The sequence below is a fragment of the Paralichthys olivaceus genome, chromosome 23, assembly GCF_024713975.1.
Source record: "Paralichthys olivaceus isolate ysfri-2021 chromosome 23, ASM2471397v2, whole genome shotgun sequence".
NCBI classification, from domain to species: domain Eukaryota; kingdom Metazoa; phylum Chordata; class Actinopteri; order Pleuronectiformes; family Paralichthyidae; genus Paralichthys; species Paralichthys olivaceus.
Genome location: NC_091115.1, coordinates 15,446,823 through 15,518,911, shown reverse-complemented (window position 1 = coordinate 15,518,911; position 72,089 = coordinate 15,446,823). Strand labels below are relative to the sequence as shown.

Genomic DNA, 72,089 nt, shown 5'->3' with positions numbered 1-72,089 from the left:
ACTGACTCCTCAATCATCCATTGAGATTCCTTTTGTTCATATTAAGCTGGTGCTTGATGCTAATAAAAAGAAATTCATGATTTTCCCACAATCCAAAAACACAAGAATGCTGTTATCTATAGTTTTAATTTTGAAAAGGTTACCCAGTAGAATCTAGTAGTATCTGGTAGAATCTGGTTAGACTACAAATTTATATTTAATACAACATCAGGGACCTCGTTGACAGACTATGACAAAATATTAGATTTTCATTGTGAAAAAAAACCCAACTTCCATTTAATGTGTAGGAGGAGGAATGTTGAATCAATTTTCCTTCCTGTTCTGGACAATGAGGATGTAATTTACAGACAGGCTGCTCCCTCCACACGTAGGCCCTTAAATTCTGATTAAGACTCAACCCTGAGGTTTTTATCACTGGTGATAGCAACAGGACTCACCACTGTATTGTCCATTATAAGATCATTTGGACCTCTCTGAGTTAAACACACAATAAGCATCAGTGCCTGATAATCTATAAAGCATTGTGCTGCCAAGGTGGACTCACAAAAAGGAAAACATAAGTTTGGGAAATGTAATGCCAAAGGAAAAAAACAACTTGTGTGCCTTCCTCTCCAAACATGCAGCACACCTCACCTAAATCTATTGCAGGTAATAAACCTTCTATGGTATAAGTACGTCATGCAATCCCATTTCAAATAATTCAACTTAAAGTTTCTGTTTTTAGTTGAGGTAGTCACACAGGCCTCGGGTAGTGTTTGATTTCTCATTTGAAATGTGGACATTGTGGCCCCATCTGTTTCACACAGGCCCTGTGAGCAACCCTCAGTATCACACACACTGTTTGATGGGAACAATACTTGCCTAATGGACCTTCAAACCCTCATTTGTTTGAAGCAATTATTCCAAGTCGACTGTTTCTGTGAAGTTTCCCCTTGGCACAGATTATTTGCTTTAAAGAGAATGACTGAAGGGCATCTGAAGACATCCCATTTCTTTGCAGTTGTGCTGCTACCAATAAAGGAAGAAAGGGTAAGACTCTGGGGAAAAGCCATCTGCCCGTACTGTGTATACATAGGTGGAGGGGAGGGGGGGGGGGGAATCAACCAATCAGCTCTCAATGTGGGAAAACAATCTCAGAAATGAAAGAGAAGCACGCCTGAGTCAGCAGCAGGCTTCCTTTTGGTGGCCCAAGCTTTCACATCAAAATGGAGATTGAAAAGCTCCCAAAACTGCGACACAATGATCATATGTCTTCCTCCTTGCAACAGGGGCATAATTACAGATGACCTAGCTCTATTTAATACATCCTGACACGGGGCTTGTCGCTCAGATTTGCCACATCTTGCAGTTTTCTCCATCTATAGGAGTCCAATTATCTTGCTCTCTCTCTCTCTCTGCCTTTTCAGAAACACTATCATCCAGTTTGGAGAATTTCGACGTATACTTAGGAGCAGCAGTAAGAGCAACAATGATAGCTAAATGCCTATTAGTTGTGTCACCCACAGTATCGCTAGAATGAATTCTCATTCCAAGACAGACAGCGACAGTGTGCCGACAACTGACACCTGACATGTAAGGATATTAAATATCAAATTCTCCTTTTTATCAGTCGACTATTTTGGTTTTCCAACCCTGCCACATTCCCTTGCTCATCTTCCCCAGACTGATGAGTGGAGTGCGTTTGAAAACAGCCCTTAGCCAAGCTGAAAGGAGCTCAAGACAGGCAGAGAATGTCAAAATGGCTACAGAAGATGACAGGCCCAATGTGTAGTAAAGCCTGGATCTCTCAGCCTTATCCTTTGTGATTCTCTTCTTCTTCTTCTTTCCAGCGTATCACTCACCCGATGGATAAGAGTGAGAGGAGACAGCGCTTCCTGTTTCTCCTCTCTCTATTAGCTCCCCGGTGGATCTGCCTGTTGTGAAGTGACTCCAGCTATAATCTCTCGCTAAGTTTGTATGTTGTACAACTTGGCATGATTTAACTCAACTTCTCACATTCCTGTCTTAGAATTTCTTTATCCCCTCAATCGAGTCCTGGTGCGGTGGCACTCCAGCATGAGACAATGAGGGAGAGATGTAATGTTGTGGCCTCACACACACGCACGCACACACACACAGACTCACACTCAGACCCTGTAATGCAGTCAAACAGTATACGAGCAGCTGCAGTTTCAAACTGCTTATCCAGGCTGAATCCAGATGGGAAATCATTCCCAAAGAGTTTACTTTCATAAGCGCTGACTGAGGCTTAGCTCCTCTGTGTTTATCCGAACGCACAAATCACTTCTCAGATTGGTCAAAAGAGCAAATAAATGATGGGAGGAACACTGAGACGGAGGTCGGCTTTTCAGATGGAGATCCCTGTCATTAATATTGCTTCGGTGTCAAAAGTGGCCATTGGTGATCTCGTGCCTGCTGAGCATAAATACACTCCACCACTAGTTGAGTTCATGTTTAACAGTCTCTAAGAAACAGAAAAAGTCAACTTGACCTAAAAAGCAGAATCCAATACTTCAGAGAGAGCGATTCTGAAAAGGACTGAGGTGACTGCTTCCTCCTATATTCTCTCTCTCGCTCTCTCTCTCTCATCTCGCAGCGTATGCCGAGGTAGTTGCTGCCATGGGAGACGGCGTCACAACTGACACGCAGATATAATGGAACACGATCCAAGTTTTGCTGGTCCCTCTGAGGCTGGGCTGGGGTGTGATGATCACAGGGGGATTAGCAGACTGTTGTGCGGGGTCCCCCAGCGCTCCGAGAGAGCAGTCAATTAAAACATGAAGGAGGGGAACGGGTGCTCTCTGAGAAAGTAAAATTTAAAAAAAAATTAAAAATGTCAACGACAAAGGGAGATGTAAAGACTTTGAGTTTTCTTGTACATCAACCATGTCATCGTCTGCTGTGTTTGAGTTAAAGCCCTCTTTATCCTGAGGGGCTTTCAACCCCAAAGCAGCATGAACTACATGGCTAATTTGCAGTTTGATGAAGCTATGGATTCCAATCAAACCCTTACAGGTCTCTGTACATTAGAGGCCACAAAATGAAGAAAGAAAAAAAGACCACGCTTAGTGTACTGTGTAGCCCATGTCCCTCTGTCTGTGTAAATGTCTACATTATATTTATTTATATGTCTTTTAAGAAGAAAATCACAAAACAGTTTAAGTCATTTGATGCGTATTATACAGTTACAACTCCTGGTCAACAGCAAATCGTCAATCGTGGAGTGGAGACACATTACGGAGGTCCTTCCGAGACAAACGCTTGACCAATCTGTCAATCATGACTTTTCACCCTGTTTTATAGCATCTTATAACTAATTACATCCCAAACAGTCAAAAACATACAACAGTGTGATAAGAACTACTTAAACTTTTGTGGTTTGGTCCAAATCCCGTCTGCTGTCATGTCATCCATCTTTATTATAATAATCAATGGTCTGTACTTTGGCACAGTGGTAATTAATATCAGCCATGTTACCATGTTATCATCTAATAATTATTATGTCTGTCATCGTAGATCAGGGTGCAACCTGCTGGTCATAATGTTTTATGTCATTTGTTTTGCAGGTGTTTGGTCATCACGTTACATATTGGACACATTTTAATTTTAAACTCATAGTGGCAAAATATTAAGAGGCCAGGAGATTTAGGCTACATTGTCTTGAGTGCTGATTGGAGATATTTTAGCCAACTGATTCACACATCCTGAGACCCTTGTAAATCTTTATTTAGTATTTTTCGTTTCTTATAATGGTTGGGATGACCCCTATGTTTAATGCTAAACAGTGACATGATGAATATTTTAGAACATGAAAACTTGCATGCATTTATTTTGGCTTACTATAGATCACTAGGTTCTACCTATAAGGGTCCAATCAAACAAGAGCCACCAGCGACTGGCCACCGTACCCCACAGCATCAGAATTCAAACACCACCATCTCCATTACTGTAGATCAGGAATGTTAGAAATCCCCAGCTTGTTGTTTAGCATGTCACCGATATCCAACAACAGATGCAGAGAAGAAGAGTGACAGAGCCTGCAGCCGTTGTGAAATGAAGTGATTAGCCATCTTAATTAGCTGTCGTCTTTGGCCCTGGCCTTCTCTGCATGATGGAAAGTTGTGCTCTGGGGATCAATAGGGAGTAAAACAACAGCCACCCACCAGCCTCCTCTTAATCAACCATTCCTCTGCTCAGAAGCTGAAAAAAACAGACAGAAAGCCGAGGTGGGTAGGCTGTTTGGGATAGAGGACACTGTGTGCCCTCTCTATTGGCAACCGCTCACCTCATTAGTCATCCAGACAACGTGTGTTATACTTCTAGCCTCTAACATCAACTGTAGCTGAACTCAACACCTTTGACCTCCTCTATGATTCAATATAAAACAAAGATATGCTGTAATATTAATTGGATAATAGAGAAACACTGACAACCACTTCATTCACTACAAAATATACATCAATGATGGTTGGATTTCCATTAAATACACTAATGGGCATAGTTTACTAAGGACATCTATGCACCACAATGAATTGTGGATATACTCATAGTAATACCCTGAATGTATAAGTATTCAAATTGGCAGATGCCATGAAAGTTGCTCTCTTCCTTCATGCCTTTATTCATCCCATTGAGGGATAGAATCTTTGATTTCTTCGACAGCAAAGTCATGCAGTAAAACTTCAGTAAAAAACAAAGGTAAGTGAGAGGGAGTCAGTGTTATTTAAAGTTATATGAAATTTGGCAAGGTGCTGCTTAGTTTTCCAGTGTGTGCCACAGGCTGTTAAAGTAAAAGCAGTTAACACAGATAAGTTTTGTTTTAAAGAAATAATTGTAATAAGGTATTAGTCTCCAGACACACTAATTAAAAGCGCCAATTACTGACTGATGCCAGAAAAATAATTAATATACTTCAGTACGTGTAAAATGTATTCTTAAAAAATTGCTTCAAGACCTAACTCATTTGATAGTACTCACTTACCTCCCACTCTCCATCTCAATTTCTTAAACCTTTAAAAAATAATAATTTGCCAGTTATTTCATTGCTTGTGGCACTTTGTGTCAGGAATGTGTAAAGTGAAACTGAATGCTGAGACACTTTCTCATAAAGACTTGTGAACCGCCAACTTAACATGGTGGAAGGGATTTTGTCCCAGTGATCATAGGAGCTGGGTTGTCGGTGGCACAGCTACAGTTCCTGGTAGTTTCCCAAAGGATTTTGGTCTCGTGGGTGGGGGGGGGACCAGAATAAGGTTGATTTATATAACCTTGATGATTGTTTTTTTTTTTGGAATGTGTCACCTTTCCCAATCCAGCAAAATCAGGACCCGATCCTCGAGCTAGACCTGGGTGTGTTGTTTGCCTGTGTTTAGTGGGGAATGGCGGTATCAAACACCATGGTACAGAGGGTTTCATCCATGGTACCATACAACCTCAGGCCTAAGATCAATCATTGACTTGACTGTGGTTGTTTTACCAGAACTCAAGGTCATATGTCTTGAACACTCTGGTGAGGAGAACAGCAGATCTCTGTACTTAGGACCACCTGATAGTCAATGACATCAGAAAGTCTGTTTATCTGAGGGTGGACTGAGAATGCTTGACTGAGATCTTTCACTCCCACCTGTAGAAGAAATCCCCATGTGTCCCTGCAGAGTTTGGGGATATGGAGTCTAAGTGGGTCATGTCCATAAGAAGTCCATAAGAAATCAAATTTAAGTGGCTGGATTAGTTTTCTCTGTAGGGTGGCAGGACTCGCCCTTATAGATAGGGTAAGGGGTTGGGCCATCTGGGGGGGAGCGCGGAGTAAAGCTGCTAATTTTCCACTTCCAAGGAGCTGGTGGATACGTTATGAGCGGCTCTCTCTACATGTTATCCAGGCAGATCCACTGATCCAACATTGCTGTTGTATTACACTCTTTAAAACATTTACTCCATGATATGTTTTCACACTGTGCTCTAGTGTGTGGGCTTTGGTGTGGACCATAAATATATTTGTTTAATTTTTCCTTTAACTTGCTTTTAAATCGCTTTCCACACGGTTTGACGCATCCAGCACTTGCAGTCCTAACCCTAACTTGAGTGTCGTCCTCCTGCCAAAGACACAGCTCAGTGCTGGCTGCTGCAAACCGCTGGGCGAAGTGTCCCTGACTCGCTCTGTCTTGCTCTCTCCGCACTGATGTTCTGCTTGACCGTGGCTCTGCTGTGCTTCCCTCCAGGGGGGCTCATTTGTAAGACTCCCTCCCTGCGCTACTCTAAAGCAAGAACTACTTGCTTACATATGGCCCTCAATTAGTTTGGTTACTGTGGGGCTCGGAGAGACTGCACCAGAAAATGTACTACAGCAAATGACTGACACGTTATTCTTCATAGCCAGAGGAGACTGTGACTGTTGTTATTGTCCTCTCATTAGTGCTGTGAATACACAGAAAATCACTGCATGATGATAATCTAGCGTGCTGCTGAGCTCACACTGCTGGAACTAATACTGAAGTCAGGGTTGTAAAACAACTGCAGTTGGTTAAAAACACAAAACACAATGGGTGTACGCGCAACATTTCTCAACACGGACTTCACGTCCTCAAAACTCTTCCCACAGAAGGCACAGCGGACCGTCGGCGTGGACTAAACTGTGGATCGGTTTTCATTGCTTTGACACAAAATTCACTCAGTGACCACATGTTTAAAAATTCATGAACTATTTTCTCACTCAAACTCAATCACCACCATAGTTACAGTCCACTTCTGCTGTGCATACTATCATTGTCAAAACTGTTAGAGACATAACTTTCGATTTGGTTTTTAGTGTGCCTCCCTTCATGAGACCGTCCAACAGTCTCTGGGTGCGATGGTCCTCTGTGGCTACAAAGGAAGATGCAAGGGTCTCTGTGGATATTCTATCAATAAGATCTTCTTCTAACACAAAACCTTATAAAATGGATGGGAAATAAAGTAGCGTTATAATGAATTTGCAGGGCACCAGGTCCTGTTGGAGCAAATTCATGTAATTGAATCGATTAATCCGTCTCATCATGGATTTCATATTTAATGAATCTCCATTCTCTACTTTAAAAAACACAATTGCCACAACCAGACACAAACATGTGAGATTTATTAACTGATATCTTCCAGGAAGGGAATCTTTACTAGGATAATGACACAGGAAATACACAAAATGGAATAAATGAACCATGTGGATTTATAGCAATGGAATAGAAAGGTGGTAATTAGAGTGATGGTGGCAGATGATGTTAAAGTGAATAAGTGTCTGTTACAAGATGCACTTAAAAAGACAAAAAAACGAAACAAAAGAGTATATTATACTCGGCTATCTCACATTACTCGATCCTATGTGTTCATTATTTCAGATCTCCCACACAGTCATCACCAAAGAAGACGACAGTTTGGATCACTTGTCATCAATTTGATTCAAAGTTCTCAATCACAACAAGTCTCAGGTCCATTTTTGCACATTTACATAGTAAAGTGAAACAGTTACATTTACATTTAAAGCCTTCAACATAACACAACATTGCTATAAATTAGACTGAACATTTCAACAGTTATATAGAGCATCTATATTTAAAAAGAAATCAAAAAAGAAATTGCATAAAATCCATGATTGCAACACACAACACCGAGCAGCTATTTTAATTCTGTGATGATCAGGTGAGAATGCAAGGTGTAAAGGGCCAGGTCGGAAACAAACCCACGGCCACTGCAAGAGGACCCTTGGTAAGCTAACGTGCACCTGAACATTTTCTAATTTTACGGGAAGATGCGACTTTCTCACATTCTCTTCCGGTCGTATATCCAAAGCCACACATCTGAAATATGGCCGAATTCCTCCTGCGTCCCCACACCTGATTTATACATTTAAAAGACAGGATTATGGTTTCACATGCTCACATCATTATGCCAGTTTTTGGTGGTATTCTCTTCAGTCACTTAAGTTATTTAAAACACTCTCCAGTTTTTTTATAGAGGCACAAACATTTTACACTGTTCATTGTCAGCTGCATCAAGTCGTTAAGCCCTCGTTCCTGCTTTACTTATGATTTGGCCAAAAGAGGTGAATAATGCAGGAGCCTCATCCCTCACGTTGTCAGTTAAAGGCTTTACGCTTTCCTTTTTGATAAAGCTCATTGTTAGAGCTGCTGAGCTCTGTCTTGGACCAGCTCTTATCGGCGCTACAGGCCTACATTGTCGGTGGAGTCATGACACAAGGAGCTTCTCTTTCCTCCTCTTCCTCTTCATCACACGAATGTCTCATGAGTACATGTTACTGGCTTGACTTCCCTGGAGTCCTTCTGCATTATCGTTGCAGATCCAGGATCACTGCAGCGGCCACATCTTGGATCATAGATCGAGGCGGCAGCTGATTGTGGATTATGATAAATACTAGACTGCTTTGATATGCACACTCACATATATTACCAATATCAATACAGTTGTCATGCTCCCTTCATCTCGTTATGTTGGATATTTTCTTTCGTATAAATATTTTAAACTTTAAATGTTGGAAATATTATGATTAGCGGCATCTATTGCAGTTTTGGGTTTCTGGGAGAGTGATCCATCACATGTGACTCTCTTTGTTTAATATTTTCTGAGACAAAACACATGGACCGAATGATCAAACATCTCTCTAACTCCACTGGCAGAGGTTAGAAGTTGTAATGCATTCAGTACAACTATCTGCTTTGAAGGATGGATGACAATATAAACAAGGCCAATCTACAACAGATGGCCTGCATGTCACTGAATATTTTAAAGTTTTCTCTACATATTTAAATCTTTAGACTGAGGTTTGTTCCGATGTGAAAATATGGCGTCTTGGAACACTTTGACTTCTTTCTCTTTAATTTGTACACAGATAATTCCGTTTGGTGTGTGTGTCTTGAAATACAGCTATAAAAAATAAAAGATATGTTTGTCCCCAAGTGACCCCAGAGGTTATGACAGGTTAGCGATAGCATCAGTTGCAGCAGCTCAATTTACAGCACCACAGGAAACAAACTAGCTTAAATCAATATTTTGTATTACTTTGTGTCCAGGCATAAAACTACTGCAATCAGCCAGCCACTGCCTCCGCACACACACACACACACATAGACTCCAGCCACCTCTTCACTGGAGAACACACTGGTCAGAAGATCACGTCTGTTGAAACTCTTTGCACATTCTCAGTATTTGATTCATTCATTGTGTTGTGCATCAAACGCCCTCCTAGCTCCGCTCTTGTTTCTGCAGTTAGAGCGCGAACCTTTTCCTCAACTCTTAACAATAATAGTTTCTTCATCCTCAGACGAAAAAAATAAAAAGCAACTCGGTAAGTAACTTTATAACATGGATGGGGTTATTTACAGTTTGTCCTCCTACTGTCGCTAAGACTAATGGAATCTAATAGGCTGCAATGTCACAGCAATTATGAGGTCTATCCTGTTTACTTTTCGACAGTTGCATTGATTTAACTTTATGGTTACGTTTGAAGCTGCAGCGGTGGTTTTATTGTGTGAGGCATTTCTATTATGTCCACCTTATTTACATAATAGTAATAATAATAATGTGGGAGAGAGGTGGCGAGAAAAGAGAGATGGGGGAGACTGATTGTTAATAGAAATAGAAAGTGATATAGATTAATGATGATGTTAATACTAAATGTATAATAATAATAAACTTTATTTACATGGCACTTTTCTTAGTGAAACTGATAAAAAAATGGAAGTTAAATGAACTGCAATCAAAACAATCAAGAGGAAGACAATCAGTTCATAAAACTGAGGCGGATAAAATGAAGTTACACACAAAATAAAACACACTATACGTCAAACATGCATAAAAGTGTTCCACAGATTCTCTATCAGCAAAGGTCTGGTCACACTTCACCAACTGTGATGTGATGTGGGAACCATCAGTTCCATTCAGATCAAGAAGTGAACACCACGGCACATAGGGGGTTAATAAGTCCTTGATGTGAGGAGTGATGGAGTGAGGCCATGTATTATTTAAAATGTGGTGAAAAGAATTTTGAAATCAATGCAGAATATAACAAACAACCAGTGCAAGTTGACAAGTTTAGGAGTAAAGTGGATTTGGTATGTGCAGGCTAAATAAATAGACAGTTTGATATCACCACGATTTTACCCTCTCCACCATTGTCATATAGTTGATGCAACAACTCTTTAGTAAAAACGGAACATTAGAATCTTCATTTACTGCACAACTGTCAAATAAGACTGTAATAAAAGTGTATGTGAGTAAAATGCACATTTTTCACAGTTCAGCTCCAACAAGGATTTGAACTCAAACCACTTGGATGCTGATAATAAGACCATTACAGTCGTGTGAGTGTTGGGCTCTTTGAGGGGCTGTGGATTTGCTGAAAACATTTAAATGCAACCATGGACTGGACACGGCTTATGTGTGCGTGTCTTTTTTTTCCCTCAGGCTTTAAGTGATGACCTTGACCGCATGATTGTGTAAAAAGATGTTGGGTAAAGCAATATCCCATCATCAGTGAGGGGAAAAGACTGATCTACTATTGCACTCGCTATTCATTCATGTGTATGTAAGGAAGGCAACTGCAAATCCAATATAAACGTCCCATTCTAAGCGGCACAGTTTGACTGTCAACTGAAGCTCGGCACTGCAATCAGGGATTGTCGGCAAGAGATTAAAAGATATTTTCCTCTTCAGGCGGAGTAAATTGGTTTTGGATTAAGGATGATTGATTGCTGCTGAGGCATACAGCAGTCTGTTTGAAATGCTCAGTTCTGAACACATAAGTAATTTCAGCCCAAGCTACTCAAGGAAATCACACAGGATGGAACTGATTGATATAATGTAGCAATTACCAGCGTTGCATTGTTCAAGGTTATCATTTAAGGCAGAAAGGAAGAAATGCTATTCAAAGGTGCATCTTACGTGTATGTTATGCAATACAGACGCAGATGGTGTTAAGATGTTGTTGATGTGTGTGTTTGTCTGTATAATAGCATCGTACATGTATATTTACATATAATAACAATAGGAATACATACGTATACTGAGAGCAATATCGTGCAAATCCATCAAATGCCTGAGATCCTGCGTTATTATTCTGTCTCTCGCTGGTTCACTCACTCACATGGTAACTATTAGCTATCAGGGAAGGATTAATCATCATAACCATGTCAAAACCAAATCTCTCTCTGTCTATGTTGAAGATAAAATTGACTGATTTATGATTTTTTAAAACTTGACATGGGGACAGTCCTAGTTCCCTGAACTGGAGATTGGATTTCTTTACTTTTTGCAAACAAATAAGCCGGGAGAATGTCCGCAGGATTGGATCCGGACTTTCTCCGGAGGTTGCCATTCACACGTCAACAACACAACAGGAGATTCTCATGTACACCCCCTCAGGAGAATGTCTGGAGATTAACCGGAGTTCAGTGAATGCCTAAACGCAGCTGCACTGAAAACTGTCAAGACAGAACAAACAAGAGGAGAAGATTTTTCATCGATCTTCAACATCACACCAAAACTTGATATTGTCACTTGAACAATATCCAGCCCAGTTAAGAATATTAGCTGAGTGAACTGTCTCTCAGTCCTCAGGTCATGGTTATTTCAATTATCATGCTCAGAACTCAAACTGATTTGTAGACATGTATACATGGCAGGGTAATTAAGGGCACGAGAAATTCATTTAAATAGTAATCAGTCTACAGATTATTGTAAATTCTAGTCTCAGATTAGTCATGACAAAACCATAAAAAGCAAAAATTTTCAGTTTTCAACCATCACCACTGAAAAATGGATAGAATAACACAAGCGTATAAAAACCTGTTCAAGTTTTAATTAAACTGTTACATTGACATTTTGCCATTAGCATTGAAAAATACATTTCAAATATGAAATCATTCAGCATTTATGAGAGCATTCAGCGCCTGATTCATACGTTGAGGACATGTTTTAAGAGCACGCTAGGACGGTTTGATGTTTGACGCTTGTAGGAAGAACTGTGGAGGTTCTCTTTTGTTCCCTGTCGTCTTAGTTCCCACAGTTTGTCTGTCACATGTCATCTCAGAAGAGCAAGCTCTGGATTTGACCCAAAAGTAAAGAGTCATTCTGTTAGATCCTGTAGCGTGAAGCTACTTCCCAGCATGCACCACGAGTATCTTCATTTGTCTGACAGAGAGTGACGCTTGTTGCAGATCTATCGGTGTCATCCGACTGATTTTTCGAACCTCGACTGTCACTGCAGTGGATGGGTGACGAACACTGGCACATTTACAAACGCTGATTAATGTGTGTTATAAATAAATGAATGAATAAAAGAAATGAAATGCAATTAGAGCTGCATAAAAGTGCTTTGGCAGATTCTGTGGGGGCAAAATGAATTTATCTCTGCATCTCAAACTGCTGTCTTCTGATCATCCTTAAAAGTATTTGATGTGCTCTCAATAGTTTGCTACTTGATGGACTATCGTTTACTCCACAAATATGCCCAAAACTTATAAATAATGAGTTAGCTACACACCAACAATAATAAAGAAAATTCAGTTTCATTTTATGAAAAACATTGACTATAGTCAAAGCTGACCTGTATGGCTGAAACCTGCATCCAGGGCTGCATCACAGAATAAAATGCCATAACCAATCTTCCATAAATGACAAAGATGCTTGAATACATGTTGGATGTTGTCTCTGTTCTTTTTATTTGAAGACATTACCGATATCAATGCTGTAAACTGTTCATTTCTGCGCAGGAATTTGTAATTTGTGTACACAGTCTATTAATTTCAAGAGCACATTTTTTAAATTGGTATGCACCTGGTGGGCTTTGTAGACATATGCCTTGTTTTGAGATATTAATGGAATGCAGCAGCTTGAAAAGGTTTTTCAGGCCTTCATCTTTTACATTCTTTATTGTGTTGTAAATATGATTTTGAATGGATAAAATATATTTTGCCCACTAATCAACACTCAATGACCATTAATGACAAAGTGAAAACAGCAATTTCTCATTTCTAAAGCTTTGAGGGGGAGCACTACATCAAATGGAAGGACTCTTCTTAGGGTTGGCTGTTGAGCGTTCAATTCTAAGAAATCTTCCAGGACAAGTCATAAAGGTGTGGTACGGTAGAAGCCATTCTGGTTTAAAAGGCACATGACAGCTCACTTGGAGTGTGCCGTCTTTAAAGGGCTCTGAGAGGACAAATAAAGGAAAAAAGGATCTAGAACTCAAAGCACGACAGTTTGTCTGCTGAAAACAGGTCACTGCTCAGTACCTGGCTACTACCATCCATGTGGTGAAGCATGGCGGCGGCAGCATCATGCAATGGGTTTGATTCTCAGCAGAGGGGATGTGGCGATTGATCCAAATGTAGGCAAAGATGAATGAAGCCAAATATAGAGAGGTTTTAGAAGAAAACATGCACCAGAGAACACGTCAGTGACCTGAAGAATTCAGCCAAGACCACACAGGAGCAACACAAGGCCCAGATTTAAACCCTAAGACAGAGAGGCCTGAAGACACTCTTCTTATCAATTGGAGATTAAAACAACATTCATGAAATAGTCAGTTGTCAGTGTGTGGTGGAGGTGTGGGATGTAGTGAAAGCCATGTGCGTGTAGCTTGTGTTAATGGTGGAAAGCAAAAGAACAAACAAGGATGGCAGGAGCTTGGCTGTCCAGGGAGGAAGAGATCAGTCTAATGAAGTCGGCTTTTGTACTCGTCGTTGCAGGTGCAGCGAATCAGCAATCAAGAGAAGGCGGAGACTCCAAGGAACCAGGAAGTCCGGCAAAACAAGGCAGGAGACCAGGGCGTAGCAGACTAAGCGCAGAGGCGTGCAAATCACCTGCAACAGAGAAAACATCCAGAAAAACACATACGACCAGGCCTGTCACAATACATTTGGAATAAAAATAAATAAATCTACGAAACAATAAAGTGTCCAAAAAAGTATAATTGTTGTAAACCAGATAAAGTCGCTTTATTTGTTTAAGTATATCACTGACATCTATCTGAGCTGATTTTATAACAGGGCTTTGCTTTATGTTCCATCAGCTGTATTTAAGTCTGATGATTTCACATAATCAGGTCTCCTATTCCATCTCCTACTCATTTTATAGCTGCTGTTTTGACGCCAATAGGAGTATGTTCGTACCTTTAATTTGCATTTATTAGGCCACTAAGTCCCTAAATTCTACATTTGAAATGCACAGTATCATCTTAGTGCCCACGTGACATCAACCTGAGTCATTTTTATTTTCAACATGTTCCATCGTCTGTGGCATTATTCATTTACAGTGGTGAGCAGGTGGATTATGAATCATTGCATGATCCCTGCGTGATTCCTCCAGAGTAAAGGCAGTGTTGATAAGAAGAGAATATTGGTCCTATATCAAATCAAAGGAAGTTAATAGGATGGGCTAAAGGTAGCTGAAAAAATCCACAGACCTCACTGAGACAATTCTCCAGTGGAACTGGTTTATCCTGATGTAATAGTCCCTCTTAACACTATTAATATATTAATATGAATAATGACTGTGTATTACGCAGCCTGTTCCCAGTGCTTTCTTCCAAGGTATTGAGTCTTATACAATATCTATACATTTGGAAAAAATGTAAAGTCAAACTATATGAAGACATCAACAGGAGACGAAAATATAGTGTTTCATTGTATTTTCTCACATTTGGAGCGAACTGACCCCTGGGCCTTTCTGTTTTAGCTTTCATTGTAATAAATGATGGTCTCAGCCAATGAAAATATTCAGTTTAAAATGTTTACTTCACTGCAGTAACTAAGTGGAATATATTTCAAGTAACAAACCTTAAAGCTTCAGGAGAGTCCAGTCCTGGAGCTGTGTTTTGCTAAATTGGTGTTAAATCAAATTGTTCTTGTGTGCACTATACTTCATAGAAACTCTGAAGTGAGTATTTAAACACAAGCAGAAAGGGTGAAGGGAAGCATTTTATTAAAAATCTTTTGGAAAAACAAAGATATTTATTACATAAATGCTTTTAACGACCATTTGTATATAAATTGTTGTAATAATGATAATGATGTCATGGATAATTAATACATGAGTTCGCATACAATTGTGATTAAGTAACTTACATTTTTAAATGTATGTTCATAGTCTTTACACAACATAGATGTGTCTTTAAATCTTTTAAGAAAGAATGGTCCAGTGAGCTGAGTTTTATATCTTGTTGTCTTTGATTCACAGTGTGGAATGACATTTTTATAGATGTTTCATTGAGATCATACAGTCAACATTATGTATGAATGTTCAGCGTGTTCTGAAGATGAAGCTGTGGTTTCTCTTTGAATACTGTTTTCATCTTCCACTTGTCGCCGGCCACTGTCTATTACTTCCCATTCAGAAGTCACAGAGAATGAGACAGCCTTTTCACCATACTCCCAGCTCTTTGACTGCTGCTGTTCTCATTTTATATTCCGGCTAAATGAATAGACGCTTGAATTAAGTAATCTCCATTAACTCTCTGTGGAGTCATAAGAAGGGTCAATACTCTTTGGCCCAGCTATTCTTGAGATTTCAAAGGCTCCCTTCTGACATATTACCAAAGGTGATTCCCAAGACTTTTGTGGAGAGATGGAGCTGGAACTTAGTTCTGCCGCTTCTCCTTTGCCAAAAGAAAAAAATTGGTCTGTTACAGAAAAAGTTTTCCTTAAAATTCTATATCCCTTGACCCCACTTGAGGGTTATCTACTGGTAGCTGTTACTGAGAGTGTCTTTAAGGAGTGGCTCTGTTAGTTGTGAGTGTAGTGGCTTTCTCCTCCTGACACCCTTGTGGGTTGGACGAGTGTGTGTGCGTGTGAGTGTGTGTGTGTGTGTGGGGGGGGGCTGGAGGACCACAATGAGGTATTCACTCCTTAAGCTCCTGGATTGCCTGAGATGACTCCACAATGGAAGGACAATGATAGCAGAGTGTCCTCTAGGAAATGTCAAAGTGTTCAGTGAAGTGATTGAGTCAGAGTTACAGATTTGTTATGATTGCGACAAACCCCTCACATCAGCTACCATGATCTCAGTGGCCTATTCTTTGTCACTGTTAAATCAGTTTAAGTTTCATGACTGTGAGGCATTTCTCTTAATAAATCTGAAGCTATATATATATTCATACATATACACAGTAGATGGATGGAGTCATACACATACAGTGTTTTTGGATCCATCCATTATTTATACTTGTCCTTGGTTGCAAGTCAGTGGGGCCAATCCTCATTGACACTGGGCAAGAGGCCATGGTAAATGGATTTATTTAGCAAATTCTGCCAATCAGGGGCTTTCATCAGCCAGTTGCAAAACTCATTGGTGACTGGCAAATTAGGCAAAAAAATCCTGTAGCATGAGCTAGGCTTAAGAGGACCACCCTCTCTGCCTCTCTAGCCACAGTCCCCAGGTTACCAGTCTATCATAGACTGACATGTAGAGAGAAACAACTGTTAACATTCACACCTTTTTAGAGTCTCACATTAGCCTAACCCTGGGCGGGAAGTGTGGGAGGACGGTAGAGTTCACAGCTGCACACAGGGGGTGTGTAGTGCTAACCGCTGGAACCACTGTGATTGGGATCCATCGAACAAATGTCGGAGAAAGGATCAATGAAACTAACGAAAGGAAACTTGAAATTCATCATTGGAAATCGTCAAATTGAAGACTGAAATATACATAACATAAATGCTCGGTCTCCAGTAATGCAGTGCATGTGGATTGTGTATTAACATCTTTTGTCAAGTGAAAACCAGTGTGCATCAGCTCTGCTATCATTCCTGACTGAGAACTATTAGGCTGTTCACATTGCTCTCCACTGATTCTTACTAACACAAATGCAGCAAAAACAACACAGCAATGCTATAAATGATTTATAAACTGCAATGTCCACCATAAACACACTGTCAATTAGGTACTTTAACCCATTGCAGATGGTGGTAGGATGTTGTGTGGGAGCTCTGGAAGCCGGACAGTTCCTTTAAGCCTAGCCACCAGTCTGCTCTGAAACTCTGTGCCCATCTGATGATGCAACTTACTTAGGACATAGGCCAATAGGACCTCTCCCAAATGCGGGTCAAATGTTCTCTCCACCTTCAAATGATCCAATGCTGATGTAATATGTTGAAGAGCATCAAATAGTATAGGCCTTGGTAAAAACCAAATGTCATTAAGTCTTTTATTGCACCATTGACCTCCAATCTCCATAGTTGTTTGCATTTATCCTAGTCACATGTTTCCATCCTGCACATCCAGCATGTCCTTGTTTGGAGAAAGTATCAGGAACTGACTAGTCACTGTCTTTGGAATCTCAAGAGAGACATCCTTCAGACAATGTCAATGATAATGGCCGCCACGATGGTGCTATCCATTTATTTTTCTGTAAACCTTGCAGGTACTCCATACAACTCGCAACTGACATTCATATCATCAAATGCAAAGGTCCCTTGTTGCTCTTTGTAAGCTTTACTGAGAACTCAAATATAGGCATTGCTTTAATGTTCGGCTGTGGCTCTGCTTGATGCTGGTGCATTCGTCATAGCGACAAAATCCACACAACACTGGTTTTCTTGCGAGCTGTCCACTCAATGGATACAACATTAAACAAAAACAGATGAACACAAACCAGGTTCACCAACCGCCTCTGCCTTTTGACATTTGATGCCTTGCGTGTGAGCATTCGTTGAAACACAATTTGATTGGCTATTGCCTGTGATCCCGGTCAAGTGAATCTACAGAACCAGAATGCCAGCCCACTCAGAGTGAATAGGCAACGCTCCTGTTAAAGCTTCCAAAGTCTGTCCCTGCTTTGAGAAGTATGAGATACACCAGCACTTTCAGCACCATTTCTTATGTTGGGATGTAGAGCATGACTTGTCCCCTTGTTCTCCACACTTGAGGACACGTGCTCAGACATAGATAGTATAGACTTGATTGGTTAACAGAAGCACTGTGCACAACACACCAATCTCTGCATCTGACTCGTGTCTGCTTGCTTCCACTGTTAGTTTTGGCCCTTATTTCTGTTGATGACAGCCTCAATGACATTGGCAGTCAATGTCAGTGGTGCTGAAAGCTAAATGCTATCTTGCCTTTATTCCTGTCTTTTTTCTCTGTCCAAACAATCACTTTGTCTGGCAGTGGATCTCTCATCCTACATTCAAGTACAGGATGCCAGCTGGCTACCTTGTGTTAGCATCGAATATACTCCTGTCTGGTAATAACTGCACCAAAGTTGCACTGCTCGTCAAGTTTGTGAACATTAGGATAATGGAGCAACCTTTTTAAAATTACAGGACACGAATTGTGTTGACACATGAACAGTTTGGTACGAGAAAAGAAAGTAACAATTGAGGGAAAAGTCGCTGAACTTAGTAATTATACTGTCTCAGAGATCAGTGGTGGCAATACTTTTGACATGTCTTTGTCTCTTGCCTCGTGTAGTTCTTGTCCTGACAGTTAGATCATATCAATATAGTCGTCATTGACAAGCGAGAGATGCAGAGGAGCTCCGTGGTCCTGGAGAGGAAATGGCTTCATTAGAAGTTTTGACGTGCATCAACAGGAGGTGAAGCTTTCTGAACGGTTCACAGAGCCCCATTCAAAGATATCTGCTGTCCTCAGTCAGTCCATGTCATTGGGCCTTCACTCTGTGGCTGCACTGCAACTTCATGATCATATATTATACAGCAATGACACAATAACGCTTTCAATAATTACCATTCAAATCCACTCCTGTGGGCAGCACACATAATTAATACTTACATTAGTAAATGTTTGCTTGACCCCGATTTTGCATAACATTTGAATATTAAACAGTCTGCCTAAAAAGATTTTCGGTTGTGCTCTGATTTGACAGATCCAAGCAAAGAAAAACATAGTGGAGTGCTCCAAACCTTTTTGGCATGTTTCACAAAACTGAGCCAGAGAATACAGTACCTGATTTTTGTGTGTTTAAAATCAGGAGATGACAGCACCTCTACTCACCACTTTTAAAGGTTCAGTGTGTAAGATTTAGGTAAAAGGGATCTATTGGTAGACATTTAATATAAAATAATCCCAGTGATATTACAACTGAAGTCTACCACAGGTTCTTATTCTTGTTTGGAAGGGGAGGGTGAGGTGAGGGGTGTTCAGCTGCAACATGACACTTCACCACTACATTCTACACACTGAACCTTTAAGTGATTGTTCTGTGTTGTTATATATGCATGCATTTAGAATGTTTAATTATGTCATCTGACAGTTCCCTCTGTGCTTGTACATCGACTGTATCCATGTCAGCAAGCACTTTGGCCCTCCAGTTAATGAAGCCCAAATCTCACCAGCTCGCCAAGACTATGACCACCATACAGCTCCATACAGTCCAACCACTAATCTCAGATACCTTAAACTCAAATGTTCGAAGGGCAATCGTAAGGAAACGGTTCTCTTCCAGACGTTGGATGCTAGGATGTACAACCAGTTCAGATAATCCATGTCAACATGCAGTGCTGTCCAGCATAACAGCTAATACCAGCCACAAGCATCTGCAGACACAAGTTAGCAGTGGACAGGATAAGGCCTTGAAACAGTTATACAGTAACCATACAAATAATATGATCAAAAATGTTTTTATTAATCCGTCATTGTTAGCAGTTTATTTTTTAAGGACTGCAGTAGTAGGTGCTGCATTCCTGTTTCTGAACATTGGAAAAGTCAGAATGATGTCATTGAAAACAAGTTAGACCCCATCTGGCAAGGCCAGCTGCAAATTTTAATGAGGAATATTTCAAAACTATGATTGTCTTTTTCCCTCAAGATGTAAACATCCATAAAGCAAAGTGTCTGATCGCAGGATCTAATTCTTTCTTCTCTTTTCACAGGCCAGACGCTGTACCAGAGATAAATGATCAGGAATTAAATCCTCCATATCGATTTAATCTTTATATTTTACATGTATAGTTAACAAGAATATATTTATGTGGTATTACTTTTTAAGCCATGTACATCTACTAAATATCTAATAAAGTCAATTTGAAGATATAAAATAACTTGTTAAAATAAAGAAACATCATTTAACAAGGAGAACATCAGCTTTATCCTTCCAGCAAATAAACCCCTATGATGATATGAAACACAAAATAGCAATGAGGTACGACCCCTCTGACCTGGACCCAGAGTCCCACAATGCAATGCAACAGACTGTTTGCATGCTGCCAAGAACAAGACTCACTCCTGCAAAATGTATGCAAACACATGTGTGGCAGTGTTGAAATGCACATCTGTTGCTTTCGGTTGCAGCACTTAATCGCTTTTTAAATCGGTAATTCTTAGCTCATGTGATTACACTCATGAAAACATCATTATGACTATTATATTCAATTTCTCCTTCAACATCCACAGAGAAGTCATTTTAAGGCCACTATCAATGGCTTTGCATGACACCTATCTATTATATTTCCTTCTTATTCTTTACCTCTTCTTCTTGTTTTTACCCGGAGTGGAGGGGTAATCAGTAGATTGCAATCAAAGACTTCTCCACAAGATGCCACTAAATCCTACACACTGCTTCTTTAAATCTTATACCCTACCCTCTGCTTATTAACTCTAGACCTTGTTATAACTCTGATATTCTTCACAAATTTGAACCTTACTCTACTCTTACCTCTTGTGTTAATGTTTTTTTTTCCTTTCTTTTAAAAGCTCTGTAATTACACAGCCACTGCAGTTTTGGACAATAGTTGCTCAAACTGAAGGAACCAGTGCATTTATTGACTATTTAAAATGGTGGATTAATCTACATTTGGTGTTAGTAAATTTAGTTTTTAAGGATGGCGTGAGTCGTAATAAACTGCAATGTGTGTGTTGTACTTGTCAATATGAGAGCGAGAGAGAGCTTATATCTTATAGGCCTACAACTAATATTTTATAGGCCTATAACCCAAAGTGTTTTAAAACAGACCTCCATGACAAAACACCTTGAACAACAACAAACAAGCTCATATATTATATATGAGCATATGTGATTGAACATAGGTGCATCATTTCTATGGAAAATGCATGTTGCGTACTTATGTTCTGTCCCTGTCACATTTGAAGATATTTGTCATTTGGTCAGGGAGATAATGCTGATGTGCACTACTGCAGAAACGCACACATACACACCCGCAGAGAAAGACACATTTCAATCTGGGTCATGCATCCAGACATGCAGAAAAAAAAAAAATTGCAGTACAAATGTGACAACATACACAGTAAATATGTGTGAGCGTTTTATCCAACAGTGCCTGCTCGGAAAATACTTGATGGCACCTCGTCACAAACAGCTTTTTTTTAATATATGTCAAGTGCTTTCTGTTTTAGCAGTCTGGCTAATTGGATGGGTGATAGGAGTGGCACTGATTGGCATTATAAAAGCTGCACTATCACTCTTCACCGGTTCCCAGCAGCCCCAAACCACTCACCCCCACCCGCTCAAAGTTGCCATCACAGGAATTATTTAAGATAAAAGACACGACGGAAAAAAGGATTTTCCCCTGACAGATATTATCATTACAACCGTTATGGAAAGTGCTAACTTGTTTTTTTTCCCTCCCCTTCCCCTCCTTTCTCTCTCTCTCTCTCTTTCTTTCTTTCCCTATATGTGCCACTCACTCTGTCTCCCTCTCTCTGTCTCTTGTCTCCCAACGGGTAGAGATAGAGAGAAGAGTGCAGGAGAGAGAGAGAGAGAGGGAGGGAGAGAGAGAGGAGGAATAGAGGAGTGAGTGAGCTCTGTCAGTTGGAGTCAGAGCACTGCTAAGTCTGGCTACACTACAAAGGTTAGCAGATCTGACTGTCAATAGTGTCTTATGGGTGGGAGGCAGGGAGGGGAGGGAGGGAGGGGAGGGAGGAGACATGGAGGTGAGGTGGTGGAGGGGGAGGGATGGGGGGCGGTCGCTTTGAGAGAAAGATACTTTGATATTTCGGAATGTTAGAAGGGTGAGTGTGGAGAGCTGGAGGTTGGGGATCTAATTACCGGGCCATAATTGGGGGCTGGGGAATAGGTTGCCGTCCTCTCAACTCGCTGCAGATCAATTATGTTAAGAGAACATCTGTAAGTAGAGCTTAATGAGGTCCATTAGAGCAACATGCGCTGCCTTCCCTAACGGTGCTTGTCAGCTTCTTGGATGAGCTGGAGTGTGCTGCTGACTGGGGACCTGGTGGAGGGGCTTAAATAGGAGAGGAGGCTCGACTCTCCGCCGCTTTTCCACTGCCAGAGAACCAGAGAGAGGCACGCAACGCACACACGGGCGCGCACACAGGCAAGAGACCCGGGGAGACAGGAGAAGGTGAGGAAGACGCGAGAGGGGGGTGAGAGTAAGAGACAAGAGAAGGAGAGAAAGACTGAGAGACGGCTCCAGGACACACCGGGGAGGGGGATCCGACATCCCAACAACTTGCGCAACTTTTTTTCCCCCAGAACTCCTCGTCGTCAAGTTTTTCTGCAGGCAACCTGGAGTTTGGCGAGCACTGAGAGAAAGTTGCCTTGTGGACACTTTTGGTTCAAAGTTGAGAGAACTCAAGACGACAGCCTCACAAACCTCTGCAGCATTTGTTTTGGACATCCCTGGCTCTACTCCAAGGTACGTGCAGTCCTCCTTTTGTTCCTTGTTGTGACTTTTAACGCGTTAAGGCTGCGCGTAAAGCTCCGCATTTGGCTTCTCCTCCACCATCCCGAGACTCCAGTGGCTAAACGCAGCCGCCGCCAGAGTTGAGGAGTGGGCTTCAGGGTCCGCGTTGTCATTATATTTCCTTATTATAGATAGACGCAGTGGGGGTTGGGGGTCAGGTGCGAACATAACAAGCTTCTCCTCGTTTGTGCACATGTGAGGGCTTATGTGGAGGTGCGTGGTCCTGCTAGATGAGGAGACTTGATCCGCGCCTCCTCCACTTTCCACCGCTGCCTCCTGTCTGCATCCCCCATTCATACTCAGGATGGATAATACGCGGAACGCAGTGAGTGAAAGGAGAGTGGAAGGGCACCGGAGAGACGTGGCAGGCTCACGCGCGCACACACACACTCCCTTTTTCTCTTTCTCTCTCTCTCTCTCACACACACACGCACGCACACCGCAGCAAATTGCATGATTACCAAGATAGGCCGCCTTGAAATAATTCAATCCATGACAAAACCTAATTACTGGCAGGTAATACCCTGTCAACTTTAATGCATCTCATCACTCATAATGGCGCGGAGAGCATTTTATGACCCATCTCATTATCGCTGCATTTTAGGCTGGAGCCGCATGCCAACTATTAACTTGTCAGGCTGTGGACTGGAGAACTGTGAGGTGTGTGTGTGTGTGTGTGTGTAAGCAATAGCAAGCCGAGGGGGTCGGAGGTGTGTGGTGTGATGTGATGGGGGGCTCCGCGCACGACCCTTTAAAGCGCACGGGGCCTCATCCAGTCACAACCGGGCGGCGCACTGGTGCGCACTGGCGCAATAACTGGGCGAAGAATAATTCTGTCCTTTAATTACAGGGATGATTTGAATAAAGAGTGTGGAGAGGAGATAATCAGGCCGGGCAGCCACCGTGGAACCCGGGACCTCACGTGGCGCGTGCGTGCCATAGGTACAGGAAACAGTGTTCTCAGCAAAAGAATAAACACATAGGTGTCCACATTGGATCAGCTTCTTGTTCGCACTATTTTTATTTCCCCCAAAATAGTTAATGAGCCAACGTTTGACTGACACAGACAAGTGGCTTTAATGTGCATTAAGAAGTGAATTGATAGTTCGGCGTGAGTCGCCTATAAATCTGAGCCATTAAAGCGTCAGTCTGGCTGCAGTTTAAACCCACGTCATGATGTGGATCATCGGTTCTTGTGTGGTTTGTGTCGTTAAACTCCGCCGTCATGTGTGGATGTCCGTCAGGTGTCCGTGTGGTGACTGGAGAACAGCATCCAGTCCTCCGCCTCATACCCGGACTCTGCTGTGCGCGCAGCCCTGAACTCACGCGCCCCGTGTTTCTGTCTCTGTAACGTGCTAACGAGCGTCGTGCCCCCCGCGCGCCCCGAAGATTGAAGGACGTTCGTTGGGAAGAAAAAAAAATAAAAGTGGGCGTTCCGGGGGCGCGCACGCGATGCATGCTCTTCGTCCTCGCATCAAGTGAATGACCTTATCGTGGGGGTGCGATGTCTCACCGGTGAACGATTGGATTTTTTTTTCCTTCTGGACGTAATAAAGCTCCACTCACTCCCTCCCTCCACCGCATGAGGACGCCGGCTTGAGCCTCGCCACATCCCCCCTCCCCTGCATGCTCCGCGGGCGGACGAACACCTGTAGCTGGGTAGCATCCTGCCAAGTGGTCGCTCTGATCCATGCGGAGCTCCTTGTTTATCCACCCTGACAGATCGGTGCGCTGCGACGCGCCATGCCAGTTTGGTAAACTTTTCCGGGAGGAATCTGGAGCTGCAGACCGCGGCTGGAGTTGAGGCTTCTGCGTAACTTGCTGAGAAAGGTGAGCGAGACTATGGCACGAATGCAACCTGAAACAATGTCAGTAGACACGCGGGCTGAAACGAGGCTAATGGTGATTTCAGGTTTAGATAATATGGGGCTATGGAAGGTGTAAACATGTGTGAGTGAGAACTGGGAGTTTTGGAGGAGCGGGTCCCTCCTGTGGTTGTGCGCGCACGGTGACCGGTGGCACGTCCAAGCGAGGCGCTAATGAGAGAAGCAGCATGGCGCAGCGGGAGCCTCTGTGATTAATACTGTGGCCGTGCTGCGGGATTAGATGAGATGGTCGCAACACGCGCCCGCGGAGGAGAATCATCTTCTTTGTCGTCCTGCCTTCCGCCGCCTGCGTCTCTGCGCACTCGTGCGCGGAGCTCCGGACGGTGAGGGACGTTCTCTCAAACGCCGTGTGACGCCCGACGGCGAGGATCAGCACTGTAGCTCCCCCCCTCCTCTCTCTCTCTCTCCCTCACACACACACGCGCAAACACACACACACCGCCTTGCGTTTTGTTGGCCGGTGCTTCCCCCCCCACCCCCCCACCCACCACCACTACCACCACCCACCTCCTCCCCGACTTCTTTTCATTCGCCTCTGGTCGCCGTGCTGGATTGTTCCCCCTCCTCTCCGAACAAAAGCCCGATCGGCCCAGCGTTCCCCTCCCCGGCAGACAGAGCTGCTCTCCGGACCCGGCGGCTTCGGGTTGCATGGTGGTGCTTCGGCTGCTTCAGCGGCTCAACAAATGCAGAAAAGGGAGAAAAGTTTCGGTAAGACGCCTTTTTGCGCTTCGTTCCGTGTGTGTGTGTGTGTGCGTGTGTGTGACGATGAGCTCTGCGACGACCAAGTTACAGCATCACCTCTGCTTCCCGACGCGTCCGGATGTGACCCGCTGCCGGATCCATTATCTGTGCCCCCCCCCCCTTCTGATAACCTTTCATCGGAGCCGTGAGGAGACGAGCCCCGGTGCTGTGTGATCGTGCAGCAGCAGCTGATGATCATGTTCCGGTCTCTCTCTCTCTCTCTCTCTCTCTCTCTCTCTCTGTGCTCGTTGAAAGCCGCACGAGCAAATTGAGTCTCCGCGTTAAATCCGTTACTGGCCTTTACCGGCGCTGCGCTGCCATGGCAACAGTAATTAAACTGATAGGGTGAAATGTCAGCTTCTCGCTGCATGGCGAACACAGCGACTGAAATAGCAGGCTCTCCTCTCCATCACCATCATCATCATCACCACCATCATCATCACCATCCTCCTCCTCTCCATCCCTCCGCTCCGGGCTGCGATGATGATACATGTGGCGGAGGACGCGCGGCTGCAGCCTCAGTGAGAGCGTGGAGAGGAGGGAAGGGAGGGTTCGAGCAATGAAAACAGAAACCACCAGGGCTCCGAGCAGCTGTGATTCCCCTTCCTTTATGGGGACATGCAGCTTTTGTTCGGGACCCTCCTCCTCCTCCTTCTTGGCAATCGGAAGGGAGAAGCGGCCGAATTCCTGCCATGCTTGTCTCCTTCTCCCCCGAGTTGATTGCACAGTAAAAAAGAGGGATGAGAGTGGATGGGTGAGGGGGGTGCTCGAAACTCTTCCTCCCTTTGGTTTGGTAATGAGTAGCAGGGACTTTGTGGTGGTAACGAGGCTGCTGGACGGATCAGTGCCGCTGAACAGGCACGGCGGCGGCGGCGGCCGAGCAGCCGTGCGCGGCGCGCTCTCCAAATCCAGCCAATTAACAGATCAACAGCCAGGACGCACTGGAACAAACGAGCTGCTCACTGCTCTGCAACCTGTTTGATACCGTCTCAGACAACCTTTACCAGAATAATACAAGATATCAGTGTTGAAATAATATGCAGCAGGTGGGAAATGATTTGTTTTATTGTCTGCTGGTAGATGTTTTCCTTTTTCTACAACAGCCCACTGTTGAATTCATCTGGTGTAGTTTTCCTCACTGGCACCTTTAGTGTAAAAAAAAAAAGTTTGTCCTACTTAACTTTTTCAACTTCCAGTTAATTCATTTAAAAGGTGGAGTTATTGTCTGCTTTGTGTAATTCACTCCATTAGTGTCCTGCTGGTACATACACACAAATCACTCAAACAACAAAACCTTATAATAAAAAACACACTTTGCCCTTGAGGCTGTTCGACTTTCAGGTTCATCTAAGTCATCAGTGTTGGAATAATTTCGATACTGACTTCAAGGAAGGAAGAGTGAATGTCCCAAACAGTGAAGCACCTTAATTCAAATGGTGCAGCAGCAGTGATCTAATTAGTGGTTTCAATTGTGGTGTTTTAATTCAGACAACTATCGCTGAAGGATTTTTGCCGATTGCGACATATTCAAACTAAATAAGGGTTAAAGGAAAGTTTCAGTAATTCAAAAAATAACTAAAGATAAAACTACAACTTCAGAAACAGTGTGTGTGTGTGTGTGTGTGTGTGTGTGTGTGTGTGGTGAAAGGAGGACAAAGGGGAGTGGGGGGTGTGCCTGTCCTCAGGGAATAGTAGGAGAATACTAATTCCAGCCTGGTGCGAAGCCACATTGGGCCACGTTGCCCTCCTTCTCCTCCCACCCCACCGGCCTACAAAGGCTCTCCACAGTCAGCTCAGGCCGAACAATGCAGCCCGCCGCAAAGCTCCTCGCCTGTAGCCACGCCTCCCTCAAACACAGAGGGTAAACATATATCTAAAAAAGAAGAGTGTCCAGGAAAAAGTGTGAAACTGTGGCTTTGTGTGTGTCGGTCCCGTAAACAGTTAAACAGTGCTGTTGTTAGTGTAGCGACCAACGAACAGCCGGCACGCTCTTCTTCTTCTTCTTCTTCTTTGTCACAACTACAGCCATTTACTCACAGCTCTGGAAACAGACTTGTGTTCAGTTCAGTGTTGTTTAAATGATACTCTAAGGCAAAAGAATTATCGGTGTGAATACAAGTGTTTTCTTCAGGTAACAAATGAAACAGCGTCCACACTTGTTTTTGTTAAACTCTTTTTAAAACCAGTACGATAATACGATAAAGCAAATTCAGTTCGACTTTGTTTTTAGCTGAGGCCGGATCTATTCTTCACAAAGTGTTTTCCTTACATGATCATTCCACCAGACTTGAATCGCAGCTCGAGTCGTCGTGCGTTCTCAAACTTAAAGATCTTTTTACACCTTACTAACTGTGTACTGGTCGACAGTCACTGTAACACACTGACTTTACCGTGAGCACGCAGGAACTGTAACACACGTGACGTACTCTACATGTCTGTTTGGAGCTGTGTCGTCACCATGTGTAATCTTGTTTTAATTGCATTGTGGGAAAATATTTGTTTGCTTTAAAAGTGATTTTTAGAAGCCTACGATGATGACCTCTTTTCTCACTATACTTCATTCAAAAAATAGTGTTTACCCTTTTCAGTGCACTGGACAACTTTTTTTTTACAGTGATACTGACTGAAAGTAACATGCTGATGTTTTTATGTGTGAACGCAATCCATGTGTAAAATCGTCTTAGGATTCAGATGCTGGTACCGTATGACGAGTGTCTAAAGCCTCTTTCTTTCTCCCGGCTCCTTCCAGGTATACAAATGCTCTCCGTCCAGCCGGACACCAAGCCAAAAGGCTGTGCCGGCTGCAACCGGAAGATCAAGGACCGCTACCTGCTGAAGGCCCTCGATAAGTACTGGCACGAGGACTGCCTCAAGTGTGCCTGCTGCGACTGCAGGCTGGGCGAGGTGGGCTCCACGCTCTACACCAAAGCCAACCTCATCCTGTGCCGGAGAGACTACCTACGGTAAGAGAGGCAGCTGACATTTTGTCTGTGTGACTGTCAACGAGAACACCGAACTCTCAGTATGTGTGTGTGTGTGTGTGGGGAGTTAGAGTCTGAAATCTACTTTGCACACATTTGGAGTTCCAGTTGTGCGCCTGCTTTATTTTGTGGGAAGCAGAACAGACAGATTTTTATTTCCCTCCCCTCCTGTGACCTTGTTTTAAGGCCTCAGAATTTGCTGTAATCCAGCAATTAGACGGTGGCAAATTTGTTAATTATCAGATAGAATTTATCCACTCTACAGTTTTAATTAGTTATATTTGTGTTTATTGTTTCTCGTTATTTCTTTTATTATTTGCACATATCTGTGCAGCTTTCTCACGAGTCCTCATTTCCATAAATAGCACTTTTGAAATCTCTATTTACGTTCCTCGCAAAGTCTCTAATTAGCTTCAGACATGGATGCTGTGGCACCTTCCAGGATAAATAGTTATTTGAAATTAGAGACATATTTGGATTGAGTAGTTGCAATCAATATTTTAATGAATTGAATTTTTTTTTTTAAATGTTTTTATTTAAATACAAGTTTAAAACATGATACCTGGTTACATAAGAGTAATCGAGCTGATCCATAAAACGTGTGGTTTTCAGTGTGGCTGACATCCTAACTGACACCAGCGTTTCACTGTGACTCATTCATTTGTTTTTGTTTGTCATTTATGATTTGAATTCTTTAGTAAGTGTGAATACATCAGCCTTAGACTTCTCAAGTGACCCCATGAACACGTGTGCTGTTTTGCAGAACAGAGCCCAGGAACTTCGCTCTTTCTGTTCCTGGGAGTAAAGTCGGAACATTTATTTGCATCTTAGCTTTTGCTTTCACAATTTGTCATTGTCATAATCCGTTATCAGCCACACACACATAGTCAAGTTGGTATTAATGGTTCATTAATTCGTGGACATATGGACCTAACTGCTGTTAATTAAATGACGCTGATCACTCCTTCATTTGATTGACAGGTCTAACTAAATAGTTTATTTACTACATCAACTACTACAACGTCTTAAATTATCACTATTAAACAAACTCTAATTTAGTTATGAGTTCCAAATAACAGTTATGAGTATTTATTGTCTGTATATGGTCAAACTGACTCATCAACCCTTTAAAAAACAGTCAATCTACGTTTTATCAGTTTCTTCTGACACTTGTTTCTCAGACGTTATCGAGGGAATTTTAAAAAGACGACAGGTAAAATGTAGATCAGATTCTGAGAACATGATCGCCCTCCTCCTCAGAGCCACCGCTGCTGTTGTGTGAGGCCTGCTGAGGGTTGTGTACGTTAGAAATGAATGTGGCACATTAAGGCTATCGATTTACGAAAGACAAGATAGTGGAGGATTAAAGTTGTCCTGCTCATTGGATTTCAATGTAGTGTATAAACTCTTTATTGTACGCATTCATTTTACATTTATAAATAAACATATTGGAGGACATTCACTGACTGGGAGAAAAAAAAAATCCACATTTTGTCTTTTTAAAAAAATTGTGAGACATTTTTCACACGAGTGAATTTCCTTCCTCTCCTCTCACTCTGTTTGTGGCTCGCTGCAGCACAGCGGCCTGGGAGCATGTACAGTAGCAGCTAATATGTTTCAGCCTGTGTGCATGTGTGTGTGTGGGTCCTGTGCACCTGACGTAGGCCTCGTCACACCTCAGCCTTGAGATGAGAGAGTCCCTGTTAGGTGCTGTCGACTAACAGGCTTTGAGGAGAAGCCGCTTTGGCAGGGAGTAACCGAAACGCTTACGAGCCCGACCGAGGGGCTATCATCCCGCACAGCACCCCCCGACTCAGTCAGCTGTTGGCAGAGAGAGAACAGACAGAGGAAACTACAACTGAAAGAAGTGTCTAGCTCATCCGCAGGTTGATGGTTTGATACCCGACTCTCTGTCCATACGCTGATGGGTCCTCGAGCAAAACACATAACTCAAACTGCTCCCAGTGTGTGTGTGTTTGAGGTACGTCTGTGTTTCCTAAAAAGCCATACGAGACGGAGAGCAGGAAAGAAAAGAAACTATGTGCCACAGTAGTGTGCCAGGCTAAAGACCCAGGGGACCTTTAAGGTGACAATGTTAATAACAGCATTTCTTTTAGTCAGTGGCTTAGGCTTAAAGTATAATAACAACAATACTTCCATACTATGCAATATCTTCTGCACATACAGTCGTCTGTAGTTAATTCTCAGTAATGCACTGTGCAATGTAAGGCTACGGTAAAGTTAGAAAAGCACTTTAAATGTTTGAATGCAGACTAATGGTTCACTTTGCATGAATAATGTCCTGTGATATTTTGCAATGCGAAGAGTGTGAATGTTGGAAAGCGCTCAGACGCCTGCTCCTCTCTGAAATCTTTACTGACATGAAGAATCAGAGTTGCGGTAACATGAACACAAACAAAAGTTTAACTTCCTCCCAGATGAACTCCACCTTGAAAGGCACATGTGACCGGTTCCTTCATTTCCACCACTGGACCAATTATTACACAGTAGATCGCCAAATGTATATTCATCCACCACTGAAAATAGTCCCAAACAAATAAGCTGTTTACTTTTTTGAGTATTTACTGAGACTCGTACAAACTTTTTTAAAGATGATCAATAGAAACCAGTGGCACCAGACTTATATTATTTCTTCGTACATTCACTGCCGTGGATACGATCATGCTTCAGCGTGTTGGTGTAATTTAAATATACCAGCTCCTCTAAGTGTTTGTCCATCCACAGTCCACCACGTCTCTCTCGCCGAGCAGCAGAGCTTCAGAAATGTTAATCCTTTCATCGACAAAGTTCAAGGTGATTGAATTGACTTGACGCCCGCTATCGCTCGTGTGGCCCCGCTCGCGAGCGCACCCTGACATCTCCTCACTGCTGGCTAATGAATGGCAAGTGTGTAGCAAACGGCGGCGATCCACATCTGGTCTGCGGAGCGACAAAGAAAGCCGGGCTCCATCACTCAGCCAGTCAATTGCTGCAACATCACAATGCACACACACACACACACACACACACACACACACATTCCCTGACTAAAAAGGAGACCTGGAACATATCATTTCTACTTATATTTATCTCCGTCTGTCAGCCCAGGTTAGTGACAGGAGCAGGAAAGAAAATGATGACTTCACATTTAGTCCTTTTACATTCCATTGGCTTAAAAGGAAATTATTTGGACCTTCATTATCCGTCCCCCACCCTCTTCTCCGAGTCAATCCCACTCTGCTTAGCGGGGTGGCATGTTATTAGACCTGGCATAATCAGGGGTAACAGAATTCTTCAGGGGTCTACAACCATGAGCGACGTGATCCGCCAGCAGGAAAATGATAATCCTCGCAAAACGCGGACACAAAGGTGAAGCAAATACAGGGAGAGAAGACTTAAAGCTTCAGCAGGCCCCCTGTGTGATCAAACATGATGCACAGTGAGTGTGTGTTTGTGTGTATTTAAAGAAAAAACTGGCTGTCCCCTCATAAACCTGCAACCACAAACATAATTACAGGTATAATCTACGAGAGCGTGATTTGTGCTCCGCTCCCTCCGAATATGGAGAAATTCAGCGAGAACATTTAATCAACAAATGATCCCCTTGAAACCAAAAGCTTCCATTGACGATGCCGGTAATGGCGCGACGCCGCTGCTTATGCTGATGTGCTGATTTTCACAGCGCGTGGTGACAATGTGTGAAAGCCCAGAGGAGGGGGGGAGGGGGGGAGGGAGGGGAGCAGACAGACAGACACATTTAAGTAAAAAGAAAAAAAACGCAGAGAAAATGAGGACTGCGGTATACAGCGGCCTGCTTGAGTGCCACACACACACACACACACGAGCTGGCTCCAAGGCCACGGTTTAAGAAAAAAAAAAAAAAAAAGAAGCTGTTGGGCATCAGTTAATGAAAAACTGTAAATTCCAGACATCCATTTTAAAGACAGCACTAGGAGAACACTTATTTATTTATCTATCCATTCATTCATTTTTTTTTAATCCAACTTCAATTTTCCTCTACAGTGGTTTTAGTAAGATTGTAAATGCAAGCAAACTGGCGGAGCTGTCAACATGGCTGGATTTATTAACGGAAAGCTGGCTATCAGTGAGAGATAACCAACATGTAGAGCATGGTTCAGTGTAATAACTTACATTCCCCTCCTCCTCCAGGATCAACTTTGTAGTCCACAGCCACCTTGTATAACCATATGTGTAAATGTAAATGTATCTTTCTTTCCCATCGCACATCGGGCCTATGAAGCATTGTCAGTTGGTGTGTCGGCATCAGACGCGAGTGTGACATCAAGTCAAGCTTTATCTCCGACGAGCGGCAGGGAGTGAAGAGAGCGGGCTCGGGCCGTCTGAAACTCATCTGTTCTTTTCTGAAATCTCATTTAGATACATTCTTTCTCACGAACATGTGTCAGACCGTTTTAATAGAAAAGACGGTCCAGAATGTGATTACGCGCAAAGGTCTTAAAAATACTTTTTCTGAGCTCCGACGAGTTCGTATGAAGGCCTTGATTTAGATTCGGAGGTGTTCACACATCTACTGAATCATAGATCCAAACATAGCTTGTTTCTTTGATTTTTTTCCACAGCCTTTAATTTCCTCAATTCCCCCGTTAATTGATTATTTATGTTGGCTCATACAGGTTCATCCTGTGTGCATAGTTTTACAACATTTATAGTAAATGTTGTAAAAAGAAGAGTGCACTGAACTCCTGATAATCTCTTGAAAGTATCTGAAATTATCCAAAACGTCTGTGACTCAAATGTCCCAATCCGTTGCTGTGGGCTTTCTCCTGCCATCTCCCCAGTAAAACCTGGATAATGTCCGAATGAGCCTATGTTAAAATACAGCAGGAGATTCTTCAGAGGATTGGTGACATTTCTAATAACTGAAAAAAAAAGAGAATACGAATATCTGAGGATGAAAAAGAGGTGTCATATACGTTTAAGACAAAGTGTCAAGCGAAGCAGTTGACACAAAAAGTTTGTAATGCAAAAAAAGTAATGCAGCCAAAACCAGATTTTCTTCTTTTTGCAGTATTGGTCAACTTTAAACGTGGATGTTAGTTTCCACAGCAGAATAACTAAGCATGTAAAAGTTTTTTTAACTTTTCAAAACAATACAGCAAGACTCACCACTCTGTGTGTCAGTGTGCTCATTATGCTCCACAGCAATGTGAAATACAAACAGCCGTAGAGCTCCGAGGAGAGTGATATTGTGGCAGCATCTCATTTAACGGTGCTTTGAAACAACAAGGGAGGACAGTGTGAATGTGTCCTTATTAGAGCCGGTCGTAATTGACATGGATTCAAAGTGATCACAGCCACTAACTGCAAACTTTGCACAGCCTTTATGTTAGGGAACACCCAAAGTGAACATATCCAAGCACTTGATTTTAATTCATGTACAACAACTTCCTTACTAACCATCAATAAGCAGTAATTAGGAGGAAAACTGTTAATTAATGGAGTAGTTGCAGAATAAGGTAATTAAGAATAAGACATTAATAAGTGCTTTATAATGACTAATAAAGAGCCAATATGCCTCTAATACCCATGCTCATAAGCAACTAGTTAATGGCTGATATGTGTTCCCTAATATTGTGTTACCAAATATTCTTGTTTTTATTCTTAAAAGATTTCTATTGGAACAGTTTAAATCACAACCAAATAACATTTTACAAAACATTATTTATTCAAACTTGAGTCCAACTGGGGTACGAGTGGGCAAATATATATATTAATATAAAATATAGTGACGATGGTGGACATTGTGTCCTATATATGCTGATATGGAAACTTTGGTTTATGCAGAACAGAAGCAGACAAAGATGCTCAGGACGATTCAGAAATGATGAAAATGCACAAATAAATGAATCTCCAACCAAGAGAAAATAATGTTTTGTATTACATTCTGGCTTATTTCCATTTGTAGTCTCCTTTAACATCTCCACTATAAATTGAGCCAGCAAACTACCAATCCACAGTGTTTGTTAAAATCAGGGGATTCCACACATAGGCTTTTTAATAAAGGAAAATGCATAATGGAAAGATGTAGGCCTACTGCAGCCAATGACTGGTAATACAAAGTAGAAACAGAAAAAGTTGCAAAACACTGAATATTGAAGCGCTAATTAAGAGTTAATATGTGGCTAGAGATGCAGCTAATACGCGCTCATGCCACAGAGCTGCCCGGTCTCCCGGTTATGGGAGTCGGTCATGACTAAGGTAGTGATGGATGGCAAACAACGGCACGAGGAGCTGAACACCGGTGACTTCCAGTGCAAAAAAATCCCGCTCACCTGACGATAGCCGTGCTCCTGGGAGACTCGCGGGAAGCTGGGTGTAGTTTGTCATAGCTCTCTCCTCCCTGATTCGCTGCAGGCTGAAAGATTCAGGGCAGCTTCTCTCCCTCTAATGACTACAGATGTTCAGCTGTTCCGCCGACTAACAGTGAAGGGCACGAGGACGTCGCCAGCCCGGCCTCTGGTCACTGACACCGGAGCGTACTTTTCTCCAGATCCTCTTCTCTAAAGCTGCAGGGGAGGAACTGCGTAGAGAGTAAAACTAGAGTAACTTCATATTATTGTTGACCTAAACCACGCAGTTGTGTACAAGTTTTTATATTCCCCTGTACTTACAGCTTGTCTGCTCTCGCAATGATTTAATGTTCAGGTCAGACGGTGACAGAGCTAGATGATCACTTTATCCCACTTTTACGCAGGAACACCAAGTTCACATCCCGTCATCTCTAACCCAGTGTTACGTATATCACCGAAAGTTAACTTAAACTATATTCTATTGGCCAGCAGCTTTCCATAATCATTACTACCAAGTATTTACTGGTTTCTCTTAAAGATAGAAGGTCATTTAAAACACATGCTACTGTTATGATCTTAAAATTGTAATCCAGGCTCTTATTATTTTGAAAGAAACAAGTAGGCATTTTGGAACGACAGTTTGCAGGAAGTTAACTTCAAGAAACCAATTCAGGCGAGTTCAGTCCATAAAGCAAAGTCCAAACTGCCCTTCTGCCACCTTCATACTGTTGTCTGTGATTCAACATGATGTGGGTATACACAGGCTTTATAAAATGTGGGTAAACCTGCTAATAAAGATGACTCCTTTCCCATTGTTAGTCGACGACATTGCCTTTCTGTTTTTTTCCCCTGGTGAGTCATGTTCCACGTCACAAACTGAGAAGCTCTCTCACCTCTCTGTCTTGTCCGTGTTGCATTTTTCACCATACGAAGATTTCTGTTGCAAGTTAAGTCGTTTTCAATGTGTAATAAACAAGAATTCCAAAGGTGTGCATGGCTATTGATGCACCAACGCTTGGAAGTTCAATGTGTGTCATAACATTGTGCAGAAAAAGTGCAGTGCCAGTGTCTAAACGGCTAAAATAAAGAAGACATTAGCGTCTCATACATGAGTCATGTTTCCATCATCGCAGATGGGAGCCGTAGTCGATAAAAACACGTGTCTAGTGCAGAGTCATCTGACCTGGGAGCGAGTGACGATCGTATCCATTCACATCACAGACAAAAGCCAGATGTTAGTGGGTGTTAATGGGTTTTTTGATGCAGGCACAAACACTATTTGTTCAGGTTTAGGGAAAGATCGTGGTTTGGGTTAAAAGAAGTAGAGATTATTATCGTCGTCATGGTTACAATAATACGCGCGGTTAAGGTTGCCAAATGGTCACGTAACAAACGGGTCAAGGGATCCGTTCATCCGCCCTCACCACCTGATCCTACATCGACTTCCTCCTTTGTTACTGTCATTATTACAACTGCCTCAAGCGTTAACCACCTCACATCTTCTCTGCACTGAAGATGTTTGGTTTAATCCTGAAAAAAAAAAAAAAGACACTGTGGAAAATAAGCATCGCCCGAGAAACCAAGAATGGAACAGCAGCAGCGGAAGTGTCATGAAAACGGCTCTGTGAATCTAGGACAACTTGAATCTAGTTGGCTGAGGGACCTGTTTAGCTCTATGCGTTCTCTTCGCTTCCCTGTTTAACGGATGCGAGGTCGACTTCAGCGAGTCGAAGAAATGTTTCTTTCTCTCTCTGCACTGACTGCACCTGGCTCTAATTGAGTCTCTTTTTTTTCCCGGGGAGAAGGAGGAGGAGGATTTTGTGTTTTTGAAAGATGCGGTTCTCTAAAAGGTTACAGTGCCAACTGTGCCAGTGAAGGCCACCATCATTTCTTACTTTGTCCTTGTGCCGCGGCACATTTTTGTTCTTTCTTCGGCGCGGCCGCAACACAACTGCTCTCTACTAATGGCTGCAGTTTACATCTAAAAGTCAAGCCGGTCACACGCTGACAGAAAAACGGGCATTAGCTCGTCCACTTAAGTGATTCCTCATGAACGCGTCAGCATCATTAATTATGCTACATGGCACATGTGTACCCAAAGGTTAAGTTGTGTGGATGTTGAGATGCTATTGTGTAGAGATCTTCCTCCTCAACTCAAAAGATTCCTCGGAGGACAATATGTTTTTTCGGAGGCCTCAACAAGAAGCGACCTTTAATTTATTTGAATCCCTTGAGCGCTGGAGGAGGAGGGAGTTGTGGACGGGGGGTGGGGGCGTAGAATTTGCCTGGATTGCGTTAGTTCATTCAGGCGCCAGATTGAATCCTGTCTCTGCTGCTTGTTATTACAATGGAGCACTCAGCATGCACAAAGGGCCTCTCCTGCTCCCGCATTTAATGGGACCTCTAGGTGGAGAGTGCAGCACTCAGTTTGTCAGCCTTGCCACTTTACCTTCTTATTCCTTCATCTTTTCCAGACACACACACACACACACACACACACTTACACTATACCTCTCCATCTCCCTCTTAAGTCTCGGCCCTATTGGCCTTCTTTGATGCCGCTAATCAGACTCTCCATCACTTTAGAGGAGATAGATGATTACCTGATTCTAATTACATGCTGTACATGAGGGGGGGCACTTTGTTTGATGTCTTTTGTGTTTTCACCCTCTTGCTTCCTATAGCTTTCACCGTCCCACACACCCACACACACACCCACACACACACACAGACATCCTTCTACTCTACCCACCTCACCCCTCATCCCTATCCCCCAGGAGGCTCCCCTGTATGAGGCTGGATATACAGGTGCACAGCGTGGCGAGGCGGCCTCAGCGCTACAAGGTGAACTATTCCCCGGCACGTGTTATTATTAATAACTGCCAGAGAGAGGGGTCACCTAAAGACTACTCCTTGAAAAGAACCCCGGGCAAGGCAAGTAGGGCGCGACGGGCTGTGTTGTAAAACAATACCCCCCTCTTCCCTTTGAGCAGACATGGTGCTTAAAGCAAGAATAATGCATGTAGAAGAGAGGGGAGAGCGGCACAGCCACATAGACGTCAAAAAAAATTAAGATGTCACCACCCGGTGCTTTTGAGCGGTACCTTTAACCACCGAGCTGACGGTGTTAGAATATGAGCAGGTTGGGGCTATCATTTTCAACAGCCTGTCTCTCTCTCTCTCTGCACCCCTGCATTGTCGTTAAAATCCTGATGGCGGCATTAAATCCAAATGGCTGGTGAGTCCAGAGCCAGTTGGGGGGGGGGGGGGGGGGGGGGCTGTAGAGATGGAGAACGGGTGAAATGCTAATCACCAGTCAAATTATGGGACATCTCTATAGTTGGTGGAATTCACAGGGGTTTTATAGTCATTTTAGCAGTGCAGCGGGGCAGTGGAGATAAATGCAGTTGGTGGCATAACTGGCAACCTTCAAAGTGGGACAGTACCGAAATACAGAATATCAGAATCCCACATGCTCCTCATAGATATTTATTTTGACAGAAGTAAAGTCACATTTCCCCTTTTGAACATGTTTTCCCTTCTAGTACATTTAAATTGGAATAACAGAATGGATACTGCCAAATCTTTTTTTAGTTTATTCACATCAATGTGGAACTGTGTGCCAGATGTAATCCTTTTAACACATAATAATGCATTTATACATTAGGTCCTGACTCCTGGACATTTCTATGTTGTTGTGAACGTGTTTGAGTGAATCTCCTGCTGCATTGTTTATGTGTGAAAGGCAAACTCCGGAGAAAGTCCTAACCCCATTTTGAGGAGTTAATGTCTGAAAATGGCTTTTGCGTTGTCAATATCCAACATTTAGTTTCTCATAAATTTGCCTCTATATTTTTTAACCCTGCTTCAAATCAAACAAACTGCACAACAAATAAAAAGTATGATTCTCTACTGCAATTTGCAAATTTAGTGCGGCTGGAATCTGTTATTTTTCAGATCAGGGCTTGAGGCCACATCTCCTTTATCTATATCAATCTGTATTTCAACACAATTGATTCTAATTAAACATAATACACATCAAATTCTAGTACCAGCTTTAACATGCACATTCAGTGTGGGCAGCATCATGGAGCCTCTAGGCCTGGCTGGGTCATGGTTCACTTCATGTGAGAGAAATTCTAATGTAGATGTTGACATTCATAGTATTTAATGTTAAGGTGAATCCTTTTCCTGTGAGTGACTGTCTGAGTCTCGGACCGTGGTGATTCTCTCCCAGATTTTCCCAGCAGCCTCCTCCAGCTCCTCAGCTCGCTGTGGGGTCTCTCCGCCTTTAGTCTGGTCCCCGCCAAGTGTAACGCTGCTCAGTCGGACTAAGATCATGTGACCGACTCGGCCGCTCGAACATATTCCACCTCCCTCCTCGCGCTGAAAAGCTCTTTGGTCGCTTCGGCTGAATGTTTGGGCTCATTGTCCTGCTGAATGATGAGATGTGGTCCAATGAGTTTTGATGCATTTGGCTGAACCTGAGCACAGAATGTGTATAGATGAGGTGCTGGCTTTAGGTCACAAGGTATTCCTGTTTTTTTTTTCTCCTCACTTTGCTTTTTCCATTCTTTATAGAGGTTTGAGTTTTGTGTCGTTGGACCACAGACATACTGGTTTCTTTTTGTGCATGTGTGTTTTTGTGAGCTGCAGCCTGACCCTTGACCTCTGTTTTTGAGGTGCACCAGGAGTTTGCATCTTCATCAATCCTCTGAGTTTCTGGAAGTCTTCTCTCTGTCATTGACGAGGCTGTACAGTCATAAAGGTGTTCTTTTATATTATCAACCTTTAGACTCATGCTCCTCTAAAGTCGTTTGCAATTTTCGACTTTTTTCTCTCTGGACCTGCTGATTTAGACGTGTTGATTTTGCTTGATATATTTCTGCTTGTTTTCTTCACTCCACATTTCGGCGGATGACTCAGCCACACATCAGCTCTGTTAGTGCATGAACTAATGTTGAAATGACACTCAGCTGCACAAGCAACATCTAGTGCTCAAGTGTTCTGTTACTTCTTTGCAATTTGGGAGCTGAGTTAAAAGATGTGTCTCTCACACAGATGTTTCAAACTAATATAGAACTATTAAAGTTACCGCTGAGATTTGCAGTATCCATTCTTTTTATTTCAAATTAAATGTGCTGCTCAGAGACTAAAGAACAAAAAAAGATACGAACTCTAGAAAATGTCCACACAATGGGGATAAATCTCTGGGACTGGGACGAGCTGCAGAGATCACATGGTTTTGTTTACATGTCAACACTGGCTTATCACCAACGAATCTCGTCGTCTTTCCAAATTCAATGTGTATGGCTCCTCTTTTTCATCCTGAGATATTTGTATTCTTATTTCTTTCTGTCACACACTGGTGCTCGCAAGGGAGAACCCAAAAGCACGCCAACAGATAGTCTTAGTTTGGGCAAAGTGGTTTATTCACCGACAGGCAGAGAAAAGACAGGCAGAGGTCAAAACCAGGATATCAGTCCGTACAGCAAACAAATCCGAAGGGGCAGGCAAGAAGGGAATCCAAAATCCAAGCGGGGTAGCAGTCAGGTCAGGAACAGGCAGGCAAGAACACAGAATATAACGCGGGATAGCAAGGCAAGAATACACCAGACAATCTGGCAGGGAGCGAGTGAAAATGACTGGAATTTATACTGAGGAACTAATGAGCAAATGGACTGCAGGTGAGGAGGTGGGCGGGGAAAACCACGTGAGGGAAATGAGATGATTGCAAGGCAGGGGAGAAAGGCAGGCCCTGAAATGACAGGAGAGTTAGTCATGAGACATGGAACCAAACAACAAAAACAAAACAAACTAAGTGTTAGTGTAATTTCGTTACACTTTCAATTTCCCATCCATTGTGCGTTAGAAACCTCACCGCTCCCACTGAATCCTCTGGATAATCTCCTGTTGTTTTCTAACATGGACTCACTCGGACATTATCCAGCGTGAGGAAGCTGGCTTTCATGAAGTTTCTTCTTTAGTTTGTATGCATCACAGATCCAGCTTTAACCTCCTGAACACTACAACAGTTAAGTCTGTGGTGTGGACTTACACACCTATAGTTTTGTTGTTTTCATGCCTCGATTCAAAGGCCTTAAAAATGACTGCGAGACTTTTTGGGGATTTGATGTTCTGCTACATTGATTCCTCCCACACGGTCAGCGCGGAGAGAGAGAGTGTTGGTTCAGGTTCTTACGTGAGAGGACGATCACAAAGATTTTCTGATGAGGAAAACAACTTTTGTTCTGATACCTCCAAGATCCCTGCCAAAGGTAGCTGATCCTCTGTGAGACGTGTATTTGGTCCTGATAAAACAGCTTGGCATGCACCCAGGGTGGTGATGTCACCACATACTGCAGGTGATGAATGAACAGGCCTGTGTACAGAAGATCCTTTGTTTTTCTTACCCTGCATATGATTTAACTCGGATGAAAAGTTTTCTAAAGATTAGGAAACTGAAAGTTGAACGACTTACATAGGGATTTACAGCAAAATTTCAGAAAGACACTAAAATATAGTTTTTATAAAACGTTGTTTTTAATTATCTTCCCATTTTATTTATTCAGTCGCCTCCAAGTCAAATATATTGACAGGCAGCTTTGAGAAATCAGCATGTGAAGGGTGTGAGGACAGCTGTAAGCTCTTACAGTTCTCACAGAGAGCAGATTGGAGTGATTAAATCCTGACTCCAGATCACAGGAGGAACTGTGACCCAGGAAAAGAAGATGAATTCACACAACCGTCAATGCACATTTATTGTAATCGATACACAACATACCAGTGGAATGTATACATGCAGACCGGCAGTCAACTGTGGGTGAATATCCTGGAAGAAAGGAAAGAGATATTTGCCTTCATATCTGTGCAGTGCAGTTTAAAAGCAGCGGAAAATCATCTAAGAAGCACAAGTGAGGTCATTTTGCGTGACTCACTCACCCACAATCAAAAACATGTCACTGTCAGTGTTTGAGGATTTATGATCATTTGAACTGATCACATGTTTTGTGGTAAAACTGTTTTGTGTTTTAAAGACAAATGTGATCTTCCACAGAGAACGGTGTATGAAGGAACCTTCTCGTATCTTTATAATAAGTTAAAGGAACATATGTGTCCACTTCCTCCCACTATCCAGAATCTAATCCTGGAACATACATCAGTGTGATACCTAAAATAAAATAAAAATATGCTTGACGTGTATGTAGAATCTTTAGCTTCACTTTTGGTTGAGCCGTCATCTTTATATAACACCCAATATCATCGATGAATCTGCTCGATAAACTGCAGCGCCACTTCTCTTTGTTTTGTGTAATTAAATCAGATTCTTGCAGTGGTTGCTCTTCCCGAGATTTGTGTGGCTTAATTATATAGGCTATTAATATAAAATAATTAGAGAAAGATTAGAAAATCTTTTTTTGAGGTTTTCTTGAAGCTGTGAGCAAGGTGAAGGTGATGGAGGTCAGTTGTGTGTTGTTTGCTGTCATGCTTCCGCAGTCTACCGACGTACAGCCTTCATTTTGTAGCTGTTCCTGTTGTTGCATGCTGTACATTTTCTAGTGGACCTATTAAAGTCTCCAAGGTCTGAGATACCGATGCTTCACCAGAGGTTTCACCAGGTTCACATCTTTTCTAACAATGACAAGGCACAGGTAAACCTCAGGGGCCAAAATCTACCTTACGATTTTCTGAGATGCTGCATGTGGAAATTAAAAAGGGTTTCAGGTGGAGCGGAAAGAGGTGGGAATGATGAGTCACTTGTTTTTCAGTGGAAGTTTGAAAGTCAACACGACTAAGCGAGTGAACTCTTAGAGATAAAACTTCCCTCTCATGTGCATTAGGTGAAACAGAAAGCGTATTCCAGGAGTTTTAACATTGAAATATACTTGACGCTTGACGTGCAGATGAATTAGCTTTATTTCTTGTCTTTAAACAAATGCTCTCCCCCCACGACACAATCATAAACAGACCAAAAGTGCAGAATGAAAACTCAAGCTTCATAAATGTAGAGATCCTTCTCCCCCGTAGGCCACAGGTTACAGCAGGAGTGACCGAACCACCACCCGATTCATGTAATATCTCAATAAATGAATAATCTGATGGCATTCAAGAAATAGCTGTCGCTTCTTAATTGTATGGCGGAGTCGGAAATGTGGCGGACAGTCACATAATGTAAGATAACATGCAAATTCAAAGGATTCTTTTATTCCACAGCTGACTCTCATTCTGATGATACACAGTTTCATGAGAGAGGAATCCTCAGGAACTTTGATGGTCCCGTCACAGACGCGATGACGTGATCTGCTCGTGTTTCAATCATTTTAAATGAGAGCTCGGAGATTTGTTTTTCTCTCAGTAATACTGTTTAAAATATTTGAGATAGTATAACACACACACAGAGGTGTTCCCTGCAGCTTAGTCAAACAGTCAGACCCACTTCCACCTTCTTCTACCGTATTGACAGTAGCAGCGTGCACGGCGTGTTTTCCTGTGAAATGACAAATCATTAGTGACACTTCAGGTGTGCTCACTTTCAGTTTGACCTCCAGTGAAGTGGTTTTATAAACTGTTGGTTTGTTTCCATCCTGTCTGATCACCTGGATCCGGCCGTGGCTCAGGAGGTAGAGCGGGTCGTCCTCCTCTTCCAGTCTTCGGGCAAGATACTGAACCCTGATGTGCCAACGGTGCATGAGTGTGTGTGTGATACAAAGGCACTTTGACATCAAGAGGATTTGAACAAATAAGAGTGTTTCCGAAACAACTCGCTAACCCCAAATTTCAATGATTACCTTGGTCCATCGGATCTTTAAGTGCATGAGTATTTTTTCATGTGATCAACAGAAGCTGTGATACTGTTTTTGTGAAAAATTATAAAAAGAGTATGGATGTTGTAGCCTCCGTCTTGGAAAATTAAAAATTAAAATAACAAATGAAACGCATCTGTTCATAGCCATGCTGCATTTAAAGACCTGTGAAAGGCAATCATAAAATTCCACTCTTGACGGTCATGGGTTAATGTTTACAACAGAGTAATTAGCCAGCGGTTCTCCAAACAGTCTATGCTTCTGTGTAACCATGGAGCCATATGTCTGTATATTATGATATAGGTCATGTTTGCCTGTACATATGAAGAGCACAGTGTACGACTGACCTGAACCCGACCACATTTCTGTATCCTCTGAGATCCTCTGAGTGCGTTGCTTCATGTATGCCCCTGAGGGCCGGCTGATATACATCCCCAGCTCTGTGTTTCATCAGTGGGCTTATCTAACGCAGTGTCCCAAACACATCCACTGGGGTAATGAAAAATTCATTGTGTCAGTTACTTTGTACAATTGAACACATCCATCATCCCCTGATACTTTGTAATATTGTAAATCATGCGCCCGTCCCAGGCACGAACCCCCCTCTGACCACGCAGACCTCTTTGTAATGAATATTGACTCGACTTGCGTTAAATTCATTCAAGCAAATCAAGCCTTTTAAATGTGTGAAGCCCGCCGCGCCCCGCTCGGTCACGGGCACCCAAGTGTCAGCATTCAATTTCTTTCAAGGTTTCCTTCTAATTTTCAAAAGAAAAAAAAAAAAAAGTGCAGAACCTGATGTTGGTAAGTGCGTTACCTGCTGACTGGACTCAGGCTAAAATTTAACTTCCCTTCACAGTGATAGCTCATGTGGGTTTCTTTCCTCATCCCAACTATTTGATATCCTCTCTCCTTCCAGATTAACCTTTATGGCCCTAATAAATGGTCTATATTGACATCAAAGGGATGGGAAGATGGCGCCGTGCCTTATGGGAAAGGGAACACGGGCCCTCCGAAAGAGCCTGAGCTCAGCGCCCCTCCTCACCTAACAGTAATCATGGCTGTCCACTTCGAAATTATGCTCTTCTTTGTCTTTTTAATTAAACTCCAGTGCAGTTTGGAGGCTATTTGACCTCTGCTGACCCCTCTTCATGGGGAGTGCTGCAGGTCATTTCCATGCATATATTAATGGCCCCTTTCCCTCTCAGGCAATGATCCTTAAGGCTTTGCAGATTAAGGAGAGGGTTTGGTCTCGAGTATTACCCGTTTTTTAATCTGTTACGCGGGAAGTTCTTTGATAGAGGAAAAAGCTCAAATGTTTCAGGCTTTAGTGAAAATGATTGAGGGGAGGTGGAGTTTAAGTGCTTGTGTTTTGTCTGTAGACGAGGTGAAGAACCTGAACCATGATTTTCTTCTCTCTTCTCTCTTTTTATATCTGTGCTCTGTATCTGCTTGTTTCAGTGTCAATCAAGCTGCAGCGTGTGATGCTTCTATATGAGATCAAACATTTAAATTCAAATGGCGGTTTCCGTATTCCATCAAAAGGAAACATTCATATATACGTATATGCTGTTTATTTTCCTCATACCTGGATGAAAATGTGTATAGCTAAATAAGTAGTTTCAGGCAATTTACATGATTGAGCGCCACAATATTGGTTTTGCAATGATTATTTGGACAAAATGTGACATATGTGACATTAGATGTCAATGGCTTGTATTTATTTTGTTTAATAGTGCCACTGCTGAACTCTGACCTCAGCAGCAGTCCCTGGGTGCTGTGATTTGTTGTCATGTTGGGATGTTGTGTGTGGGTAAGGGGCTCTCTGCAGAGTACTGCCTCCACAGCACGGGCCCAGTGCCTCGCCTGGAACAAACCACTGGCTGCAGCGCCGCCACATATTTGGCTGCCGCCCCTCCTCTGCAGGCATGTGAGCGTGCGATAACGGCCCTGTTGTTCGACACACAGAGATATGCAGCACCTCCTCCTCCCCCCCCTCGGCACCCACAGGCTCTGGCACACATTGGTTTTGTTTTTGGGGGGGCTATGTGTTTGGGAGTCATCCACAGTTTTCAGCCTGCGTATAATCACACGCTCATAGTCAGCCCTAAATTAGAAAAAAAGTCTTGTGAAACCTGTCTGATGGCCGAGAGGGAAGTCGTCACCCCTCCACCTCCATCGCCTCCACCCCAACTGTGAACCTGCACCACTTATTTCCCTCCCTCGCTCTTCTTCTCGCTAAATAGCTCCAAGTGACAAAAGCAGGTGTGTTCCGGCAGGCGTGATGCATGTATGATTAATGTGGCCTGCCAGGGCAGATGAAGACAGACGAGGGTCTGGCTCCGTGCCCGCCAATGAGAGGATTGGGAGGCAGAGAGATGAGGAAGATGAGAAGAGAAAGAGCACCTGTTAGTTAAAACACTCCCCCTCTCTAGTATGACCTTTAACTTTTGCGTCTGTGTGTGTGTGGGCACTGATGTTTCTGTGCCAACCAGCTCCGTGAAGATACAACCAGAGGCGGCTTGCACAGGGGCTGAGAGCAGTTCTGAGGCCGGGCCTCTGGTCTGGGATCAGCTGAGGCCACAGCGAGGCTCAGGGCGACGAGTGCTGCTGCTGTTGTAGACTCAGTCAAGCAGTCGACTGTGACCTGAGAACTCCGTCTCTCTCTCCCTTCCCTCTCCCTCTCCCTCTGTGTCCAGGGCTCAGCCTCCACACACTCACTCACAATGTTTCCAGTCATCGCTGTGGGCTGAGGCCTCAGCACAACCTGGATTAGTTTGAACACTGAAAAGCAAACGCATGTCAATTTACAGCAGTGAGTCCATGCCCACAGCACTGTGGATAGATAAGTGCTGGGTCAAATAGTCCATGTGAACCTATATAATATAAACTTAAATAATATAATATGAAAGCAGTAAGTCCTTCTTGAGAACATGTGACAAATAAGTTAAAAGATCTATTTCAGGGGAAAAGAAAACAGACCTGTTTGAGCTACTATATTCTTTTAAGTACTTTTCCACCACGTCACCGAGCTGGTTTCAGGAAAACAGAATTTGTGAGAGTCATAGCAGTTGCTTTCAACCTTTAACTAAGAAGATCACCTTGTCTACTAAGTGTGGGAGATGGAGTCGAGCCCCATTATGGGAGCGTGAATGCAGCACGTCTGCATGTGTTGCACTGAATCTGAGCTGCAGTCAGTCAGCTGACAGGTGGTGGTGTGTGTGTGTGTGTGTGTGTGTGGTGGGCTTCAGCCAGGCCTTCTGTGCCACCCCTGGTTAATGAGGCCTTTATGGAGATGAAGTGGGGGTGGGGGGGTGCAGGAGAGCAGGATGTGGAGACGAGTGTTAGCGGGGGGAGACTGGAGCTGGCTGCAGCTGTTAGAACAGTGAGGGGTGGAGCGGGGTAGGGGCAGCGCTGTGGAAAACGGGATTTCAAAATGCTGATTGGTCGGTGTCAGCCCCACTTACAGGCGTTATTTGGATGGTATAGGCAGAGCTGTGAGGCCTGCGCTGAACCCCTGAGCGACTTCTCAATTAGTGGGCGGCCTAGCGGAACTGCCAGACACTATTGTGCGCCCCAACACCCCCCATCCAGCCCTGATCCGGCCGCTGCCTCCATGGCAGCCAGATCGCTCCGGTGATGTAGCATTGGTTAAGTTATTCAAGTCGCCAAAAGGCACTTTTCAGACTCTTGTTGTTTCTCAGCGCCAAAGCTTTGCCAACATAACACGATGGTTTTGAAGTTGTTCTCTCCGTCGTGATAAGCACGGTGCTCAGAATGGAGCGCGTTTGATGCTTTGTGATGGGTCAAACCTGAATCTCTGAGATAAGACGTGCCGCAGCAAGGAAGGGGAAGAGCCCGGCTCGTGTAACCGAGCCGAGCGACTCGTAGCTGCTTGTGTAAAATGAGATGTAAATGCGGAAATTTTAACAGCCTGATTTATTCATGGGGGAGGCAAAAAGAAAGAGAAGAATGCTAATTCTCCACAACACTTTGCCCTTGGCCAGGGCACATCGACAAACAAGTCACTCAGGAAAGGAATTAACAACTTCATTAAGTTACCTGACAGCATCCGGCCCTGCATCGCTTCGTCTGGGCCGGCTGATGCAAGAGCGCTGCACTGCTACAGAGGGAGCCCAAAATATATTTTCTCATTCTCAACATAACAGTGTTAGTTGAAACTGTTTTTAAAGCATCATCTGAGGATGTTTGTCCAAGCCAAGAGCCTGCAAGAAATCAGTCTGGGCAAATCCATACAAAGACTCATTATTGAGAAGACATCCAATCTATAATTGGTTTTGGGGGGGGGGGGTATAAAAGAATCAATGTGTTGCTGAGGTCACGTCTGTCTCTGGTATATCTGATGTGTATCTGAGCACATGGTGGTGAGAGACTGGAGCAGTGACTGCAGAGAGGCGGCTGCTGCTGCTGCTGCTGCTGCATTGATTGCGCCTTCCACCACTTTTCCCATACGCTTTTAATCTGTGAAATGCTAAAGAGGCAATCAAAGCCGCGCTGTCAAAGCAGTGTCCAGGTGATTTCTCAGCCACCTGCACCGCATTTAGAAAGCCTGATCAGCGGGTGGGGGTGAGGGTGGGGCCCCTCCAGTTTACTGCGCGCAGACAGAGGTGGTGGGCCGAGGAAATCATCCCGCCAGCTGGCTTCACGATACGCTGCGGCCAAAATAACAACTCCAGCTCCATTTTTCCCTGTGCTGCGACGAGCTGTTTTCGCTTCTACGGACACGACCGTCACTGAGAATGCGAGCAGATGAAATAGATTTTAGGAGCTATTTAAAAGATCAGTAATAACACTTCACATATTAGTGTGTGCGAATGAAGACAAAGTAAAAACAGCATCAGCGTAAAAAAAATGGAAGATGATTTCTAAAACGAATTAGCACATTTAAAAACACCCACCACTGCACCGACCACAGAATGTAGAAGATGGTGACAAATATAAAAGAAATGACACCAGAGAAAGTAATACAAAATAACAACATTGTAAATACATAAATATTTTAAATGACCATACTGTAATCACTTCAGAATAAAAGTCTTTTCTCATTCGTCCCTCATCTCCTCACTTTCCCAGAGGAACAGGATTATTGACGCTGGCGTTTTAAAACTACACCTCTTGTTTTAACTTTCACATAATGCACATATTGTCCTTGTGGTGTAACAGGACGAGTGGTTCCAGTGAGGGTTTAGTCACGCCGTCCTGCTCATGATGTAGCAGCTCTTCTCTGGCCACTCCAAACACAAACAGTTGAGCGTCGCTCCGCAGCAGCTGCTATAGAGAGCTCCTCAGACTTTAATGGTTTTCAATTTTTGGGTTCGGCCAGACCTTTGTAGGCTCTCATTAATTTAATTGGCTGCGCTCAGTCCATTCATTATCAAGATCGCCCTGCCTGGCTTCATTTTCACACAGTTTTGCCTCATCACCACATTTTTCAGACGATTAAGAGCCATAATGCCGCAGGGTCTGTAGGTGTTTCTGACCACGATGCCTCACTGTCATACCTGAACCTACTTTTCATACTTAGCGAAGTTAATATTTAGATTTTCTTTACCATGCACTTTCTGATTTACCCCTAAAAGTTCTCTGTGGCCATACTTATCACCTTCAGTATTTAAATCGCAATAAACATCAGTAAGCACTTTGAGGGTCACCTGATTATTGGAGGTTTTCGCGACAGTATACAGTCTGAAAGGAAGTGCTACCTCCGCACTAATACATTTTCTCAAGCATCGTCTGTAGCTTCACAAAAATTAATATGAATTACCTGAAAACAATTCACTTTCATGTTTACGCATGTGTTGTAAACAGGAAGCAGATTGTCTGCTCTGCAGTTGGTTGTGTGTTGCAGAAAATACTACAAAGAAGGTAATGGTCTGTATTTATACATCACTTTTCAAGTCTTGACTCTACACTCAAAGTGCTTTACAGTACAGTTTTGCCATCCACCCACTCAAATTCATACAGTGCATCTATATGGAGCTCTTTCTCTTTCATACATCTATCGATCGAACCACTGACCCCCTGGTTGGTGTGCGATCCGCTCTACCACCCTAGCCACCCTGTTAAGGAACAATAATGGTGATGAGTTAGAGCAATGTTTTCTTTTCATGGATCAATGATGAGGTGGACCTGACATCGATGCTTTGCTAGTCGTTGAGTTGTGACTGATTAGAACCGAACATGGGTGTCTGTCTCATTGCTGCCAAACGCCAGTTCCTCTCTGACCAAAATCAAATACAAACTAAAATGTGGCTATCAGCGTTTCCAGAATTCAGTTTTAGGCATGAAAACTCTGGAGAGGTGTGGACGCCAGGAGTAAACAAAGCAACAGCAATGCTTTAAAACTAAAAGGTAATAGTGTGCATGTAGCCTCAGTTGACTTGTACCTGGAAATAAAAGAAAAAATATTTCACCCAATAATTATCAGGTATTTAAGTCACATTTTTAAAGACTGAAAAACAACTACCTATATCACAGTTCAGCAGGAGCCCATGAGGATGATGGTCGCACGTTCTGAAGTTACACAGAAACTGAATGAAATCGAGAAAACGTCAGATACTTTTACTGGTTTTACACAAGGAATCACCCACATGACAGCGCCCCCTGGTTTAAAAAGATTCTGGGGGTCACAATGGGGTGGCATCGCAACTTCGGTCCAAAGATTTCAGTAAAACAATTTTTCAAAACAATTATTGTAGAAAGTTATTGGTTACAGGTCTACTGCAGTGAAAAGCATCATAACCAATTTCATCACGTAAATTCATCATGTTTGCGAATTTAGGGAATATCATTTATTAAAAAACTCAGATATTGTGTAAAAAAAGAGTTAAAGTATTTGTAAATTAGTCTCCACCACTTTTCTTGGATGACAGAAACAACAGCAGTGTTTACCAAAGAGTAACAGTCGGGGGGGGGGAATTGTTGACCTTCCTCTGATGGCGAGACGCTTCAGGTATCTCCCTCTGATATGTAGCAGATAGCGTAATAAGAGAACGGGAGGAATATGAAAAGATGCTGCTGCTGACAGATTGTGACAGTCGGTGTGGAGGCTGCGCTGGGAATATTTATATTATTCTCATCCATGTCAGTATTTCAACAACGTGTCAATCAACCATATTTCACCTGATGGGCCATGTGTCATGTCGGCATCTTCCGGAGGCTGATTTGGAGGTGTAATAACAAGGTTCAGCCTTGGGTGTTTAGGAGTGATTGTCAGGTGCGTTGCATTCATTTTCTGTAATTTTTTTATTTAAAAAAAATAAACAATTCAATGGGATTTGACCATCACAAGCTGCGAACATTAACAGGAAGTTCTTGCACATGATTTTTCTACCTCACGCCTTTCAAAATTATCAGGCATTTGTCATATTTTGTGTCCCTCTTAAAGGTTTTAATGGCAGAAATATAATACATAGCAGTGTGTGTGTGTGTGTGTGTGTGTGTGTGTGTGTGTGTGTGTGTGTGTGTGTGTGTATGTGTGTGTGTGTGTGTGTGTCTCTGCAGCTTCCATCTCAGTTTGCAGTTTAATGAGATGGCACATAGATGTTAAAAGCTCTGAAAGCACACTATAATTGTTATGTTGTGCTTGGGAAAGCTTGGCTGCCATTAACCTCCCAACACCACAATTCTCTTCACACATCCAGCAATTACCTCACCAATAATGCCCAGCCTCACAAATGCGTGTGTTCTGAACTTCTGTAATTAAATAGGGCTTTTCACATGTAATCTGAAAATGCTAAGGGGTCAAACTGGGTGCGGGTAATCACAAGTGATTGAGTCTGAAGGAGGGTCACACGTACTGGAGGGTCTGTTTTCATCCGGCACTTAATTGTCTCGATGAGAGGGGGGGGTCGCATTTCCTTAAGGAGAGGTTAAGAGTGGGGTGCCTTTGTTTTGTTTCTCAAAAGCACAGGAGGAATGTGATGTGATGGAAGGAAATGATAGGCCTTCAGTAAAAATATCATTTAGCCTGCATTTGAAGTACAACCTTTATGATTTGGGGAGAAAGCTCTTAACAAAAGCTCAGCAGCCTTTTGTCATTTCCAATATCCAAGTGAGGCAGCGTCTCTGTTAATGGATTACTTAAACCCTCTGGAGGTGGTGCACAAGGCCAACCAATCGCAAAACACCGCACATTTCTGTGTGATGGGATAAAACAATTGATTAAGAGTTTTTATTTAACTGTTACAGAAAGATGGAGAAATCGGTTTGAGATTGAGTCCTTAAAGGGGGAAGAGCGGTTGTCCTCTAAACAGAAGGTCGGCGGTTTGAACCCAGCCCTCCCCATTCAGCATGGGAAGTGTCCTTGGGTAAGATACTGAATCCCAAATTGCCCCTTCTCATAGAGGAAGTGCAGCACATAGATGCACTGAATGGACGTCTATGAATGGGTTGATGGTAAAACTACTGTAAAGGTCTTCCAGACCATTTACCATGTATTTTTTAGCATTTAAAGGTTCACAGTTATTCAAGTTTGTTATAAGTACTAAACAGTTTTTGCTCAATGGGATCATAAGTGCAACAAGTATTGGTAAAGGACCGTATTTATATATTCCTTCATTTATATTTCCAATCTTGAACCAAGATGTGTGGGATGTTTAGATTTAAGCCTGGATGCTGGAAGGACATACAGTACATTCAAGACGTATTTAGAGATGACCTCATGTCTCATGTTCTTAAACCTGCCATATTTCCTTTTCCTTCCTAATTCTGGGGCATGAACCTGCACGTTTTTTTCAAATTGTTTCCAAAATACATGCTCTAAGTTCATTCCTCATAGGAAGCACCAGACTTTTCACTGCTTTTCCATCCACCATTTTGTCTCCACGCGGGACACGACAGTTTCATTTTAACTGAAATGCTTCAGCTCAGTCGGCTGGACACATTATTTTTTGGACCGTCCCCTCCAGTTGAGATTAGCTAAATTGGCTGTGAAGAGCAATGACTCGTGGGACCGCGTGTGTTTGGTGCAGATAATTGCAGGGCGAGTGTGCGACACCCTGGCACCCAGCTATGGGATTGCAGGTGGGTTGGCGTAGGGAAGTGCCTATCGAACTGCACATCTGGCCCCTGCGGGGGGTCAAAATCTTTCATTACACCCTTTTCCAAAATGGACCAAAACACATTCACTGCCAAAAAAACTGTGCTGAAAGCTTTTTCCTGGTTAGTTTTGTTTTTCCTGTTTTTATAAGAAATGTTTCTCATCTAAGCAACAGAGAACAGGGGTAGATTTTGAATTATGTGATGCTCGGAACAGGAGGTTTTAAGATCGGGGAGCATCTCTTAAGTACCTTAAATTTGTTGATGCACCTCTTTGGATAATATTTGATCACAGCAACACAGGACACGGCTGCCATCAGTAGTTTCGGCTGTGTAATGTGTTTCGAGGAGTTTCTGGAGGAGCTAATTAGGTAGCACTCTGCGGCTGCTCCGCGGGCTGACAGTCGAGAGGAATGTTCCTCTGTACGGTCGGCACTCTCTCAAAAAGCAGGCCATAATTCATCATTAGGATATCAGAGTCCAGGTGCAGATGAGAACTGATAGAGCCGGCAGCCAGGCAAGTCGGGGCACTCAAGGAGGAAAATCTTATCCCAGAGACAATTCCCAGGTCATGCCCGCGGTAATTGAAATAATTTTGCCCCCAGAGTTGTTTAATCACTGACAATCACACATGCAGGGAGGACTAAATTGAGCAACGCATGAGTCTGATTACATCTGCCACCTTTAACTGTCTCCTCCCCCCCCCGACTGCCGCACTTCGCATCAGCACCTCGGATTTCTGCAGCCCCACCTTTCAGTTTGTGTTCCCCCCGCGTGCGTCCTCCTGTTTCCCTGTAATGAAGCATCGATGGCCAAATCAAATCAATTATTTCTCGCCTCTCTCGTCCCGTTTTATGGGTCAGACTTTTTGAAACTTTAGCTTCTCCTCACTGTGATTGAATTCCAAGCGAGCCAGGGTGGATCTTTAAATGGGCAAAGCGCAGTTCCATTAAAGAAAAAAAAAAGAGAGACACACACAAAAAAAGCCAACGTTGAGATGCAGCAAATCATTTGTCCGTTATTAACCCTGAGCCTGTAATTATGCAGATTGCCATAGATTTTCCCTGGGTGCCTGGAAGTGAGATTCAGGTGTTGTTCTCAGCGTGGCAGGCAGACGAGGGAACGGCCGTGCATTACTGAACTTGCCACATTCATCATGTTGACTGATGGCACAGGGAGTCGGTCCCCAGGTCCCTGTGGTTAATGTAGTGGGTAATTAACTGTCATTTGCCTAGTAATAGGCCGATGATCAATGGTTTATGAGGAAACAAATTCTAATCCAGCGGCTGATAAATGCACGCCGGGGTTGGAGCAATTCAAGTGGTGGGAGAGATGGGGGCTGGGGCCGGGGACAGGAGAGTAAATTGGTTCACAGTGGTTTCAAAGTTTGTTCAATAGACAGCGTTCTACAGTTAGTTTTAAAGGGTCAGTTCACATATATATATATATATATATATATATATATATATATATATATATAGTATTTTTTCTATATTTTGCTTGTAGTGGTATGTCTCCTTCTTGGAAAAATCAAAAGAGAATACACAGGAAAGTAAGAATTTATATTACAGTTGTCGTAGCCATTCTAACGTACACCTTTTGAGAAACATTTGAAGTTTAGTATATATGACATAGTTTCAGATTTTCATAAATAGTTCTATTATGATCATCTGCACATTTTAATTAAAACTTTATTGTTATTCTTAAAGTTTTTATGTTTATCTGTTTCATTATCTTCCACATTAGATGCAATCAACAGCATGTAGTCAAAGTGAAATCATGGCTTCACATGTCTTTCACATTCTTTATATTTTTTTTTAAGTTTACAGAGTTGATGTAAAGTTGAGGTGCGTTTAACTTGAATATGACTTTGCTGCAAATGGATCCAAGGCAGATGTGTACAGAAGTAAAGTGCAGTATGTCTCAGTCAGTGTAAAGAAAAGTTACACAAGAGAAATTTGTAAAACATTCGTAGTAGCTGAATTTTAATTTGGGTGTATCAGTAATTCACTTACAGTATATACAGCAGCTACTACAACCAACGCTTTACAACAGGACCTTGAATGCACCAGTGCTTGTCCTGTTTGAGTAATGAAAAAAAAAAAAAAAAAAGATTGGGCCAGTAAAATCATCTGCAAACAGTTTGTCGTCCTGGATAAGAGGCAGTTTATGATCTCTCACAGTTAATTTCGACCTGCGACGTTGGACACACGGGAAGCCAGAGTGAAAAGCCGTGTGTGTGTGTGTGTGTGTGTGTGTGTGTGTGTGTGTGTGTGTGTGTGTGTATGTGTGTGTGTGTGTGTGTGTGTGGAGGGGTGGTATACCAGCCACAAATAGCTGAGTAATAAATAAAAAAAGAGAGCTCACCCCCACACAGCTGGACAATAATGGCTTGAAGTGGGTTATGGAACATGCTCGACACAGGTACCCCACGATGTCAGAGATGTGTGTGTGTGTTTGTCAGGGGTCTCTAACACCGACATTACTACATGACTACAGTCTTGGGTATAAATCCCAGTTCACCATGGCCTAGGTGTTTTTTATCAAGTGTGAAGGGCCACATATTTGTTTCCCCTTCTCTGAGCTGTCGTGTGATCCGTGAGTCACTGAGTAACTCTTTAAAGCTGCTGCAGTTCAGTGTTTCACTAACAGTGTACTATCATCATGTGAAACAATAATTATAGTACAGATATAATTGTATATATATATATTAATATATATATATAATATCTGTATTCTTTTAGGCTTTGCAAAAATCTCTGCACCCACAGACGTGTTTGTGTTGTACAGTATCTGCGGCTCCGCGTACAAAGTCAAGAGTAATTCATTGTATTTCCTACACCCCACTTATTACCAGCGGGGGAGGGGGCTGCATTGTATTTTTGAATTAGTTTGACAAAGATGAGAAAAAGCTTTGGCACGACACCACTGCATCCTCCCGAGGCGGGCTGGGGGGAGGGGGTGGTGCTTGGCGGCTTGGTTTTGGGGTCCACTGGGCTAAAGCCTTGTGGAATAATTTAATTGGTGTCTGTTTTTCCCCTCATCAAATAGGTACCACTGAGCTGTACCAGGCACAGTGAACGCCTCCTGACTGAAACAAGGTGCTGGGCACTGACGGCCTCTATTCTCTTTCAAATTCAGATTCGAGCAAAGCATGAATTTTTATTCCATGTTGTATCTTGAGCCTCTTTAAATATACATGCTGTCTTGTCAGCAATGGATATGAAGTGTATGTCAAGCCCACTATTCTACATATGTTATTCTGTTTTCTTTCTCTTTTTTTTTCTCCGGCAGACCCAGTTAGCTGCCTCCTTCTAGATATGGCAGACAGCTGCAGCAGTGTCAGCCTGAGACAGATGCATTTGACATTTATACATTTATTACAAATTATAATCCAGTGCCGAAAGCCGCAGGGTCTACCACACAAGGCCTCCAAAACCATCATCCTCATATTGGGTTTTAGCCTGTGCCTTTGAATTCATTACAACCAAACCATGCTTAATTTTCCTCCTCCCTTGAGAGCCATTAGCGTCTGTGGCATCAAACTGGCGGAACGATGAAAGACGAGTGGCAGGTACGCTCCATCTATCTTCCCCTCCCCACAGGGCGAGTCGGGGCTTCCTGTGTGCGGTGGTTTGAAGAGTGTTTGCCACACAAGAGCCCGGCAAAGCCAGGCTGGCGAGATGCTTTGGCTGCCACAGATTGCATTTCTGAAGACTGTTATCAGCACTTCTACTTTTCAGCTCAGCCTGTCAGCGATGCTAGAGAAAATGTTTGATTTGAGGTAGCGATATATGTATTCCCATAAGTCAGCACAGGTTGGGAGGTTTAATCATTTAAAGCAGTGGTTAAAGTTGCAGAGGAAAGTAGAGAATGAATTATGCAGCAAATAAGTGGATGAGAAGCAGCAAGAAGTTTGGAAGTTCTGTTGAGGCTCTTTGGGAATTTGTATTCATTCAGTTTTATCTGACTGAGTGGGTCTTTCACATGGATTCCACTGCCTTATATCTCCTCATCGTACTATTCAACTGCATGATGATCACGGAGGATGTAGTCTGAGTTGCCGTTCGAGGTACTTCTGTTATTCAGCATTCTCTCATTGATCTCAGGCGTTAGAGACGTGAATGTTCAAGTGTTAACGTCCATGACTTTCTGTGAGACTGAGCCACATTGTATCCCACGACATGTCATGTTAGGGTCAGGTGGCGTTGTGCTTAGATTGTTGAGTTCTCCACATGCACCAATTCTTTCGAGGAACTTGTGTTTCGTAATGCACGTCAATTGTCACAGGTTTTTCATTTTCCTTCCAAACGGAACATTAGAAACTTTTTAAACAATGAGCATCTGTCAAGTTTTGGGGGTGCGTGGGGAGGGAACGGACGTGGTAGGAAAAAAGGGGAAGGGAACGCAGAAACTTAATATGGTTTAACAAAAAGTGTATTTTATTTAAAAGGGGTAAACGTAACAAAAGAAATCTTCAAGAAACAAAAGTCACACTCAAAAACAGGAGTGGAACCGAGATGACGAACCAACAATCACATGGGGGGAACACAAAGACTTAAATACACACTGGAACTAATGAGTAACTGGGGACAGGTGGCACAAGACAAACAGGTGAACCTGATGAGGGCAGGAAGTCAAAGGCTGAAAACACACAGGGAGCAAGGACTACAAAATAAAACAGGAAACACTGAACAAACTTATTAACGAGAACACAAATACAATAACCAAGACAGGGATGAACACAGGAGAGGCACAGGGTGAAACATAGCGAGGGACAAGGAGGGGGAACACAGGAGAGGGACACAGAGAACAACACAGGAGAGTCACAGGGTGGAGCGCAGAGGAAGGCAGAAGGGAACATGAGAGGAACACAGGAGGGAACACGAGAGGAACACAGAAAATACACAACCGTGACAAAATACACCAAAACGTGACCAAACAAAACCACAACCATGACAGTATCTTAAACTTCCTGCTTTGTGAAACACACAGCAAACAACCTTGTACATCCTCTGTAGAGGAGATTATCTTGATATCCTCATTTTGGAACTACTATACAAAATCCCTTTGTGTTGTGATACTTACAAACAGCCACTGTGCAATTATAACATGTATATTAACATTTTAATTCCTTTTCTTTCTTATTTGTATTTGTATTGACATTGATCAGCAGTTCCATCAACATATGTATAAATAAAGAAGAAAAAGACTTTGAAACATACGGACCATATCGAAGAAAAGTCAAAGAGATTCTGACATTTTGAGAATAATCTATAAATATTATGAGAATAAATTATTACATCAATAAGGTCGTAATCTGTTGAAAGAAAATACATTTTTACAAGAATAAGGTTATAAAGTCGTAATTAATTTGAACAAAGTCATAATTTAACCAAGGCAACAAGCTGATCTTCTTATAACCCCTTAAATTTCCCTCGGGATCAATAAAGTATCGCTCTATCTTATAAAATGACATGTAGCCTAAAATAATGACTTTGTTCTCATTATATTATTACCTACTACTCGTAAAATAATGACTTTATTATTCTCATAAAAGTACAATGTTATTTTTAGTAAAATTACATCTTTTACCTCATGGTAGAAACACACCAGGTTTGAGATGTTTTGGGTTTTATAGGTTAATGTGAATGCGGGACGCACACAAACGCAGGATGTTAACAGATGCAACGACTCTCACCCAGGATTTTTCAGAGCCAAGTAGTGTGACAGTCCTTTTCAGCAGCACAGGCCAGCTTAAATTTGCAAGAGATGAGAGAGGAGCGTGGACAGACACGGCGAACAGTGAAACAGAACACCCTTTTGATTCAAGCTGACAGGCAGAGAGCTTAAAACGTTGCTTTTTTACACAAATGTCCTCCATCATTTATAATCCAGAGCCTTGAGTGTATGCTATCTGAAAATGATTCAGGTTACAGGAAGACAAGGACACTCGGCCCTGCGCGGCGAGAGGTGGCTGCGTTATGACTCTTTGTCCTGAGCTGCTGCACAAAGTGCCGCTGTTGTCCTCAAACACTCGTTATCTCGCCCCAAAATCTCACATTTCTGGTTCTGTTTTTTCCAAAGAGATTTTTTTTTTTTAGATCAATTACTCAGCTTTGAAAGGAGAGACATCATCATTTCATCTGTTTCATGTGAGGCGCTCCAGGCAGTGCACATTTGTGCGGAAAAAAGAGAAAGGACAAGCAGTAGCACAAATGTATCTAAATTTAGATTGCTCACAGGAAAAGGCATAATTCTTTTAATTAAGTCAGCACTAATCCATCTAATTGGCCCTCTGTGTTTTCACCCACCTACCATGTTCTAAGAGATATCCTTCATTGTCTCAAGGTGTGTTGACAGTGGTCCTTAATTCTGTAGGTATTTATGAGGGCACAATCTATCTGCTTCCTTAGCCTCTGGGAAACATGCTTTCTGAAGGTTAATAAACAACCCTGCATATCCCGAGCCCTGAGATCATTTATCAGATTGCGATCTCTTACAGACTCTGAGAGTGGCATGGCGTTTTATCATTTTAACAACGACGGCTAAAAGTGCCTCAAGAAGTCTGCCTAATAGGTTATTTTGTTATATGATTTCGTTATCAGATATTTTCTTCCCTTGCTAGCCTGGTCTAGGTCCCTGTGTAGTAACAGCCCTGAATCCCTAATGAATACTCACATTAATGTCCCCGGAGCAGGCGAGGAAATAATAGGGTCTTCCCTGGGCAGTAGTGCTAGCCGTGTCCCATCTATTTCCATGGCACAAGCTGAGGCCCTGCTATTTTTTCTATACTGCGCTCCTGTAGCCCAGCTCTGTCCAACCTATTTTTGAAAGTGATTCAGAGACCCTATGCTTGTCTGTAGCGCACGTTAGCGTGCCTGTCACTATGTCTTTGACAGATGCCACTCTCCCTCTCAGAGTCACCAAGGAGCCGCAGAAGCAGCAGCTGCACTCCTCTTTTCCTGTTGGGTGCTTCACTAATTCTGGACCATGAGAGAGTGAAATAAACATCCTCCATCCACTGGGTCATGTTGCCATAGAAAATTATGTTTAACTGTCACCAAAACCTTCACCTGCACATCACTAAGGTCAGGGTTAATCTCAGCTTCATATAACCCCTGATTCTTAAGGATTATTTTACTTCAGGACAAAAATTATCTTAAATAAATCAAAAACTTCAATCATCTCTCAAAACACACTTTTACTAAATGGCTTTTACTTGATTATTTATATAATGTCCTTTGCGATTGTATTTGCTGTCCTTCATTTCAGATTTTGTACTTCATGTATTATTTTGCTTGTTTTTATTTGTCCTCTGTGTGAAACACTTTGCAGTGGCTTTTTTGAAATGTACCTTACAAATAAAGGTATTATTATTCCTTTTATAACAAGGTTCAATAAACAGCATATAAATGAGTCTCCGTCCACACACACATTTTATTATTTTGAGTGTTCAAGCCCCTAAAACAGACTTTTGAAAACACTGCCGATCCTGTTTTATTAAAATTATGTTCAGAATAGTCTAGACTCAAAATCAGCAGTGACGGCCTTGATCGAAGTGTTACCTGCAAATAAGCAACTAACAGCAGAGTAGACAATCTGCTTCCTGTTTTTGTTTTAAAATGAAAACACGTGAGTATAGTCTAAGAAAGACTCACACGTACTGGAATGACTCACATCATGTGTCTTTTTTTCTGTGTGTGTGTGTCTCTGCGTGGTTGGATTTCAGGTTGTTTGGTGTAACGGGGAACTGCGCAGCCTGCAGCAAGCTCATTCCGGCCTTCGAGATGGTCATGAGGGCCAAGGAGAACGTCTACCACCTGGACTGCTTCGCGTGCCAGCTCTGCAATCAGAGGTGAGCGATTGGACCACACCCCTGCTCCTCTCCCGTACCTGTGTGCAGGCAGATGGCTGGTGTGGGAAGCTAGATTGCGGCACAGTGAAATCCCGAGTGCTCCTCGTAGTTAAAGCAATATCCCACACCCGGAATTTATCACTCTAACCAGTGACCAAGCAGACACCTCCGAGGCCTTAAGGATGCCACTGGGCCCGGCGCAGTGATTATGATCCTGCACTACTACTGTACAGTGTCAGCCTCGAGCTACAGGTGCAGTTACACGGCCATACATATGCTTCCCATAAGTCTTCATTACCCGGGGCTCTGACTGCATCAGGATGCGGACAGAGACTTCAGGACACTGTTTCCTGACCACAGCACCAGAGAGGGAGCAGTTCGGAGGCATCGAACTTAGTCATAGGAAAACACTTCTTAAAGAAACTCCAGTGTCACCTTGGCTGAACTTCTGTAGCAGCCCTATAATGAGTTTATTATGTACACTGATACTACTTATTACAGTGTAATACAACAGCCCTGCAACACATCGGGTCTCAGTGCTTATATTATTCATTATTTACAGTTCTGCATCATTTATAAAAGTGAAAGGTGTCTCACAGTAAATCTTCTGAACCAATGCAGCTTAGTTTTAAATGCATCTAAGCCAACGTGATGTAGAACGACAAGACACAATCTTTACCCCCAAACACTGACGACAATTCTTTTATGGACCATTTGAGAAGTACAATGGTTGAAGAAGTACTCGGATCGGATTTAAAAATATATGCATTTAGTAAAAAATGTCAGTATTGGCATTTATGTAACTTCCTACTTCTCCTTCAGAGGGAAATATTAAGGCAATGTACAAGTACCTCAAATATGTACTTTAGTACAGTAGTTCAGTAAACTTAGTTACTGTCCACCAACGAATGTGTGTCACTTTTAAATCTAATACCTACATCTAAATCTGTTACTACTCTGTAAAGTCCTCACTGGGTCCGTGTCCCCTGACATTATCGTCACGTTACTATAATGGAACCACTGCGAAGGCGTTCTGGGAACATTCCTGGAGCTAATGAGCAAACCAGAATGTTATCAAAGTGTTTTTTCTTGAAGGTTACCAGAAATACTATCCATCAGAAAACCTTATAGGGGAACGTGGGGAAGGTTAGGTGCTGGTTTGGCTCCTGTTTTTCTCTCATCCTTTTGCCTCTAAACTCTTTGTTGCAGACACACAGACACAAGCACCCGTGCACACAAAGCAGACACATTGTGCATGCTCAAGGCAAAGGAGCTGGTTACGCACAATTAGCACTCGGTTATTGTCTTGCCACTTCAGCCGGCTGCACCAGACAGCCTCTCCTAATGGAAGAAGTCAGCTAATCTTCATCAGCCAGGCCCAGGCAGGCCAACTCTGCTCCCGCACATTAAAACCCATTTAAGCGCGAGCAAATCTTTCTTTTTACATTAGGGCAGCTGCTGAACTGTTGAATAAAATCGACGTTGGAGTGTTTCACGTGGTCCGCTGTGGCTTCGCAAGCACCGTTCAGATGCCCATCACAATTTCACCGGGACCCGGCCCAGATTTATCATGTGGCACTGGCTTTAATTGAAGCTGCCTCTCGCCTCTGACTTTTGTTTTCCATTTTGTTTCTGTACATTGGTAGAGCTGTTGCAAGAATACCCGTTCAGAGGACGCCTCCGTTTGAGGTCATGTGGTTGAAGAGCGACACTTCCAGAAAACACATTTTAGTGGAGCATATTAAAGATGTTCAGACTAGTTCACTTTTTCAGTGCCGACATTTACAACTATATAAGTCTAGTCTTCCGCAGGTGGTTGACTCCATATTTATATCCTGATTAATAGAGTGACCTTTGCAGATTTTCTCAGCCTCAGCGTGCAATCTATTAGGAGATCTGATCCCACTTAAGAGTCTCTAAATAGTTTCTCCACATCTTGTTGCAGCCGTGCAGGAAAGGGGCTTCTGATCTTTGTCTGGCATGCCGATCTACTGCCTTGTTCATCTATGCCGGCTCTGCACCCCCACCCTGTCCCTTTCTTGTTTCCCAGCCTCAAACAAACATGAAAACCCGACAGCGCCCCCCCCCCCCCCGGCCCCTACGGGCCCTCTCGATAAAGCAATCTAATCCATCTCACAAATGGCCCAGAGATTTCTCAGCGGAACGTTGTCATAAAATGTGAAATCTGATAAACAGAGCAGGCAATCACGGGGTCACTGGGGGTCACGCGGTGTAATTATCCGTTGCTCCTGCAGGTCAGCCGCGGCCCGTGTTGGCGTTTGAAGGTGGAATTGCTACAATCAAGTATGAACACACAGCCACCCCCACCACACACACACACAAACATATATATACTCGCTCATGCATTAATGCAGCTTTGGATAGCTTTACGGGTATGTCTGCACTACTGTAGCCCATTGAGCAAGGACAAGGAACCCAAAGCGAGGGATTATTCAGATTTCATCAGGGACTCGCTGCAGGACTCCATGCTCTGCTGTTATTATGGGGCCTTGCCTAAATGACAGACTAATTAGTGCCGGGCACAGGTGGAACGACTGTCCCAGTAGCCGAGGGGTGGACATGTCACGACCTGCGACCGCTTTCTTGTTCTTTGCCATCGCTACCATCAAATTGTCACCAATCTCTTGCTCGCCACAACAGAAGACTTGAGAATAAGATAAATGGAAGAGCCCAACCACTTATCTTACTTGTGTATCTGCCAGAGAGCAACAGCCTTTTTCCCTCCACCTCTTTCTTCATTCTGTGCTTGACTTTGAAATGGTATCAAGCTGAGGGGAGTGAATAGCTCCTGTCCCTGGTCTATCAGTGAAAATATAGGATCCTACATTGGCTCTGATTGCTCATGTCTGCACCCACTGTGGCCTTACTCTCTTAAACTGGACATAAATCTATCGTTGTGACCTTCCCACCGCTCAGACCTGTTATTTTCCCTACCTGAGCTGAGGAAAGGAAGCACCGGCTTGGTCTGGGAGCCAAAAGGGCGGGGAGCTGGTTCTGAGGAGCAGGGAAGGTGCTAGTGAGGGTGGGGGTGTTGGGAATAAGGAAAGTGATATGAGACTCCATCCAGCAAGCAGTTAGCCACAGATCAGCCCTGGGGGACAGCTAATCGATACGGCTGTCGTCCAGCCTCATCATCTAGCCAGTGCTGGCCCAATTTCCCCCTGATGAGCTGGAGGCCACAGTCTAGGGAGGCTGGAGGAAGGTTAGAGTAGTGCGGAGCAGAGGAGAGCAGGATGGGTGACAGTGCAGGGGAAGGTCAGTGCTGATATAGGGAGGAGGCTCCCCGCTGGAGCTCGGGAAGGGGAAACTGACACCAATTGGATTCAGCACAGCTAAGCTCAACCACTGGTGCCTTGTATGTCATGAGTTAGGCTTGTTAGACAGGGGCCTAATAGGCAATAAGGGACACAGTTGTCACTTTGTGTATGATTGGTGGTGAGGTCTCAGAGCCTGTGCAGCCAGCATGCTAGAGAACGCAATACAACTACACAGCCCTGCACTGTGGAGAAAAATCAAAATCTAATGTAAAAATGACAAAATGTATAAGTAAAATAAATGTCAATTTCTCTACACTAGTAGAGCCAGTTCATGTATTTGGCATTGGTGGCCATGTTGTTTACATTTGAGTTATGGATTCCAAGGGGCTGCCCTTTCTTTCAGCTTCTGGTGGCAAGGATACGTTCCTTAGATAAGTGCAACTGTTAAAGAGCTGGTTTTACCTGCACCATATTTTTGTGCCTTAAATCTATTTTCCGAAGTTTCACACACATCACATATTGCAGTGGTTGTGCACTGAACGCTTCCCAAATGAGCGTCTGTGCGATCTGCTTGTGGACTGCATGGGTCTAACACCATGGCTTCATTAGCCCCACATCCACCAGTGCAGAACTTCTTAGATGGAGACAGAACCACCAGTGTTTTTAAACACAACCGCAGCAGCAGCAGACTTTCATCACCAAAGATGGAGACAAAATAAATAAATAATGTCGATCTCCTCCCTTTCCAAATGTGAAATTGTATTCTCTACGTAACATTCCCCAAAGAAAAACTCATCTTCCACTTGTCCTTGTGCTGCCGCTGGTTGCCCAGCAGCAATCTGACGCAGAAGATTTACAACACACTGTCACAATTAAGCATCAGTGTCATAGGGCCAAGTGTTTCTGAACCTGTATGCATCCTAACAGTAATTAGATTTGGTGCAGTTGAGACTATTTCCTCTCTTTGACAACCTCCCTGTTTCTTCATTTGAGTGGAAAGTGAATACTCTAGTTAACACGAGCCCCCGAGGCAAATGGCTGGCATCGCAATACATCTTTTAAGTGTGTGCCTGTGGAAGCCATTCTTTCTCTTCCTCCTACAACAATAGGTCTCCAAAGACTCATTAGTCACAGTCACCTCTTAGTAAAGGAAGGAAGATGGAGGGAAGAAAGTGAAGGCAGCCCAGGTAGCGGGGAAGACAGCACCAGTAGAAACTGACTGACTGTAAAGTTAGAAACCATGATATGATGGCACATCATTATATACGATACTTGTGATGACAGATGTGGTGTTAAGGGAGACCTGTAACCCCCCCCCCCAACAGGAGAGCGTAGCATCAATACAACAAAACATTAGATAACTTTTCAACCGCTTGTGACAGAGACGGGTTTTACATGAGTCCTCAGATTCTTTGTGTCTTTACAACAACCATGGTGGATTTAAAACACGTGCACACACATGGTGGGAAAAAGAGGCTTGTTGGTTCACTGGAGGGGAAATTTACCAGCATTCAGCCCTGTGTTGGTACATGTACATTGACTCTATTACTGGGGCTTAGTGGAAATGTGCCTCCTCGTGTTACAATCCAGAAATCTCTGATCTGTAACCCACTAAGGAAAGGGTGTGTTTTCACCAAACTTCACACGAAGCAGCAAAAAACCTAAATAAAGCTTTCAGATCAGAAAAAAATGTTCTGTTTTCACTGGGTGCAGTTTTTTCCAGGTCAAATATGGTTCACACAAAGGTAATACACCATTGTGACTGGAAAGAAAGGGTACTTTCTCCTTAAACACTTCAGAATCAGAATCGGCTAAAATATTAAGCTATGTCCCTGTGTGGTCTATGAAGGTTAATGAAGGTTTGTTCTTTACCAGCTCCTATGATGATCAGTCACATATGTGTAGGTGGTCTAAAGACAAAATAGAATATTTAAATTTATTAGATTACATTCATCAAATTGCACACACTCATTAATATCAGTCCCCGAAACATTTGTTCATCAAGTTCCATCATTTCTTCTCTGAGAAATCAATGAAAAAGTTGCAAAAGCTCTACCTAACAATGTTAAAGAAAGAGAAAAAGAGTTTCTGTATCCGCAACAGAATTTCATGGCTTCTTTTCTGACCCATACCACATCCTTCCACCAAGTTACCAAGGTAATCCATCTATTACCTTTTGCACAATACTGCTAACAGGCAGACAGACAAACAAAACCTCCTTGGCTGAGGAAAATATTGAAATTAGTGTGAATATGATGTCATGGCCTTGACCTTCTTCAGGTTTCAACGTAATTGCACATCAGTTGCAGATTTTTTTAAAACATGCTTCAAATAAACTAATAAACAACATCCAAATAGTGTGAAGAGCCAAGAAGACAAAGCTCTTTTTGCTTTCATTGGCCACAGTGGAAGAAGGTGGGTGAAAATCCTTCCACCGTACACTGAGTCACAAGATTTAGGAATGAGAAGTTGTGTATTTTCCACATAGTTAGTTTGTTACAGCAGATGCAACAGTATCACACAGTCCTCATCATTGTAAATGTATTGTGTTACAATTGCAGACATGTGGTGTATAAATCATAATAAAGAAGTTGTGGAGCAGATCTAAAATAAGATAAAAACTACAAATAACTGGGCAGAGGAACCTAATTTGGTCTGGTTATTTGATTTCCTGTGTAAATGCTACGCTCAGCTTTGCCTTTTTTTGGGGAAATCTATATAACTCTCCACTTAAAGCTGGACTGAAAGTTAAACTGGTTAAACAGCTTCTCAACCCAGAGTGAATCAGGCTTTGTTGCAGGTTCTGCACGTTGATATTGCTGGATCTGTTTCCTTCATGTTTATATCAGCACTGAGCAACACAAACTTATAGATCGATTTGTTTGCAAAGTCTAGTTGCAGCGAAACAGTACATCAGCACACTGTAGCAGAGAACTCTATACAAGATGTGCCCTGCGGCTGTTTTTTAAGAAAGTGGGAACATGAGGGTATCACAAGGTCTTTTATTAGACATGCCTGTGATGGGCCCAGTGTAATATCCGCATCATAACTGGTGCACATATGTCACATATGCTGTTGACATTTCACTGAGCAGAAACAATTTGGCTGTGTGAAATGGGCGCAGATGACACCGATGGGAGGGACAGTACCAGTGGAGAGACGGTGTTAAAAATAAATAAATAAATAGAGATAAAGTGTGTCTGTGTCAATAAAGACATACACTGATAGATACTGGGAGAGAGCACGATATTTTTACTGGAGGGAATGACACCATCTCATGAAACTCACCTTTACCTCGTGTATAATCACTTTGTCTAACAGCCCATGTTTAAAAGCGTAATTTTTAAAGATTCTGCACTCTTGTACAGGATGAACTAAAGTCAGCTGAGGCTTCTGTTCTACCTTTTTTTCCTGTCCAAAGTGGAAAACAAAGATTGTTTGGTGGGGGTAGTTAGGTTTAGGCCTTAAGACTGATTATTTATTATTTAGAGTACGTGTACCTCAGGGAAGGAAAAAAAATAACGCTTCTATACCAACCTTTAGTACTATAAAATTTTAAGAAAGATAGGTTTAAAAGGACTTTGTAATAGAATGCTTTTCAGTTTCCTGGGACAAAGCTTCCAAAGAGCACAAAAAAAAAAGGCCACTTCAATCATTTCCTACTGTAATATGGAGGTTGGATAAGCATCCCTACAATCAGCTTGGAGTTATGTACTTTATCCTTATTCCATACATCCATGATAAAATAAATATATTTGAGCCTGCAGCTTTTAAAATAAATGCCACCTCGTCCTGTGAACAATTGGCTTTATTTCAAGAAACAGACGAGTTTCACACTTTTTTTGTGCCAGTACCTATGGTGCATTTGAATCCTGCTAATTGGTCCCAACTGGATGTAACAAATCATGCTCTCAATCTGCCCTGCAGCCCCGAGTAAATGCTACACAGCTCTTCAGGTACCTGGGCTGCCTCAGTGCAGCTCCCAGCACTGAACTCGGCAGTCTTGACATCCAGGGAAGTCAAACGGAGGCGAGGCTCACTCGCTGCCCCGCGTTCCCCCCACCCCATTTCCACCTCCCCCCTGGTAAACACTGGCACCGCTGCTTCCCGACCTTGTCCAACCTGCACACTGAGGGAGATAAGCAGCCCTCAGGACAATACAGTGAGAGTTACCGCTCTAGCGTGTTCAACATAATCTCCACTTGGTGCTGTGCTGAAAGGTCAAGCGTAACTGTGCTCCACCCCCCCCCCCCCTCCACATGGCTGGACCGGCACAGGATTGCCGTGGTCGGTGGGGGGTTCCTGTAGTAGCTGCAGGTAGAAGTGAAACCCGGGCCTGAAACACAGATAATTCTATTCGAATACACCAGAGTCCCCACCCCTCCACTCAGACTAACAACCACCCCCCAAGCCCTGCATTTCCCCCATTGTAATTGAGTTGACTGTTTCCTAGAGGAGAACTCCTTGTCTGCACATGGCATCGCTGCAGCTCAAGAGTGTGTGTGTGTGTGGTGGGGGGGTACGGTAGCTAAGGTAGAGATTTAGTGTTAGTCAGAGAGCTATCGCTGCAGCCGGCTGGGCCTGTTAGCCTACAGCTCAGTACTAATGATCAGATTCTCGCTTTGATGCTTATGTAAACCCCCACCCCTCCTCTTCTGTCTCTTTGTGTGGTGCAGGTTTTGTGTGGGAGACAAGTTTTTCCTGAAGAACAACATGATCCTGTGCCAGACAGACTACGAGGAGGGGCTGATGAAGGAGGGCTACGCTCCCCAGGTCCGCTGACCCTCGTAGGCCGACACGGAGGAAGAGGAGGAGGAAGAGGAGGAGTGGGAGAAAGAGAGAGACTGAAGGAGAGCTTGCAATCACACAACAAAAAGCACTATAGCCTCCTGTCCATCTTCTGTCCCCCACATGTACATAACTAAGAAAGCCTCCCTTGGAGGGGACACATTCTGCTGTACAAAATAGCCATAGAGACGCCGGCGTGGCAGGGAAAGGCCCTGGAAGCATACAACACACTACAACAGTTTGTCCATTTCTTTGTTTGTGACTGATGGATGCTGCCTCTTCCCTTCAGGCCAACTAACACTGGCCTCAGAGAAATTTCTAACCAACAGGTGTTTCCCAGTTGTTGGAAGAAAAAAAAAGTAAACCCACCCAAAACCAGACTTGTCTCATTTTATCTGACAAGGACAGACAGCGTCCCACCTGACTGCACAGTCCACCAACTTCTACTTGAATCTAAAACACACTGAGGTATTGTCAATCAATGTAATTTTGCGATGAAGACCTTTTTACTGTATTGATATCAGATTTAAAAAAAACACGGTGAATGTAAACTGAAGAGTGGCAAAAATAACGCCTTGGGATGACTGATATGTTGCTATGTCTGTGTGTGTGTCTGTGTGTGTGTGTGTGTGTGTGTGTGTGGATCCCTCTTCAGGATGAGCACTTCTCCGCAGTGCAGTCTCACAAGGCTCGGTCTGGTCCATATAGTCGTTTCAGAACCTCAAGAATCCAAATGAAAATGTTGACCCATGATGACTAGTGATAATAAATGTGTGATTAGCTAGTCTGAATGTCGATGGAAAAACATTTTCCAGGTCAAAGTAGACAGCAATGGAAAAAACATGGATACATTTCCTAATTCTAAGGTAAACAGAGAAGCCACAGAGAATCATTATCCACCATTCAGCTCTGAGCTTTTTATCCTCCTGCCTTCCTACCACCACACACAAGTCACACTGAGTCAGCAGCAACTAGCAGGAGACCTAAGTGGAGCAGATATTTATCATGGGAGTGATCCAAAGCTAAAGTGAGAGTAAATATTGGCTGCTGTCGCCGATGAGATGCTAAAGTTTCTCTTCGTCTGCTGGATGTGTAAATATGAAGCTCAGTATGTTGATAGTACAATGTGTGAAACGTTATGACTTGTACTTGTTAAAAAAAAAATATGAAAGAATCAAATATAGTAGCTCTAAACGTTATGGACCAGACTTAATGCCTGTAAGACAAACACCTGGCTGTGTGAGATCTTTCATAGGGTGACGAGAGTCGCTTCTATTCCTAAAATGCATTCCGTCAGAGCTACTTTCAGATGTGGGTTGGACTGTGACTACAGGCTCTGTTCTCCTGCGGTGGAAGGCTGTGCATTTTCTTTTTTGCAGTCTTTCTATTTATTGAAACCTTGCTTTTGCATTGGTCCAACGGAAATTCTCATGGAGGCAGGTTGTTGTAGCGGTTGTCGGGGGTGAAGGGATCGGTGTGGGATGGAGGGCGGGTTGGTTACTTTTTTGTATACTATTTATTTGATAAACGTTCAATGCTTCACCAGTTGTCCGAGATTATGCATTGTTTGACTTGCTGGTACTTAAATCCAGTGGATGTTTTCTCAATCGCTGGCTTATGTGGAGGGTGGCGTCAGTGCAGCAGCTACCTGCACAACAAGGTCAGTCATCTCAGTCGTGATGGCTCCCTGCTGCAGAGGAGTCACATCCTTTTCAAACATTCAAAACCGTTCCCGTTTCTAACCTTAAATATCAGCAGCTGAGCGTGTGATACAGAGCTCAGCAACATTTCTTAGCTGGTAAAGAAAAGATCCTTCTCTAATTTGTAAATTATGGGTGTACATAAAAGAAATATTCATTTTTGCTTGCTATTGTACAATGATTTCTTTTTATGTGTCATCCAGCATGAGATGTTTATTTTTAGGACAACGCTTGTAAATACTGTAATTGTAATAATTTTAAGCACAAATGTAATACAGTTTTATTGTGTTACCAGTGAGTGTGACGTCTTTTTTTCCTTGTTTCTTCAATAGTTTGAAGGCTGAGATTCATTCTGAAAGAAAGTTTGCCCCTTCATTTATAAAACACAGTGTTTACTCAGGTAACTGAGGTTAAATATCCAGCATTTCATGCAAACCAGTCGACGGAACAGCCTGCTTCCCTGTTCATTAACCAAACCAGCAAAGCATGCTGCAGCCTATGATATGGGATTGATCTAAAATCACATCCCTAGTTTTCTCTGCTGCTTGTAAAATGCCCTTTTTAGTTTTGTGAAAATGAAAGGGACCTCAGAGTGAACAGCCATGGTTTCAGGGTTGAAATTTCCCATTCAAATGAGATCACTTTTTCTTTTTTTTTTTCAAATCCACCTTTTGTGCAGCGATAAAAACACGATAGGCTTTCATCTTGCCAGAGTTAAAAGTGGATTTGCTATTTTTGTTCTGTCATGTGTCACACATGGAACAAGAGAAAAATGCAACACCTCATTTATACTTTGCCATTAGCAGGCGTCAAGAAAGGGCGCCATCCATCTCTTCGTGGGTTGTTTCAGCTAATTACCTGGATTTCAATTTAGAATCATCTGGAATGTCGAGGTAAAACATTTGGATTAAAGTTATTGCTCTCATTAGTGGGGTGCTTCTAAAGTGCCCTGTGAAGTTTGTCGACACCACATTACAGAGCATAATATCCAGGCCAATTAAGCTAATTGAATTTCCTTATCCACAGACACAAAGAAGAGAGAGAAACTCTTTGATTAGGCTCAAGCTGTTGAAAGTCCTTTAGTAGATGGAGATTACAGCCTCGTCAAATTAAAAGAAAGTGTGGCAGCCATAAGAAGAATTCTAACTAACGGCAGACATGTGTCATGTGGCATTACGGCTCAGCAGGATGATAATGTGACATCATTACCGCCGTGTTGTCTGTGGACACAGGGGTGATGCAACACAATGTGAAGGCCGTCTGCACCATTATAACATATGCATATAAGTGAAGATGGTGTTTGTATGAACCCAGAGCAAACACATATCCTATAAGCACATAAAACACATTCATACCACAGATGGTGTAATGACCATTATGGTGGGAATACATTTAAATGGAACATTCAGACAAAGGGCTGGGCTGTAAATCTATATCAATAATTATCGTGAAATAATTGCAGTAACAATATTATATGATAATAGATATATAACAATGGTCCAATATGTCAATACACTGCTTATGCACTGTGTAAGCATGGTGAGGATGTAAATATCAATCTTTCTCAGATCTATAAAATGTTTTGCATTCACAACCTGCTACGTTCATTCTGCAGCAGTGGCCCGTGCGCATGTCCTCCCTCCACACTCCTGCTGATCTGTGCTCAATTATGAACAATAAACACCAATCAAAAGTTATTAGGACATATCTTTAGGACTTGAAGTTTACTTTGTGTTTGTTTGATTGACTCAAGCGTTCATAAGACACATTTACACGCAGTTTATCTGCTACACACAACACGAGAGGTAACCAGGACAAATCAGAGTTAAAGTGACCGAAGCGATCCGGATTCATGATCCGACACCATTGATTAATAATTAAATACAGTGTGTGTGAAGAGCAACAGAGTAGATGCACACTCTGCGGCATGGAGGGAAATCCTTCCTTGCAGATATGATGCAAGGCTGTGTTTTAAAGGTCCAGTGTGTAAGATTAAGGTG

At 42.9% G+C, this 72,089-nt stretch overlaps 1 protein-coding gene across 4 annotated transcripts; it reads left to right on the top strand.

The window, feature by feature from the left end:
* Nucleotides 1-21,929: 21,929 nt before the first annotated feature.
* lmo3 (LIM domain only 3) lies at nt 21,930-70,387 on the top strand. 4 transcript variants are annotated; one of them, XM_020099809.2, is made up of 4 exons: nt 21,930-22,613; nt 28,038-28,251; nt 60,198-60,323; nt 68,278-70,387. In XM_020099809.2, the coding sequence occupies exons 2-4, from the start codon at nt 28,046-28,048 to the stop codon at nt 68,381-68,383; spliced, it is 438 nt and encodes a 145-aa protein (XP_019955368.1). In that variant the 5' UTR covers nt 21,930-22,613; nt 28,038-28,045; the 3' UTR covers nt 68,384-70,387. The 4 variants fall into 4 exon arrangements, with proteins under 4 accessions (XP_019955368.1, XP_019955369.1, XP_019955367.1 ...); XM_020099810.2 differs by lacking the exon at nt 21,930-22,613 and adding an exon at nt 23,749-24,491; XM_020099808.2 differs by lacking the exon at nt 21,930-22,613 and adding an exon at nt 25,124-25,255.
* Nucleotides 70,388-72,089: the final 1,702 nt, after the last annotated feature.

Coding starts and splice junctions, on each gene's coding strand:
- lmo3 (XM_020099808.2), top strand. CDS start 25,231: ATGCAGAAAAGGGAGAAAAGTTTCG. Junction 25,256..28,037: donor GAAAAGGGAGAAAAGTTTCG/GTAAGACGCCTT, acceptor GGCTCCTTCCAG/GTATACAAATGCTCTCCGTC. Junction 60,324..68,277: donor TGCCAGCTCTGCAATCAGAG/GTGAGCGATTGG, acceptor TGTGTGGTGCAG/GTTTTGTGTGGGAGACAAGT.